The sequence below is a fragment of the Lepidothrix coronata genome, unplaced genomic scaffold (genome assembly GCF_001604755.1).
Source record: "Lepidothrix coronata isolate B3197 unplaced genomic scaffold, Lepidothrix_coronata-1.0 Scaffold1, whole genome shotgun sequence".
Taxonomy (NCBI): domain Eukaryota; kingdom Metazoa; phylum Chordata; class Aves; order Passeriformes; family Pipridae; genus Lepidothrix; species Lepidothrix coronata.
In genome coordinates, this window is record NW_016690181.1 from 9574367 (window position 1) to 9646455 (window position 72089).

Here is a 72089-nt window from a genome sequence, read left to right on the forward strand (position 1 = left end):
TCTCTGCATGTATCATTGCCAGCACCCAGCTGCACTCCCTGGAAGATTCCCTGTAACTTTCCTGAGATCAGTTATATAGAATAAGTAGAAAGAGCAGCAAAAGCTTTTCATGGTATTTATAGAGACATCTGTACAGCAACTCTTTTTTTTACTGAATCAGATCTATAACATTAGTGAAACAGAACAATCAAGGATTGTAAACAGCTCAGAATAAAGGTTTAGTACAGCATCCTCAGTAATGTGACTGCAGTAAAAGAAGTAATGAGCAAGGAGGCCTGTGTAAGGATGATGTGAACACACCGAGGTTACAGAGTGCAGGTGCAGCCATACTTCCCAGCCCTCATGAGTTCCCTGCACCAGGTAATTTTTAGAATGGGTCAAGGAATAGTCAAGACAAGAAAAAAAAAGAAAAAAAAAGGACAGGTTTGGTGAATTCAAACTGTAATCATAATATGCTTTGTGATCTTTCATTACCCTCATAAAAATTACAAAGTGTGCAACCTCTTTTCTAAAACGTCATAAAACCCCATAAAATATATTTACTGTGCTGTTCTAACAACAATCTATGAAGCAGGGGTTGTCCTGGCACAGAATGCTGTAGCACTTCGGTCCTCCAGAGCAGGGTTAAACCTACAGGTCACTTCAGTCTAGCCACAACCCTGCAGAGCCATCCCTCCTAATATTTGGACCACATCTTGACATTTTACTGTTTTTGAAAAATGTATATATTAAATATATGCAAGTAAGAGTGAATGATAATACAGAGAGAAGGAATAGGAAAGACCCCCCCATTTTCAGAAAGGAAAGGGGAAAAAGAGAAGAGCTCGTTACATTCCTCTGAACTACCACCATGCTGCTTTGTTCAAATGCAAGGACTTCCCTTCACAAAGTGCTAGACTTCAACCAAAGCCATTAATTCAGGTCATGCTTAGAAGAGAGGAAAGAGATTATGATAACCTTTGTTGTAGGCCTTTTGGAGCTGTAATAATTTTAGGTCATCTAGCTTTATAACTTAATATGTACAGACACGCACACACACAATACCTGCATCAGAACATATCCATTCTCAGGGCAGCACACAGGGGCAGCCGTCAGCATATAGAAGTGTCCTGGAAAGCTTGCAGAGAAGCTGGAGAGCCCAAACAAGGTTCATCAAGAGGTTTGCCTTCGATCTTCCTCTGGTGGCACAGCATAGCACAGGGACACCAAGGCTGAGGCTGGTACCAGGAGACAGATTATCAGACTCACTGCCAACTGTTGGAACTCAAGAGCCCAGGTGCCACTGGCTCCTGGTAGCCAGTCCTTACAACGAAGGATTTAAGTGATTTATAATGCAATACTCAAATTTATGCATTATCTCCTTCTTAAGCTTTCAAGAAAACACAACTTTCCAATTTATTTTTTTTAAATTGTTGTTAGGGGTCACATTTCATAGCACATCTACTCATCCTTAAGTGATCATCTTATTTGTTTAGCTGGATGGAACTGTTAAGGTGAAATACCACATATGATGCAACAATTGGCAGACTAATTTGGCCAGGGATCAGCATTTAATATTTACTTTCTCTTGTAGAACCACCAATCAAAGCAAATGAAAGCAGTTCTCAGTCTACCAGGGCCAATAATAACTTTTCAAAGTTCATGGCCCATGTGACACCTAATCTGCAGTAGCTGTCCATGCTCTTATTCCATGGCACAGATGAGATGAGTCAGTTTAGATTCTTTGTGAAGACAGGCTGCTGCTTCTGTTCCAGCAAACAAAGATACAGGACAACTCCAAGCAGAAGACAACTCCAGAGCAAACTGTTGTTATGCATCTTGTGAGACAGAGTTTCGGTGCTGGAGCACAGGGCTCTGCCCTTGATGAAGACTCACAGTACTGCTTCCAGTGGTCTCCACCAACAGGACAAATGCCTGCACCATGATAAGCAAAGTTCAGGAAACTGTGAGAGGCTACCCTAAAGAGGCAGAGGAGAAATAATAAATCAAGCACAATCATTCAAAAAGGGGAACAACTGACTAGGCAAGGCACTGAAGTGGTCAGGACTTGGACTAAACCACAAACTAAACAAGAGCCAGGAGTGCTGACCAATTGTCATAATTGGTCTAGAGAAGGTCAATCTTATTCTAAGACTTCAGGAGTAACATACATTGGATACTAGAAAAAAACCCAGACATACTGCCACTGGTCTATGCAAACATGAATGATATGGGCAACACTTGCTGTTTCTCAGAATGCAAAAGCTAATGGGGGATAAAGGGGATGGGAGCAGTGGTTAAGCTGCCAGGCAAACATGCCTGAGACAAGCTGTGGGAAATATGTTTTTCATGTGGATAGCACATAAATTGAGGAACTCAGTGTCACCAGATGCTTTGAAGATTAACCATCAAATTTGTCTAATCTGTTTTTCAGTCAATAGAATTAGTCCATCGGGGTCTATTAAATGTGATGATAGAGATGTAACCTCCAGTTCAGGAAGTTTTTAAACCACTGATTGCTGAAAGATGAGCGTGCCTTACGAAGTAGAGCATACCCCAATTTTTATATTTTCCCTATCCATTACTGGACATATGAGGCACCTGACAATGTTTTGTCTGAGTGGGTATTAAAAGTGGTTTTCTATGATTATAGATCTCTACCTTAGCAGGTAAAGATCCTTCAAATCTCTCTCACCCAAAATGTGATCCAGTTAAAGGAAATTAACAATATTAATAGCTAAGATTTATGATAAAGAGAAAAGTTAGAAAGAACATACTTTTTTTTTGCCTCACTGGGAAAAAGATGAAGACTATATGGCAAAACACTTTAAATACAAACTTTGAAAACTGTTCTCTGCCTTGAAAATAATATAAAAGGCTATATTTATAATAAGCAAGATTTCAGTTAATCATTGCAATAAAATTTCACAATTATTAAGTTAGTTAAGCATTATAGTAGACAACTGATATAGAATCCTCTTCATATATGATCTTTAGGAACAGGTGTAAACAAATCATTGTCAAGATCTCTAGATACGGTCTACAGGATGGTCTAGATATGTTAATATTACCTCTGGTCATAGGGAGGATTGCATGATTTTGTCAAGTCTTTTCCAGCGTGCATGTCTAGGACTCCCATGGATTCAAGATGCCAAGATCAAAATTAGTGAAGACTAAAGAACACAAAGTGTAAACCAAGCAGTACACAAAAGGGGTCAGAGTTGCCCTTAGAAAGTGATACGTTTTACCAAGTTGGCATTTCTACAGCTTTGTAAGAATATCCAAAACAATTGTTACAGCCCATTTGATAAAGACTCGTCAGTAGGAGAGGAGTGAAATCTGCATTGATTATGATAAGTTGCTCTGGTAAAGCAGGATTCATACAACTCTCTTTCCAGCGATGTACGTCCAGTGTTCACTGCGACACCTCCACAGCTAGAAATCCTTCAGCTCCCCTGTCTCTTGCCCACCAGGCAAAAAATAATGCTTTGCTGCTAGTCAAGAACTGTGCGTAGGCTGACCATCTGTCTAGCACATGTACTAGCTGGCCAGCCCACATCACAGTGGTTTGGCAAAACAGATACTGGGACAGTGTCACAGCTGAGTTCTGCCGGTCTCCTCCCTGGCTAGGGCACAAATCTGTGCTTCTCACTTCTGCCTTCCCAGGGGTTTCATTGAATTTATAGACACTTAACTATTACCCTCATTACAAGTCCTCTGCCTAATTTGTCATCAATGGACATCATTGGAATAATCATAGGAAATAAATTGTTCGAGTAGTGACTGGTTCATCTGCTGGTTTCAGTGGGACATGGTTTTCCTCTAAGCTTTTGAATGCAAGACTGAGGCGTGATTTGGCACAAGTTTAGATGCACGTACTTTTCAAAATAGAGGGCCTGCCATTACCACTGACAAGATATAATAACCACAAGTGGTCGCATACTGAAATCATAGAATGGGTTGGGTTGGAAAAGACCTTAAAGATCATCTGGTTCCAACTGCCCTGTCATGTGCATAGACAACTTCCACTAGGTCAGGTTGCTCAAAGTCCCATTCTGCCTGGGATGGGGCATCTCTGGGCAAGTGCTTCCAGTGTCTCACCATCCCTAGATTAAATAATTTCTTCCTATTATCCATAATCTAAACCCACCCTCTTTTAGCTTAAAACCATTGCCCCTTGTCCTTTTGCAATAGGCCCTACTAAACATCTCTCTTAGAAGACCCCTTTTAATATTGAAAGGCCACAATAAGGTCTCCCTACAGCCTTCTCTTCTCCAGGCTGAACAACCCCAACTCTCTCAGCCTTTCCTCATAGGAGAGGTGGTCCAGTCCTCTGATCACTTTTGTGGCCCTTCTCTGGACCCATTCCATCAAGTCCTTCCTATACTGGGGGCCCCAGAACTGGATTCGATATCCTGATGCGGTATCCTGACTAGCAAAGGAATACACATTTTTAACTTTATCTCAGAACTTTTTATATTACTTCTCCCTTGCTCTCACTGCAAATTGCCTTCTAAGAAGAGTGCACCAGACTTGGCTGGGCATTCTCCCTGTCCTTCAGGCACCTTCAATTTCCCATCATCAGGAATGGCTCATTTCTAACACAGGTTTCTTCCTGTGCTGGCAACCGTGGTGCTTGTAGGTAACAATCTATTAACTATAATGAAACAGGAGGTGCTACTTGGGAATTGGCTGCTATAATCCGATGTATTAAAAGGATGAAAACATCATTTTGGTTGGATGTGGCAGAGAGCATGGTTTACAGGACAACAGATTAAATTATGTACAATAAAATAGCTGGATTAAGTCTCAAGGTTTGATCCAGAATGCAAAACACTGAATTAAGTCTAAATTACTTTCAGAGGCACTAGACCACATCAGTAGTGTTTGCTATATGACAGTATGGATACCCTCACTAAAATAGTGTTTGGCACTGATGGTCATGGCAAATGACAGACCCCCAAAACTGTGGGCATGGGAGGCAAAGTACAGAGGGAAAACAGACAAGCAAGAAAGAAACATTGTCATGCCCTCTCTCTCTGCAAAGTTTGCCTGCTTCATTTGAGACTGACAGACTCCTGCTCATTCAGAAAGGAAGATCTCAAGAACTGCCAGTATCACCTTGGACGATAATGCTCTAGCTACTTACAACAAAGCCAAAGGACAGGCAACGCCAACCCTCTCACCACTGCTGTGCTTGCTTCAAATCTGCATCATCCTCTGCCTCCTTGCTGAGCACAGGAAGGATGTGGTTCACCAAGAATCATTTTCCAAATTCATCCCAATTGCTCAATTAATTATCGTTTAGCTTCAACATGAGGAAACAGTTTCTACCTTCTGCAGCAGGTCTATTTTTAGTGAAGCATCAATTTTTCTCTATTTTGTTATCCCTCACTGTTAGTCCTGCCCACACAACAAATCTGGCATTGATCGCTTGTGGTAGACAAATATTTTTGGCTTAGTCTATGAAAGAGGCATGAGGAAGGGTGTAGAGAAAAAGGAGACTTAATAACCAGAGAGAGTATCATTATGAATCAGAATTCATATGGAGAAAGCAAAGCTAACAAAAAAAAAAGGGGGGGAGGAGGCGGAAGAAATGTATTATTAGTAAATGTTTCTGAATATGTATTTCTGAATATAAAACTACAAAATTACAAGCATCCCTCAGCTTCAGCAAGTGCAAATTCAGAGTAGCAAATTCAAGCCCATATGAAGGAAGGCTTCAGTGTTGGATAGTATTCCTGGTGTTTCAAAAACAGCCTTGCCTGCTCCCCAAGACCATCCCTTCCCATCAAACTATGGACCTCGCTAAACAGAGGAGGCCAGACCAACAGATGATTTTGTAGACACTTTCATATCCTCACAAGAATTTCTAACTCTGAACAGCTGTCAGATCTGAAATCTCACCTCTGTGTTAGCTGCTTTCCTGCCTGACCGAAATGAAAACAGGTACTAGGGGCACTAACATGACCTAGATACAAGATATGCAAGATAGTACTGCTCTGAGTGATAATCCTGTGACTTGCAAGAGAAAAAGGAGCAGGACAAAAGGAAACATCTTCCTTGTCTACCTTCATCCACCTTGTAATGGTACTAACACCTGAAGTGATTTGAAGTGAATGGCTTTAAGGCACAGTCCAGCTCTACATGTTATGTGCAAGCTTTGTCACCCTAAATGGGTGACACCCGGCACCATGCAGCTCCAGCTCCAGCCATCCCCCAAAGAAAGTCTTTCAGAAACTGTCATGCATGGTCTCAGTCTCTAATTCCAGGTCCTGTCCCTCACCCAGCTCATCTGACCAGACCCGTTTTCCTTAAAGAAGGTCTGAAGATGAATCCAGAGCTGGGCTAGATGTAAGTGATGAAGTAGCATAAACTGTTCCACACCACAGTGCCTCTGTTCCATCATCAGAATTTAATCACAGAATGATAGAATTGTGCAGGTTGGAAAAGACCTGTAAAATCATTGACTGGAAACTTGGTCCAAAGTACTACATTGGTGAGCTCAGCTTGCTTTATACAAGCCCATCCACACCACTAGCTCTTTTCTGTGGGCTGTTAAGAGTTTAAGAGCCTTGGAGCACCTTGAGCATATTGCTTTCCTTAAACCCCAGCCCGTGAGAAGCAAGGGGCCTCTCAAAATTATGCAAGCCAAAGAAAGCCTGAAACTTGACAACTGTAGTTTATTGGACATGGGACAGCAGGAAGCAGACTCAGCTTTGGCTGAAAAATCTGGCTGAAATATCATTAAAGCTAGAGATCCTGTTATAGACTGAAGAATCCATAGCAGAGTAGGAGGCAAACAGAGAGGCACCAGGAAAGGCAGAAGCGACAAAAGAGGAGTGCAAACTATTCATAAACTGCTTATTGCTGTGTGCATACATGCTTAACACTTTTATCCCTCAGTCACTATTTTGATCCGTGCTAGCCCAGGATATGATCTCCAGCCATGGTGTGTGAATGAAAGGAAAGTAATCCTCATTTGATCTGGAAATCTCATATTGCCAACTCCAACTGCTGCTCTGGGACTGCTGAAAGAAACAATGTCTCTCAGACAGGCCAGGTGTTTAAATAGCTTGGACTGGAATTTACTGCCCTGAGCCACAGTTTAGCAGTTGGTAAACTTGGACATCTGCCAGTGCCCTAGACTATTAATCATTCCTGTAACTCCATCAGCATTTTTGTCATCTTTTTTCTGGAAAATGGAGCAGCTTGAACCAGACAGATAAACGATAGAAACTAAATCTCAGAGATGCCCATGATCAGTCCAAATACACCAGCTGTCTACAGCTATGAGTTTATCCAGCCCTTCAAATGAGGTAGGGAAGCTAAACCCTATGGCAAGACATTTATCTTAGTGATCGGGTCCAAAAGAGTTTTCAGGAAAGGAACATGGTTTGGGAGGCAAATTAGTAAGCCAGAACAGCTTCCAGGACTGCTGTCAGTAGCTAGGAGGAGCAGGAAAGAAAGGTTATTAGGCTCCACCTAGAAGCCTGCCCTAGAGCCCCAGGCCAAATGCTGCTGCCTACCATCCACTCCTGTAGGTGTGGCCAAACCCACTGGTATCACTGTGCCCTTGCCAGCTCTGTGCAAGGTTCATGGGCACTGCTGGAGTCCTCTCCCATCATCCTTCTCTTTGCATCATCAAACAAAAAAACCCAAGATAATACTGGCACTTTTTTTTTTCTGGATTCCCATGTTCCCAAGTCAGTAAATATCAATTCAGCTGGTTTTTTTTTTGTTGTTTTTGGCTTTAAGCAGAAAAATCTGACCTATCAGGGATTCTGTAAAGAAGAGCTGAAGCTAATGGAAAGTAAGAGCAGAGAACTGTCCCATACAGAGGACAAACACAGTTTGTCCTTTCGCAGTGCAAACAACAACATATGTTGTTTAAGGGAGGTTGCTCAGAAGCCTTTAATTGAATTTTCAATTATGGTCTCCCTAGGTCACCTCAGGTATGTCATCAGTTCCTTTTTGGTCCTATTTTTCCTCATCTGTGAAACAGAAGTAGCAAAATATATTATTTTTCCCCATCTCTTTTTTTTCTGGCCAGATACTGTAATCTGCAGTTCAGGTCTGGTCGTGGTCCTAGTTAAGACTGAGTTTACAGCAGAGCTGAGTTTAACTCAAGCTGCTTAAGAGACCAGGAAGACCAACAGAGATACTTTCCCATGTTCAGATTTGCATTTGTCTTGTTCCCAAGGAGCAGCACCTATGCAGATACATCCATTCCCACTGTGCAAACACTCTCAGAAGGAGGGTAACTTTCTGGAAATGTTCTCCCTCCATTTCAGCAGAGCAGAGGCTTTAGTCTTTGCTTCCTCCACAAGCACCACACCTAAAATATAAATCATATTTCAGAAGGGGGGGGATTTTTTTGGGTTTTTTTTCCCCACCCATTTTAACCTTTTACTAGGGTGTGGAAAGTGAATAATTCCAACTGAGCATTCCTTACTTAACAAATTTACAGTTGGCTGCTTAATTAGGAATTTAATAAATGTGACTTAATTATCTCTTAATTAGATTGCTTTATTAATGCTCATGGCCATAACCCCTTAAGGCTCTCAATCTTGTTAAATCTCAAAAGCTAGGCTGAGTCAACACTTGAATAAACAGCTGCCAATAAAATACCTTGTGCTGCCAGAGGTGGCATTTGAATTTTACTAGGTTATCCCCTTCCCAGGCTGAACTCTGTACCTTCCCATCGTGCCAGCTAATCTCTGCTCTCAGAGGTTCCTTTTTTTGCGTGAGATGCAAAGTGGAGAACAGACCACTTTTGACACAGCTCACAGCAAGCACAGTTTTAAAAATCTTACTGGCCAGGCTATACTCCAGCTGGACTAATTAGAGTTCCCTTTACTTAATTCAATTTTCACCAGGAACTAGTTTTCTCCACTTCTGAAGAGCTGTTGTGTAATGCTGCCATATACTGTTAAGACCTGTCAACATGACAGATTTTTGGCATCTTCTTAGGTACCTGAAGTACCTATAAAATGTTTCTTGGCCATCTAGCACTCTTATTACTATTAATATTAGATGAGAAGCACATATGGACAGCTCTCATTTCTATTCTCAAATGACTTTTTTCAGTTGTAAGCAACTTCAACCTTTTCAGGTAGAATTTTGCCCTTCTGGTTTTTGCCAAAAAACATTTTGGAAAGTTTAGTTCAGCTGTTTTTTAGTTTTAAGGCAGTGAGTAGGCGGGGGTAAATACAACTCTTGCCATGATTTAGGAGTTAAAATAAATATTCTGTCACCTTGTCTTGAGCAATCCAGTACTTCATCAAGAAAAGAGAACCTTAAAGTTGGTTCAGAAATGCACTTGTTAGTTGTCCAGTGAAAACACATCTCAAATTAGTTAGCCCTTGAATGCTACAAAATACCTTTTCAGAGCCTATTCTTCAAGTCAAATGAAGGCAATTTAAAGGAAGTGTTGCATCCAACATCTGAAGAAGATGATGCTGAAGAAAAATGTCTTCCTGATATTTGTTTGAAAAAGTAAAAAAGCAAGAAAAAACCACTCGTAACAAGTCATGCTGGTAATTCAGAACAGAGTATAGCAGAAGAAGCAGCTGAATCAGTACACCACAGATGATACAACAACTCCTGGGGAACAAACACCCGATGAAGTGACACCTCAAACAGGGCCTGTAGCTGACAGAACAGCAGCTTGAAGACACAGGTTCAACACAAGACTCTTATCCAGCTAGCAGAAGGACAGGGGATACCAGACTATGAAAAGTCCCCTTTTTTTGCCATGGCTACCCACATCCCAGAGAAGGCTAGAAACAGATCTTATGAAAATCCATGGTTTTTAAGACCTTGTACTCAGCAGACCATCTCTGATTCTTTGAAGGCATGCTGAGCCTTAGTACCATGTTTTGTTTCCTGCAATTTGAAATACCCATGCAAAACAACATTGTAAACATTTTCTCCTGGCCTGGCAATAAATGAAGGCATGTTTCCTGGCAGGCAGTTCCAAACCACCCTGAGTGGTCTGCTCAGCTTTACAGCCAACGAGGACTGCTGCAGTGCAGCACACTGAGGAAATGTCCTGAACAGTTTTGTTTGGAGCTGACATCTCTGACAGTGAGCCAATGCCTCATGGAAAGTTTCAAAGCAAACTGACACTACCTCTAGAGCAGAACAGCTTTTGTTTCCTTCCCCCCTTACCATGGATCCTTCTTGTGTTAAAACAGCAGAAACTGTATTGTCAGGGATGGAAAGCAGGAAACAGGAAAGCAGAAGTCCAGCCACTTCTTTTGACTTCACCACTCTTCACCTCTACTTCCCTACATTAGCTGTCACTTCTCTGCATTCACTCTCTTTTGTACCCCAAAGATGTCTAGTCTGCACAGAGCACAAGCTCTTTAAGCCATGGGCGGCATCTCAATTATGTATGCTTCCAGCCTAATGCAATGTGGAGCATGACTAAAATACTTTAAATAATTAAACCTCAAATAATAAACCCTACATTGTATAGGAGGGGCTGGTCAGCTTTACTTACTTTTATGTGCTTGAAGAGTAAATACTTTGTCACACATTCTTGTACCAGCTAATCCGCAAAGAGGAACATTAAGAAAGGGTCTCTTACTCTTCTGTCCCCAAATCTAAAATACCTCTGGCCTTTTTGTGACAGCCACAGAAGGATGGAGAATGGACCCCACCAGTAAGGTGTTTTAGAGTATGAGCAGCAAGGCTGGCTCTTGCCATTTGAATTCACTTGTCACCCATTTTCAGGCACCTGCACTAAAGAAAACCATTAGTGCCACTAACGCAACATGTTGAAAGACTGTAGAGCCTAAGTGACTCTATGGCCCTGGCTCCAACCCACCAAGCCAGTGGGATCATCTCCTTTGGCTTCAAGTAGCCTACATTCTCTGTATCATGACACAGCTTGGGTGTCATGGTGACAATTTCAGGCATGCCTAAACCTCCTAGACTGGGAACAACGTCAAGCACCACATCCTGGCAAATGTGCCATCAGGAAGGGAGGTTCACCAATGCATTTGGTCATTCTGCGCTCTGTATGGGATGAACAAGGTGCAGCCACTTGCCTCTCCGTGCTCTCACCCACCCCACAGCTACTGCTTTGCCAGCTGTTTGAGATCATGCCTCCAGCCAGTCTCACAAGCAAGAGAACCCGGTGCTCTTCATCAGCCTGTCCATGCAAGGCCCACTCTTCCTGAACAGGCAGCCAAAGTTCAACAGACAGGGTGCTTAATATGAAACTTCAAGGACCTGTCTCCTCTTCCTCCTGCTGTACTTCTACTGTAGATTGCTGAACACTCCCCTTTTCTGCCCTCCCTGACTCTGGTGAATGCAGCTATGAGAGACACAGAGCAAGAACACCTGGCCCAAAAGCAAGCAGCAGCAGCCCCTCAGCTCATTTTCATTTCTCCTAGCCCCTTCTCTTCTGAGTCAAGAAGAGAAAGCCTGCCCTGACGCTAAAGCTAGAAAACAAGTGACCTCCCTTCTGCTGCCTGCACACACAGATCACCCAAAGAGCAGTGACAAGGACAGGCAGTAGCTATGGCCCCACATGGGCCATGCCACCAGCATACACACAGGGAAGAGGAAGTTGTTACTAGTCTCCATAACACAAAACAGCTGCTGCTTGGCTAGGGCAGCCACTGCTCACCCCTGCTAGGGGCTGAGCAGCAGCTGTGCTGGGGAAACCTTCTGCTTTAGCTTGTGGTCCAGATCCAATGAACAAGGAGGCACTTCAGGAGGTCCCAATGGAACCAGCACTCAAAGTCTTCATTTGCCCAAGCTGTTTCAGCAAATCTGCTCAGAGACTTAACTAGCATGGCCTTTCTCTGAAGACACCCCTTTCTCTCCAGGTTCTGCTGGCTCAAATAGGTGATGCTGCAGCACATCCCCATTAAGTGACAGCTGTAGCTACAATGTATTGACCAGGCATACTGGAAACCTTGGAGAAAAAAAAAAAAAGAGGCCATCTCAGCCTTCCAGTGACCTGCCTTGGCACCTCAGCCCCACCTCAACTTGCAGCACAGGCTGCCCCATCTGTCCCACACCCTTGCCCAGCTCCAGTAGTGCAATTCAAAGCCAGCTATTAAAGACAAGGCTCTCCTGTGAAGCCTGTGTAAGCGCACAATGAGAGGGATCTGCACTGAAAAAAGCCTTCAACAAGGCTGCTATAGCTAGGGGATAAACAAAAGAACAAGGTGAGATGACTTAAAATCCACCTTCTCCAGAGGTACTCTTGTCTCCTACCTGGTGACTCTTTACCCATTAGGAGCACAAGAAACTTGCAAAAGGACCCATGCCAGCCCTCACACGATCTCCTCTCTCCCAGGGTACATAGGTGTCCCAAGCCAAAATGTTGCACAGAAAATCACTCTCAGTGTCAGAGGCTAACATTATCTGTGTAAATATTATAGCAGTCGGTTAATAATGCAGGCTGCATCCCCAACCAACCCACACAGTATCACAAGGCAGGCAGGTCAGCTCCAGCCCAGGCAATTAAAGAGCACATTGCGATTAAAACTGTCCCCGCTTGCTTTGCTTTGAGGTTTAGACTTCCTCCACAATGCAGCTGCTTTTAGTGCAGGTTTATTATTAGTCTCATCTATATTATGACATCCTCAACTCACTGAAATGACCAGGAAACCCATGGAGAAAGAACAAACAGATACCACATGGCATCTGTGGCCCTGAGAAAGGTACATTGTCATTTGTTAAGTGGAGCTTAGATTTAATTAGCAGTGCTAAAGGGGAATTTGTGGTGTAATAAATCTCAGAATAAGAATTAGCCTCTCCATCACATCTTGCTGGTCACTTTTGGCAGGAAATGGCAAGACATACTAAACCTCACAGTTCAGGGCTGGAACCAGATTCAGAGATGTGGAAGAGGCATCTCACATATGTCTTCTTTTTTCACAGGACAGGTCTTGCATTTTCCTTCGAAAAGAGCAGTGACATCTGTATGAGCAATGGGTGAACTATATCCACTTCAAAGCTGTTGTGGGACAACAGTTCCTAGACCAACACATGCCCACATGAACACACACATGTTGTGGGGGGGATGGAGCAGCCACAGTGGGCATCCACACACAGCACTGGGGACATGAGGCAATCCCACCTTGCTGCTGCAGTGCTCTCTCCTTAGTGAGAGGCATCAGAAGAGCTTTAAGGCTAAGTTAGGAAAAGGACATGGTAATGTAGCAAACTTTTACACAGTCCTGTGACCAGGAATTGTCTCCATGACCCTGCTACACAATCTGCTAAGCCCAGTATTTTCTGCTAGCAATTTGAGTCAATGGGGTAACAACATCTCTTCAGCACAAACATCACATACCTCAAAGAATGTTTCTATTCTGGCTTTTAATTCCCTCTGCAGACAGTTCTGTACAAATGCATGCAAAGGTATACTTCTCCTTCATCTGGCCAGCAATCCTGTACACCCAGAAGCATGAAGACTAATAGCCCAGTCCAGTTAAGAAAGGACTGTTCTTCATGGGGATGTCTAGTCTTCCTTAACCTTTAGCATGCACACAGTTCGTATCATTCATTACTTCTTCACAGCAGAGTTCTCAAGTCATCTTTTTCATCCCCTGGATTTTTCCTGTGCTACATTAGCCTGCAAGGATTTGAAGTCCTGTAGAGCTGCTACTCCTTCCCTTGGGAGATCATTACACAGTTTGACAGCTCTCACTAACATTTTCCAGAATTTCCCGCTGTCTAACAAAACTGCAAACATTCAACAAAAAGTACACTCTACCAAGCCTCGCACATGCTGATGGCAGAACCAAGGTTCACAGCTGGAAAAAACCACATGGGTTGTCCCAGAGCAAGCCATGTGCATCTGCTGCCCACGTGGGGCCTTCCATCCCTTTTAGCCACTGCTCCCCTTCCTGCTTTAGTTCATATGGATGTGATTTTCAGTGGGTGAGATCATCTTTTGAAAAAGTTTTATGTTTGGCTACAAAAGACCCCAAGACTGTGTGATTGAGGAGAGGCATGGAGACCATGTTCATGAGGCTCACCATTTCCTTCAAAATGGGATGCTCACTGCATGTGACAAATTGCTGGGGTATGAGAATGCTCTTTTCTGTAGAAGAGTCTCTCTACTTCTTGCAAACTGAAGTAGGATGAAAAGCATAAAACTTTCCACAGAAATTCCCAAGGCAGTTCTGGACCACAGGAACCTCTGTTATATGCTGGGGACTTCAACCCCAGCTAGGGACCAAGCCTTGGGGAAAGTTCCAGTGAAAATTGACCTGCTCCAGTGTGCCATTACCAGAGATGCTCATGGTTTTCTGAAGATCTTTAGCCCAATACTACTTCACTCTAAATATTGAAGACACGTAGGTATACGTAAAAATCAATAAATCAGAAGAAAAGCCCAAAATACTGGCCTTTTAACAACACCTGGATCTTACAACACCTCTGCAATACACCTTGACCCAGCAATTAGGAGAATGAGATAGGAGAGTTGGCTCTTATCCTACAGATCAGATGGCCTTTCTGCCTGGAACTTGTACACATGGGCTTGTAGCACACAGTGTTGCTGCTGATCTCTCACTGCTGGGAATACTCACCAGGATGCATGCAGGAGGAATCAGTTTGGAGCCATCTTCTACCAGCAACAGGTGCCCATTACTGAGTTGGTCAGAAGTACACAGCCCACTCACCCAGACGAGACATCTCTTCCATTTACCCTGTGTACCTTGAATGGCCATATTAGCACATACCTACAAGAGAGGCTTTACCTAGTTCTGACAAAAGTCCTCAGCAAGGATTTCAGCTGCTCCCTAACAGAACTGTCCTGTGCACCGATATCAGCAAAGCTCCCTCCCTGAGCAAACTCTCTCTTCTGGCACTTTGCAGGTTCATCTGCTCGCTGGCATCACCTGGATCACACAAGGTGCCACACCATACAATTGCCTGATACCACAAGGATGCAGGACCACCTGTCAGCCACTGCATACCTTCCCATTCCCCTACTCCAGTAAGAGTAAGTCATGTTCCCAAAAGCATGGGAATTTCTGCCCCATGGTACAGTTTACATTAATTATTATTCAGCTGCTGCCTTCAGCTTAACTGCATTAACCAAGGATGAGCAAAGTTGTTCAGAAAAATGCCTATAGTGGGTGTGGCACTTAGAGAAATCATAACATAACACTGAGATTTTAAGTACTTTTTAAAATTCTCACTTTTTAATCTGCAACTGTTGCTGTAATCTCAAGACCTGAGAGCAGAATGATTAATTTAACTCTAGATTTGGTTAAATCTGGATTATTTTTTTAAATATTATTTTTAAATATTATTTTTTTTAGCTAGCCATGAACAGTCACTTCTAAATGTGAGCATTTTCCAGCTGAATAAATCCTTCCTCCTTTCTTCTCCATTCCTTAGTGTTATAAGAGTTATGTGGAAGATGTAACAGTATTTACACTCACAAGCTTTGGCTATGTCATCTTCATGCAGTAAAGAACAGGAACAACTTGCAAAAGTCCGTGACTTGCAAATCAGTGTAATTAGTTTCACCTGTCTGAGCATGAAAGGGTTAAAATATTTAGCCACTTTTCATGAATACAAGGTATTTGTTTGCTTTTTCAAACAGATTGTACAATCCAGTCCAAATAGCTTTAGTCTTTTTAATTGGGACCAGCAGGATGTTGGGCAAGTTCTCCGTGCTTGCAAAGGACCTCTCCTTCAAACATACTTCGTAATCCAAACATAACTTCAGCCAAAGCAAAAGTTGAACATCACCCAGGCCTAACCAGGAAGCCCCAGATCAGGCGGAGACTCTTTTTCACAGATCCTTTGGGGTTTCCCTGCCAGGGGGAGGCTGAACAGGCAAGCCCTTCTGGAGCCCCGCAGCACAACCTGCTGGCATTTCTCAGCCAAGGCAGGACTGCTCTAAATACATCATCCAGTGCAGCAGCAGCACAGAAAGACAAGATCCAAGGACGCGAAACTACAAGGACGTTGAGCCAAAATGCAGAAGAGCAAAGACCAGCTTTCCCCAGAATAACCAGCAAGACCAAAAAGTCAAAGCAATCCCTAACCCTGAACTACTTAGGTCTTCTAGCAGGGAGGAATCAATACAGCTCCAGGCTCTGCGTTCTTTAGCCTGGTTTCTTCTAGAAAAGCACACTTACAAACTGATACTTTGTGCAAGATGAAAGCATTTGCTTTTGAACCCAGGGGCCAACTTCAGCCAAGCACAACAAAGGAAATTAAGTTTCATGAGACTTAGAGGCCATGGAAAGGAGAAAATTGGAGTTGCCCCGGTCTAGGCGGTGTTGCAATATAAACTTGCTGTCGCAGTTTAACCCCAACTGGCAACTAAGTAACAAAGCAGCGCTAGCACAACAACTAAATTATCAGTGTTATCAACAATTTTCTCACGCTAAATCCAAAACACAGCAGTGGAGGAGATACTAAGAAAAAGTTAACTCTTCCCCAGCTGAAACAAGGACACTTCCTTTACTGCATGCCAGAGAACCCACAGTGGAAAAAGTCCTTAGGAATGTTTTAGTAGAGCAATGCTCAGGTTTCCTTTCGTGATGCCAAAAATGAGCAGCCACCAGACAAATCCAGAGAAACAACCTCCGTGATACCTCCATTTCCAGACTTTCCTGGGCATTTTCCAACTACATTGATTAGCTGTTTTAAAGGTCATGCTTAAGAGTTCTGCATATGTTCTTTAATTCTCTGGACACCACATGTCATATTGCAAACTCATATTTGCAGTTGAAAAGTTCTTCATTCCTACTATTCCTTTAAATGTTTTAATATTCCATTATTTCCTTTCTTCTTTTTTGTCTAGAGTAACATACTTCTAATACAGGTAATGAAATAAGAGGGAGGTGACATTCAGAATTAATCTAATCTAAATGTAATTCCAGGATGTTCCTGTTTTATTGAGAAAGAGGCCATGCAACAGGTTGAAACCCAAAATGCATTAGATATGCTATGCTTCACAGCAGCAGAATGTTGTTCTTGGCAGTTCTTTGGCAGACATCTTCTAGAGAACTTGGTAGGACCCTATCTATTGTTATATGGTGAATTCTGCAAGCAAAATTCCAAAGGTATTTGCATTTTCTCCCTTAACATACTCGCTATTAACTATTGCAATACTGCACCATGAGATGCAGCAGATGTGCCACCATACAAGGCCTCAAAAGCGAAACAAGTGAAGCCATTCCAGGAGGCTGGTTTTAGCCTAGACAGAAACCATGAGTTGGGGGGCAACAACAAAGTGTATGTTTGCTGCTGGTGACCTCCAGCTTGATGAGTTAGCAGAGAAGAAATCCTAATCACTTTAGACTTGCATATCAAGTCACCAATACAGAAGAGACCTTTAGAAAACTGCACATGCAACCCACCTTCCACAGTCCCACTGCTCTCCTTTTTCAATGCTTACAAGTAGCTAGACAAAAACAACAGAGCCACCAAAGCTGCCAAATCTTTACAACTGGGTTTCAATGTACAAGCTAGAAAACACACCTTGACTTTCAGAGGCCAGGCTCCAGCCCAGGTTTTGTGATTTTTAATGTCTAAACTGAGCTAGTATGAGACAAAACCATTGGGACGCAAAGAAAAACCTACTTCACATTTCTCCAGCTTAAACTGCACTTTGAGCACTGTTGAGATAGGACAAGGGGTAATGGATTTAAACTAACAGATGGTAGATTGAGACTAAAAATAAGGAAGAATTTTTTTATGATCAGGTGGTGAAACTCTGGAGCAGGCTGTCCAGGGAGGTGGCAGACGCCACATCACTGAAAACATTCAAGATCAGGTTGGATGGGGATCTGAGCAACCTGATCTAGTTGAAGATGTCCCTGCTTATTGCAGGGGGCTTGGATCAGATGACTTTTAAAGTTCCCTTCAAACCCAAATCATTCCATGATTCTACAGCAAACAAAGATCTCCACCTTGTGTGCAGAAACATTCTGAGCTAAGACTCATTCTGGTGCTCAGCCTAACACTAAAAAGCTCAGTTTCTGCTAAGAAAGTAATTACACTTGGAAGTGCAGTAACTCAAATAAGAACAGAAAAGACAGGCTGTGCTAGTATCTGATGAGGATACCTGGATGTAAACATACCAGAGCTGTGGGAACTGCATCAAGATTCTGAGGAGTACTCACCTTCCTGTAAGAACCTGCTAAAAAGCCACAAAGATTTTTATAGAGGTGGTTTCATTTAGCCATGATGTAGTTGTAATATTCTCATGTGTCCATGAGAAACTCCCTTAGACTCTTGTAAATAGAGTTGTAACCCAATTTCAACTCTTGTAATTATATCATCCCCACTTAAATTATCCCTGAAGGGTTTTATTTGTTTTTAATAAACCAATCTTCAAAAGTATCTGTTTTCAGAACAGAAAAACTCAAGAGTTTTTTTAAGTAATGTTACTTTTCTCTCCCTTCCCTTCCTACTCTCTCCAACAAATCAGTAGAGGAGTCTAATATATCTTCAAAGAGGAGAATAAAAATCAGTGCAACTTCACAGACTTCCACTCCATAGAATCTGGTGTCCAACTTTGGGTCTACAAACAGATACACAGAGACCAAAAGAAAGCAAGCCACAATGAGTGCAAAGTTCATTCAGAAAATTCCCCATATCTAGGATAAGCACTTATAAGTCTGATGATCATAATTTCTGTTGTGGAAATGGCTCAGGCAATTTAGAAAAAAAAACCTGCAGAGCACTAGCAGAACAACTGCAACACTGACCCCTTATGCAGGAAGGCACTTCCTAAAGGCAGAAATTCACTTACCTAGACAGGGACAAACTAAAAGGACAATAAATTAAAATCCACTATTTTCTGGATTTACCCTGTCAAAATGCATGCATTTATCCAAGACACCTAAACGAGGAGGAGAAGAAGTGAGCTGAATCTGAGGTAACGCTCACCTCCTTACTTGGGAGATGGCAGGGAGCCGAGGAGACAGCTCTTATCTCAGTTATCTGGAGCAGAGCTCAAAGACCACATGCTTAGGTTTGTGGTTAGTGACTCACCTGCAATTAAGGCAAAACCTGAGATCCCCATGTAAAGATAAATCTCTGGACTTTGTGGTTGTAGAGCAGCATCTGCCAGACATCTGCTAACAGCTCAAAACAGTGGTGCTGAGAGGTGAACAGTCCCAAGCATCTCAACAGGGTGCAACTCCCCAGCTGTGCTAGGGGATGTTCCCAGCACCTTGTTGCATAGATGCAATACACGAGTGGCTCCTGAAAGATGGAAGAAATCAGAGGTGGGATCCCTTCTGCTCAGAGCAAACCAATTAATAATAATCTTAAAATACAATACAATTGAGATCCTCAAACATTTTTTCCCCCTCCAGGAAACATGGTGTGAATTTTGTGGCTTATACTTCAAGTTCTCCAAGGAGGAAGATTCCCTGTTCTTTTACCCTGAGAGATGCTCTAACCTACTGCCATGCAGATGTGGTCCACATGGAAGTACTGCAAAATGCAACCTGATGCTGACAACCAAGTTATCTCACTTCCAAAGCAATCTCTTTGCTCAACATACTCTACTTGCTGAAGTTTTGACCTCAATATTTGAGTGGGGTAAGATTCAGGAAACTCTCTCCAGCCTATTTTGTTCAAACAATGCCTTGGCTCTGTTGCTGCTTGTGCTATCTGCATTCTTTTCATAGCACTTTCAACTGATGATGAAGTCATCTACAAAGTAACCTCTTCTAGGGTAAAGATTCCCTCCAAATTCTAAACAGCCGAAGAATTTGAATAAATAATGAAACCAAAACTCAGCAGCTCAGATTCTGAGGTTTACTTATTATCACCCTCACTCAAGATTACGTGTAAGAAGGATTAAAGAAGAGCCAACAAATTCAAAGCAAGAGAGAAGCTATCAATATGGTTAAAAAAACAAGAACAGACCTTGAGCCATAATTTTGCTAATGGTATGTATGTGTCATTCAAGACATTAATCACTGAAGAATACTTGCCTAAAAATCAAGTGTTTTCTACTCATTCTTTCGAATGTAGATCTTGGGAGGAAAGTTGCAACTGCATGAGCAATAAAGTTTCCAAAATACTAAGAACTCTGTGCTGGTCCTAAATGCAAAAGAAAAACCAAAACAGAGCCTGATATTCTAAGCATGAAAGATAATAGGCAATAAGTGGGTCTGCATACCTGGGAGACTGGTAGCATACTGGTCTTAAATTATAGAAGCAGTACTCTGGAAGATGATCAGTATCTTCTCAGACATGTCCATGCTTTCAGTGAGGTCTTCAAAGCTCCCATAATTGGAATACTGAAGTGGAGGTAATTTGCTTAAGCCCCAAAAGCCCATTTGCTTGCTTCTGAACCAGCAGGGACAGGAATGAAAACAGAAACACAACAAAATATGCCCTTCCAGGGTCCCGTTTATTAACTGAATACAAAAATAAGATCATTTAAGTGCAGAGGCACAGTAACCCACTCCGTGGTGAAAAGAGATCTTAGGTTAGCAGTAAACAGGGTTTACAATACCTTGTAAACAGACCTCTTTACAAGCAAGAAGCATACTGAAATATGACACACACTGGATTAAAAGTTCCCTGTTACAACAATACTCCAGACTTCTCATCTGGCTGTTTGGGAGCATTTCACAAAAGGTGACAGCATCCTTTGCTCTGTTTTCCAAGGAGCACATGTGAAACAAATGGAACACGAGGAACTTGCAGTGTAACTTCAACTGGCACAGTTGAAGAAGCGCTACAGCATTTTCAGAGGGTGGTAGCTTACCCCTTGTTAGGTTTGTTTTGCAATGAAAAATAATGGCCAAAGCTATTGTGCATTATGAAAATGTTAAAAATTATTCCTCTTTTTACGTTTTTACAGCAACTTGTTGCACAGTTAAATAAAAAATTATTTTTTTTTCTTCTTAATACAGTACATGGCATTTCTCCTCAATTGCACTAGAAGTAAATTTGGAAGCACTTTCAGTTTGTGTTATAGGCAAATAGGAAGGAAAAACAAGTCAGGCAGACTTTGAAACTCCTTTCCACCTCTCTGCCTACTGTATTATTCCCACCCCTTCACATCTCTGAGTCCACATACATTCCATTGATCAGGTAATCCACTTGTGTGTAATCTTTCTTCTTGTAGCTCTCATAGGCCTGCATGAGGAAAAGAACTATAACGGTTATGAAAAAAAACGTACCAACTAAAAGCACTGCAAGAAGTGAACTTTTATCCACCAAGTACTGAGTCAGAGGCTCGGCAGCAATGAGAAGGTACTCATTGTCTTTGTCCTGAGTTTCTGCGAGGTCCAAAGCTGTTGTTTTGGGTGCATCTGTTGGAACCATGGTTGTTGAAAAGATGTCAGATGTTGACTTTATCCCGTGCCCAGTCGTAGTTTCTACTGTAGAGGCTGTAGTTAAAACCATGGCACCTCTTGTGGAGCCCAGAAGAGAAGTTGATTCACTCAAGGATCCTGTGTTTGTACTTGCTTCTGGCTTTAGAGCTGGCAGTGTGCTGACATGCAGTGGATTCGCAGACTGAGAACTCTCCAAGGGTTTGAGTGTCATGGCATGACTGGTAGCAGTGGAAGATGTTCTTGCATCCTGTGGGATGAGGGTGGTCAATGTTGTGGCCAGTGTCTTCAGGTCAGCTCCAGCAGTGGTGGGGCTGTTAGAGTGGGGAGCACTGGTAGTGGTGGTGGTAGCTGGGTTAGACTGCTCTGTTTGATTACCTGCCTTAGAAGTAACAGTGAGGGGAGCAGAAGTAGAAGTGGGGGACAATACTGAGACAGAGCTACTATTTCCTGATTTTTGGCTGGTGACCACAATCTGGGCGACATGGCTGGAAGTGGAAGAAAAGATCTTACCAGAAGTGGGAGGAAAGGCAGTGGATTGCATGGTTTTAGCAATGGTATCAGAATCTCCAGGGGCATTTGAAGCTTTGGCAGTTGTTTCATAAGTGGTAATGAAGACACTTCCATTTGTAATGTTTGTTGTTACAGCTGGGGCAGTAGGAGTGGTAGCACTGCTCGCAATTGATTTGCTTGTATTTGCTGTGACATTTTCATTCTCAAACCCAAGCAAATGCCTCAAATGAATTTTGTGAGTTTGAGCAGTTGAGGAAAACAGGTTTTCCACACTGTGTTGGTCAACCTGTGCATTCAGCATCCTCTCCTTTTTCTGTGGATAGCTTTGGTGGGGAAACAGGACTGTTTCCCATTTCCTGCTGACAATTTCTTCAAAAAGACAAAAACAATGAGTTTTGTAAGAATAAAACTCTCAAGCTCAAATCTAACCTCAACCCCCCAACATGCACACCACAACACATATTCTGCAGTAGACATAGTACAACTGGAATAAATCAGTCCTGAATTCAGCAAGAACATGAAAACTCAGGCCCCCCCCCGCCCTGTCTTTATTGCACATAATCCCTTTGAGGATTTTTGGTTTGGTTCAGTTTTTTTTACCACAGACCTCTAGTATTTACCCAACCAGGGAATTAATTTCACAAAAGGGGAGTAATCAAGTAGAGAGCTACAATGCAGAAGCACATTATCAACAGGAGCAGCATTACAAATGTCAGCTCCTGAGAAGAAGACTCATGCTTTCAAAGTTACACATCATTGACAAAGCCTTTGGGCTTAGATTCATAATTTTCACCTCTCAAAAATGGGCAGAAATTCCCACTTACACCTCTCTACATCAGGATAATTTCCTTCACAACTAGTGAGCTAGTTTTATAGTGACATAAACCCCATCTGCTTATCACAGGTCTGGTTGGTGTGTTGCAGAGAAACCTTTGGCAACCCAAAAGAACCATGAACAAACTCTTTTTTAAACTGGGGTACAGTGATTTCTTGAAACATACTTTAAAATGTTGGTTCCTCAATTACGAATAAGCTCCATTTTGTTATTGTGTCACTTAATTAAAATTCAATACCCTGGCACTGGAAAGTCACCATGAGCAATTGCTGCTCTGATTATAGAAGCAGCCTGTTGATTCTGGAACAAAATTCTAGCAATCTGAGAGAAAAACAATGCCAAGACATTTTCCTTTCTCTGAAAAAAATATAAATGCATCTGTTATGACTTTATTTTCACAAGGACAGCGTGTGGCATGCAAATGGCTTGAATGAATGATGTCTTCAACATGGAAACAAACTGTTACTCGGTAACAGTTACAAAAGTTATTCAAAGACACAGCCTGCACGTGCCAGAAACCTTAGGTCGTGGTTATTCCAATTAACTCTACCTACAGAATTATCCTACAGGCATTTTACAATCCATCTCCCTCAGCTGAAAGCCTATCAAGGTCTAAACATAGGCATTTAAAGCAAAAGAACCAGGATCCTGGATTCACTAGGAACCTGAAACATGGCTTTACCTCCAAGTAGATCTTTGATGTCTTGTTCTCCAGCATTTTGGCACACGCTCAGCTGGTGACACTGCAAGAAGATGCAGTGGTTCTGGTAGGGCACAGACCAATTACAGTGACGGTTTCCTGAAAACAGCAGAGAAAATGCATTGCTACACAAAACATACCAAACATGCTGCTTCATAGCTTTAATTAAAGAATTGGAAAAAACAAACAAACAAACAAACAAAACCACAAAAAAAAACCCAAACCCACACAATAACTAGAAGGTCTGGCCTTAAAAGGATCCTGACTCAGCCTTGGCGAAAATAACTGGAAAGCCAATGAAATCAATATAGGAGCTGCAGCCTACCTACCTGCTTGTCTTCTGGTACCAACATCTCCTAACAACAGCAATTCACTCACCCAGGCAGGGACAAAGAAAGTGCGCTACAGTTTGTTCTCATGTAAATGCTAGTATTCACCTACATATCTTACTGAGGGAAAAAGAATAAATGAGCCAAAACTGAGTAGACATCCATCTCATCACTCATAGGAGACAGCTCTCATCTCAGTGCTTGGAGTTACAGAGAAATTCACTCTTCATTCTTTGAATAATGATACCATTAGCCACGGGAGCCATCATAGAAATTGTCTTTTACTAAGTCAAATCCCAACACAAGCTAAATAAACTCATCACAGCAAGAACTTGCTTTCCTGGCATCCCTTTGAACTGACTAACTTCTTTCTACATGTCTACGTATACATAACTAAGCTCTGAGGGAAGGAATGAACCTCCTCTAACAAATACTGAGGAGGCATTTTAAACACTATGCCCAGTTTTGGGTTCTCTAGCTTACAAGAGTGGTATTGAAATACTGGAGTGAGTCCAAGGGAGACTATTAGATGTCTGAGGGGCTGAAGCAGATGATTTACAGCAAATCCCAACTCAACATCAAGGGAAAAAGTTAGTTTCTAGCACAAGGGCACTCCAACGCTGGGCTGGGGACCAGAGAGGTCTCTCCATAAGTTCTTGAACAGACAGATCTAAACTGGAGTTGGACCAGGGAACTTCAAAAGGTCCCTTTTTGCTGTGGTAGCTGCACTACTTCCATAAGTAACTGATGTTATGTCAGCAAAGGTACAAATTACATCTACGGAAGAGTGCCTAACCAGCTGGGAATGTTATTTTTCCACTTCTCCAAGCAATGTAGCTATGAAGACATCTCCCTGTGCAACTGTAGATTACAACTTAAAACTATAATATCTTAAAAAATAATATCTATTGTTTCTTTACCAACAGTTACATATGTGTAACTATTCTGACAACTAAGCCTCAGGTCTCATGTCTGTAATGACAGAAAACACAAAAAAAATATTGTTGGGGAAGATGAGAATGGAGAATGAGATCAGTAAAGTTGATCTTAAAACCTAAAGCTAATAACAAATAAAAACATTTCAGGTCCTTCTTTCCAGATGATCTCTCTGCACATACATTTATGTCAAGAGTTTCTATCTTTTCCACCTCCCTTGACACTAGGTAGTGCAACAGACCAGCCATCAAGTAACAAATAGAAATTAAATTGCATTAAATTACATTTAATACAGAATGTAAAACTTAGAAAAGTTTATGCTTTTGGGTTCAGTCTCGCATGGTTTCCTGAAACGGATTGGGTCACCTAATTGTAGAGGCTCAAACCCTCTGCTCAACAAAGCTAACACTCAACTGGACCTATTTTGTACTAACAGATTAGGAGACAATGAAGTGGTTAAAGTCAGCAACAGGGCCAACCACGCAGCCAAATCATGTTGCAGCCCTTATTGCAGACTAACTAAATTCTTTATGTTTCTCTTCTGTAAAAGGCAGCTGATGACCTTTTCTACCCTATCAATATATCAGAAGGTTAAGGATGACACGTGCATAGAATTTAGAGATTGTCAGGTGGAACACACCAACAGGAAGTGCTACAGACCCTAAGTGTCACCACAGTCAGTGTGAACGTGTCATCTGTCTAGGGTTTACCACCTTAAAAAACAGAACCTGGAGTTTTCACAGCCCTGGTGCCTTGGGAAACAAACTCACCCTTACTTTATCTCCTAAATAAAACAATTTATAAAGGTACTTTCTTTCCACTATGAAGGAATGTCTCATGTTTGAACTACAGCTTTGAAACTCCTGGCCATTAAAAGCAGCATCTTTATTATGTTCCTAACAATCTGAATGTCAGATATTCATTCACCTGAGACAAAGCCTCACCTTCACCACAACATCACCAGCTTTTTGAGCTTTCACGTGTGGCTAGATAGGATTGAGACCTTCATAAGGACAACTCTAACTCATTTAGAAGTTTAATGCTTTTATAAAGACATCCCAGAGGTAGTGAGCAGAAGGCTTTCATCTCGCCAGATTTGTTTAACCCTGTGCTCAGTTGCAGGATACAAGTAGTTTCTTCTAAGGCAGGAAAAACATAGCAGGGAACAAAGACTACTCGTTCTAGTGCAGCTGTCTACAAGAGCACTGTTTACTTGCAAACATCTGGCAGAATGGAATAATCACTCTTCAATTCAAGTGACCTAACACTGCTTGCACGCTATCAGTGCACACCAAGAGCACATGCATGCTGTTTCTTATAGAAGCTAGAAGGGCCCTGGGAAACAGTTGTTCTGGATTCAATTTAACCAAAGCTGTCAGAAGTTACTTAGCACTACAGCACTGCACAGAGAAGCATAACTGTAAAAGCCCGTAAACAACTGGAATTAAGAAAGAAAGTTGTCAGGGGAGCAGTGGAGACCTTCAAGGAACAGAAAACACAGCTGGAATTCCATCTAAGGGACAAGAACCTCACCTGAAGCACCTGGGCTTTGACAAGCCTCCCTGCATTGTTTTTCAGTTGTAAGCCTGTTTATTTGCACTACATGGACTCCTCTCCCCTTTAGGACAGAAAACCTGTGTTCACATATAGAGAAGGAAATCAGCAGGAAGAATACAATGGCAGTCCACATCTTCAGGGTTGGCCTTACAGGGAGGCTTCTCTTCCCAGAAGCAATTCTTTCTTATATCAACTTCAGATCCACTGCAATATACCTATTAAAAAAAAAACAAAACAAAACAAAACAAAACTTTCTATATTCCTATCAGCAGCAATAGAAAAAAAAATGTACAAAAGGCAGGCAAGTATCATTACACACCACAAACAAGCATGGACGCAGAGGCAGGAGAGTACAGACCATTCCCAAATTCACAGAGAGGTTCCTTCTTTGTAAAAGGTACTTTGCTCTTCTTCTCTCAGGTCCCAATGAAGAACAGCTTAAGTCAAAAGCCATGGGTACAAAGTCAATCTCAAAGCACACAAGCATATGATATGATGCCTTTTGACCCATTCTGGGACCCTCAATGTTGTTCCCAAACTGAGCAGAAGGGTTTACACCAGTTTGAGTACACTGATAATATGGGGAACTATAGTCCTGTCCCTGCCTTTATACAGAGTCAGTCAAAACCAAGAACCAAAGGTTGATTTCTGCTTTGATTTTCCTGCTCATTGCAGACAGCTACAGGAAGCTTTGATTGAAAACAAGCAAAAGCCACTATTTCAGATCTTCCAAGACATTACACAGACACATCAACTGTTACGAAGAAGATTCACACCCACAGCAAGCCTTCATTTCCCCACATAAAAAAATAGGCAGTGTCTTTCCTTCATTATCAATGCACACACAAGTCTCTGTCCCAATGGAGGTGCTTTCATCCTTGAAGTCACTGAAGCAGCTCAAGCTGATATCAGAGCAGATCATCGGCTTCTGTCTGGATTTACCCTCCTGTTTCTGAGGCTTTTTAAAGTTCAGCCTGAACTAGACCAATTTTAAGGCTGTGACCTAAGTAATTTTTAAGGGCAACCCTCTTCCTCATCACTGAAGCAAGCTTTAGTCCTCATCCTGCTGTTATGAAATGTCACAGCCTTCAAAGGGTGTTGAGATTCAACTTTGTGTGACATCTCAAGGATGTATGTGATGACTGCAAAGGCAGCTCACAACACAGAATGAGCAGCATGTGTGAATGGTATAAATATCATAGTGAAGAACATCTAACAGTCATCAGTAATGTGCGTAAGACCCTGATTTAGCCATCCATGCAAGAAGTTTCGGCCTGAGTTCTCAACTCCAGTCCCAACTACACTTGTGAATTTAAGAATCTGACTGAGAGCCTTTTTTACCCTCCAAGAAAGCCCAAAATAACATTTATTAGCTTTGACTCACAGATCGCAACATTTTGATGCCTCCTACCATGGAACTTTTGTTTCCAATTTTTCCTTCTTCTTCTATATCCTCAAGCCCCAAAAAGGGCAACAGTTTTAGCTTCAAAATAACCCTGTGTGAAAAGGGGTGAAATATAAACAGGTACCCCAAGCTTCGCAGAGGACTCATAATATACAGGTCCACATTGGACGGTCAAAGAGCCAAAGATGGGGACAAAACTCAATACTAAACTGCAGTGCCTCAAGTTCAGCTTCTCTAGTCACCCTACAAATTCCATAAGGAACTCAGAGTCTCCTTCCTGCCCACTTATTCTAGTAAAGAGAGTTATTTTACCTGTTGAAAATAGATGGAGCATTTCTATATCTTCCGCTTTCCCAGAGAGCAGGGGAGCCCAAACTGACTGGGCTGTAGGGTACTTGCACTGCTGACCTTAGCTCATGCACCCCCGTTCAGCTTTCTCCTTGGAGCAAGTGTGCACAGCGTCGCACTCGCTTTGTGTGAGCAGGTTTCTCAGTGCAGCCAAAAGTTCATGCTTGCGTCATCCCACCTGGCAGCTGGAAATATTTCTAAGTCTGACCTAACAACAGAAGTCTTGGCAAGGAAAGGCAGCTCAGCAGCCCCATCTAGTCCTGCGTACCAGAGACTACGTCTGGTGTCCAGCCAGCACCAGCCTCACGAGGGTCTCTCTCCATTTCACACTAGACATGCACAGCACAGACTGACTTTGCTCATTCCTTATCACTTGCTCTTCCAAGTGCACCTTAGCAGGAGTTGAATGAATCAGCACAGAAGAGGAGGTGACCAGTGCAGTACACAAATACAGCCTTGGCAACACGTTACACTGGCATCAGCTGCTCAGGAAAGCAGCCCCACGTTTTTTGTCAGGGGATTGGTAATTTATTGGTAATTAATTTGTGCTATTCAGCCAAGCTAACTTTAATACTTTTCCCACTGTTCCAAATTACAAGACACTTCTACAAGTTTGCCTTAGCCATTAGCATGCTCTTGCTGTCACTCTTAGCATATATTGCAGATTAACAATTGAAAACTGCAGTTTGACAAGACTGGGAGCAAGTGGGAAAGCAAGGGAAGACATGAAGTAACTCTGCCCACAAAAGATTTTTCCTAGAACAGGCAGATCCTAATTGCTGGCAGACAGCAAAAATTCCTTTAACTTACAGCAAGTGAACTGGGTTCTCTCACGGACACTGTAGGTACTTTGCCTCAGAACACTGTTTGTCAACCTGTACTCCCACCACAATGTGCCAAAATAACTGCACTTTTTTTTAAAGTTCAGCAGTCCTAGGCAGAGATGCAGAAAGCAGTATTTGACCCACAGAAAATAAAAAAAAGGAAAAAATACATAATTAATGGTAAATTTTATATTTTAAAGAGTGCAGCTTTTCTTTGCTGTCCATTTTCAAGGTAAAGTGTTTACAAGAAGCATTATTTTACAGCCTAAGAAGTGACCCTGAGAATGAACTGCCTGTGCAATAATGTATGCATATACTGTTTTAAATAAACTAGTAAAGAATAACAGCAATGAAAACAAATACTTAACACTTATTACAGAATTTTTTCCTACCTTTACTAATAATTCTCTAGTTATATTAACCACCCTCAAAGAATAAACATCTTCCATTGCATTTTGAAACTGCAGATATAGCAGTATTATATCTATGAATAAATACTATAATTATTATTATAGTTAAAATCTCAGTATATTAGGACAAATAAAACTGAACCAACCCAAGTACCACAGATATTTGTAAGATTAAATGTTGATCACACTCAGGGTCTTGAAGCTGTTGCGTTAACATAGCTATCTGTCCCCTATGCAAAGAGGTGTTTTGTATCTTCAACCACCTTAATTCACTACAAGTCCTTCCCATCATGGCTGACTTTGGTTCCACTCAACTGCAACGACTCTAGAGGAAAGCAAAACCCCAGTACATGACTCTCACCTCTTCCAAAGTACCTGGCAGCCTTTCTGGATTAGCCCAGCAGTGGTTTAGCCAAGCTCATACACAAGAGATTTGTCTCCCCTTTCCCTCTCAATAAACATGGTCTCCTCAGGGGCCAACTGATAATACCTCCCCTAAGACACTCAATCCAAAATTAGAGGCTTAAAACACTTCTCAGTGTTGTTGCAGACTGAGCACGTGAAGTAGACAAACGTAATGCACAGACTATAAGTGTGTCAGATAAGCAAATAGCTCGTTTCCAAGTCCAGCAAGGGGATAACCAGATGCAGTCATACTTTAATGCAGTACAAATGGCACTTGGGATGTTGTATTAAATATCAGAACCTCCAGCTAGAGGTCAGGTTTTTTGGCCTCTTCCACCTTAGCCAATCCCATACATCCAGAACAAGAGTTACAATTACCTCCAGATCACCTTTCCTGATTTAACAACTGCCTTTTATAATCACAAGCAACAAGCTGTATTTCTGCCTTCCCATCATACTTCCAGCCAGTTCCACATGGCTCCACTCATGCTCAGAGACCCCACTGAACACCCACTCCACACACCTACAACCCAGAACAGCACTAATTAAACCTTCTCCAAATCGTGTTGATCCCCAGAAGAAACCACCCTCTGTCTGGAAAATATGATGGAAGAGATGAATGCTACTGTTCCCATCAGAATTAATTTTGAGAAATCAGGGCAAAATTCACACTCTGAGCATGACCTTCTTCACTTTTAGAGCATCCCCAAGGGAATTAAAAGCAAAAAAAAAAATCACAGAAGACAGTAACAAATAAAATGTGGGAAAAGACTACGCTCTGAAAAATGCAAATTTCACTTTTGTCATCTGTGGCTATAACTTAGCATATATAACTAAAATAACTTTGAGCCAACAACTGAATGACTGGTGACTTTGCAATGTACACACATATCCAGAGGGTACTGCCCACTGGGTTTCAAAAGAATTCCTCTCTTCTTGCTGATCTCACAGGGCTCAAGACAAGGAATTTGTACAAATTAAAAAATGCAGAGTATTATTTCAAAGAAAATGATTAGGGTGATGTTTCAAGAGCAGAGAGAAGCCTTTGGAAGATAAACCCCTTGCCTCCATGCCCTCCCAGCCAGACTCAGTTGTTCGTGGTTAAGCAGCTGCAAGGTGCACACAGGGACTGCACCAGGGTGAAAAGAGAGATGTAGAACTAGACAAAAAAAAAAACATGGCAAGAGGGAGTGTGGGTGTTAGAGATCACAGGTACAAAGTGTGCAAAGCAAATCATTTAGGGCAACACATGCTCCTTTTGAGCTGTCATCGAAGAGCCAGCAGACACTGCCTCAAAATTCATTCTTACAAGTGTGCATGGACTAGGTATGAAATAAGTTCAAAGAGTAGCAAAGAAATGTTCTAGCTTCAGTATATCAACAGAGCAGGGAAAACAGAGGTGGGATCCTTTTGCAGACAACAATGCTACTTTCCCATCCAACTCAGAAGACATAAGGCCTGTGTCCTACTTGCACTTGCTGCTAAACACTTGATGTGTTGTCAGCCCTCTAAACAAGTGCTGTATTTCTCTCTTTAGAAAAACAGAATTCAACTAGATTTTGCTAAGGGAAGACAAGCACACCTCGTTTGGTAAATCAAGGCAAGAATATAGGAGACAGGGAATCTGCGCTGCAATCCTGAGCAGCACTTTGCTTCCCAAGCTTCTCTCCAAGACTGAAGATGCACATGAAGATAAGTCTGGAGACAGAAGGGGCAGCACCCCATGAGGCTGACCCAATGTCAGCTGAGCATGACCAGACGAAGTTATATGATTCTCTGAACAGCAGCTTTAGAGCCATTAAGTTCCTTTGGCTCCCCAAGAAAGTTATTGACAGGCTGCAAAGCTGTTTCTACAACATGTAACGTACTACCAACAATGAAGAATGAAAAGACTGTGAAGCAGAGAAGCATTACAGATTATAGAGAAGGAAATACATTGCTAGGTCCCTGGTCTGGACACAGTTCCTTTGACTTCCTAAGATGTCTGCGCAGTGTGAAGCATTCCCACTTCCTTGGAAAACCAGGATACAACAATCAAAGGCCCATTTTTTGCCCCAATACTGGCTCTCCATGCCCCCATCATTTCCAGTATTAACAAAATGCTCCCGTAGAAAGATGACTGAGGTGGAAAGTGCACAGTTCCATACTTTCAGAGGGAGTTTTGAAGGAAAATGTGCCTAGAAATCATGAGTACTATCTTGTAGATACATCAGCCAGGCTAAAATGCTGACCAGCCAGCTGGATCTGATAAACACCTGGGGCTGACATGAGGGCAGGAGAGCATTAGAGGATGATCTGCTGCAACAGTAGGACGCAAGTTACACATGCTCTGAAATGCAATTCGGAGAAAAAACATTGCCAGCTCAGATCCAGAAGTTCATTTCTTATATTCCCTCTCCTACACAATTCTTCAGTCAACACAGCACAGCTGGCCATGTATTACAGAAGAGCTGGCACATTAGCAGCACACTCCTTGCTGCAGCAGACAAAATAGGGTATTGGATGGACATAGATTTGGTCTGCTTCTGCCTTTTCTTATGTTTCTCCCAATACACGTCCACAAAAAAGAGATTTAAAAAATCCCACAAAGCCAAAAAGCCTACACAGACTGCATCACACTAGAATCTGTTAAGGACAACAGCCCAATAAGCAAAATAATTTTAATTAGGCAGCAATAAAGTTATACATTTTCTCCTCCCCTAAATATAAACCACCTCCTTCAATTTGTAGTGTAGTCTCCATCTATGGTTAAATCTCCCATCAATCTGCATGACACACACCCCACAGGAAAGGTGACTGCAACGCCTACAGCAGCATCTACAAGCTTCAGGGAATGAGCCTGCCTCTCACCCCATCCCACCAGCGAGGAGGCTGGGCTGGGGATGCACATGAAGTCAGACGGGACACAGCCAGGACAGGTGACCCCAACTGACCCAAGGGATATTCCAGACCGTACAGCATCATGCTCAGCATATAAAGCCAGGGAAACAAGAAGGAAGGGAGGGATGTTCGGAGTGATGGTGTCTGTCTTCCCAAGTCACTGTTACCCATGATGTAGCCCCGCTTTCCTGGGAATGCCTGAACACCTGCCTGCCCATGAGAAGTGGCGAATTAATTCCTTGGTTTGCTTTGCTTGCAAGCGCAGCTTTTGCTTTTCCTACTAACTCTGTCTCAACCCAAGAGTCTTCTCACTTTTACCTTTCCATTTTCCTCCCTCACTCCATGTGGGATTGAGCGAGTGGCTCTGTGGGGTTGAGTTGTGAGCTGGAGTTAAACCACAACAGGCAAATTTGCTACACTGGGGCTTATGGGTGCTTTTTTTGCTTAGTTTTGTTTCAAGTATTATCAGCTTTACCCATTTCCATCTTTCTGTGCCTCTGTTCCCCATCTGTATTCCTCCCTCAGGTGACAAGGCAGATAGATTATACAGCTGAGGACAGTCCACACTGTCACCATTGAGGCTTCATGGCCACAACACTTTGCCTCTGAGGAAATAAATGTTAAAGCCTAAAACCCCAAACCAGCATCACTCATCCATCATCCTTTCTCCCCCGTATTAGTGCCATGTGCTCCAGCTCCAATGCTGAGAAATACTACTCAGCAGGACACTTTTCCTGTGAAAAATGATCAGACAGCTATTTGATTTATGAAACTGTGCCTTGTTTTGAAATATCTGAAACAATCTAGTTTTAATATACAGAAAAGTGAACTGCCAAAGGCTAACTACATAAAGCTGTGAGTGAACAATAAATCTGTCAACAAAAATACCTTCAAGCAATAAAACCATGTACTATGGCTCAACTGCAACCTTCCCTAGTCTGATCTGAACCTGAAACAGATAGCAAATTTTCAGACATGGTGTTGTCTCATGGGAACAGGAGATCAAATGTAGGGCATTTCATACCATGTGTTTCAAATTAAACAGCTTTCAACAGGACCCTCAAAGGAACCATCCAGTGGCTCCCACATGAACTCTGCAGCCATTGAGCTAATACAGAGCAAAGCTGATCAAGAAGGGTAAAAGGCAAACTCATGACTTTTTCTAAGTGCCTGCAGAATCAGGCACTTTGCAGCAAGGGTGGTTCATGCTTGCTGACAGATGGCATTAGAAGCTAGAACCAGCACAGTGCACATGCACAGGAATAAATTGTGCCTGAGGTGCTATTAAATTCAAAACTGACAAGTCTGGAGCTAACACAGACTTAAACAAGCAGCAACTTCAGCCTGAAGGCACAAGTAACCAAGTGTTACTTTTGGAGCAAGTAAAAACTGCCAACATGTTGAAGTTTGGTCACCCACCCACCTCCTGCCCTGCAGAATTTTACCACAATCAGCAAATTCCTGGCAATACAGATCAAGTTAAATTTCACTGAAATGCCATCCTTCACTCCAGATATTTCTGAGAAATCATTATGCTCCTCTATGGGTTCATGTCACCATAACACTAATTTTAGGTCCGTAGAAACAGAGGGCCCATCTCCATCCAGAACACAAGGTTCTGCAACCTTCCCCAGGAATTTAAGCCTCTGCACGGTTTTCAGCAGGGTTACACACAGCAGAGATGGCACCTTATGTTACAAAAGCATCAGGCAGTACTGTGGGGAGCTCAGAAACTGAAAAGAAAGTTCAGGCAGCCTGGAAACAGCCAAACATGGTCCCAGTGCAATGACTGAAAGGAAACTTCTGCTCAGCGCTAAAAGAACTTGAAGAAAGGAAAGCATTTTTGGCTGTTTCTCCTTTCTGCAAGGAAATAGGATCTTTGTGCATATTCTGAAATACAGAGAATAAATACAAATTTTAAAAAAAATTAATCAAAAGAAATTAATCAAAAGATATGTGCCTACACCTTCCCTTATCCTCACAAGCAAAAAATCCTGAAGGCTACTAGATTACAGGAGGTTTCTTCTTTTTAAGCGAACAACTCAGGTTAAAAAACAAAGGTAGCTTCATACCAAGGATCTCCCAGGTAAGATGCAGCAAAAAGACACTCTAGCTTATCTTATCACAATACAATATGATACTGAGGGTCTTTTCACTATACATAAATCACAAATACATAGCACAAATCAAGAGACTCTTCCTAAAGTCTTCAAGCAAGGAACACATTTACAGTGATACCAAATAAGGTTTGTTGGTGCATGCCTCCTTGCTTTGTGATTTTGACAGCTTGAAAGGCATGGAAATCACAGGGCAGGGTGGGGAAGCTTAGCCAAGTCTATTTTTTCTAAACAAAATAAAAATCAAATGCAGTAGCAGCTTTCCTAAACCTTGCTGACCTTCCCTGTGGCAGGTTCTTCATAGCCAGTAAGTATTCACCAACATGAATGTAAACCTATGGGTTATCAGAACCTACAGGAAAAACATCCTTCCCTCTCCTTACTTCATGGCAGCATCTGCAGAAGTGCTTCAGCCCAGCTCCTGGGTACCTTGTCTCCTACACGGCAGCAGCTACTTCGTTGTAGGTTCCCTCTTTTCAGTTTCAGGGGAACTCATTTAAGCTTTGAGTCTTGATGCTCAAAACCTGCTAAATAAGTCAAAGTAAAATAAGCTTGGTTTGAGCTCCTCAAAGCTTTTCCAGTACAAATGTCTTTGCACCAAAGAGTCCCTCATTGATGGAAGAGGGAGAGCACAGGCAGCAGCAGCAGGTTCTTCTGAACCTTTCTGAGCTTGATATAGAAGAAAGTCTGTCTTTCTGTCTTCTGCTGATGTCGCTGAGGAGAACCCCAAAACTATTCCATGGGGATACCTGAATCTCACCATCTAACCAAGAGAGATTACAACTACCGCAAACATTATGTTTCACTAATGTAACCGAACAGTCAAGTACTTGCAGCACTTAGTGGAAGTACCTTGACAACTTTCCTTTGCTAGTGTGGAGAAATGAAAGGCTTCCTCTGCCCTAGAAAACAGTGCTTCTGCCCCCACCAGCTTCCCAACAAAATCCAGCTTCTGTCTCAGCACTCAGTTTCTCGGGCACCTGAGCCATTTTACAGTAAGGCACTTTCACTTCAATTGCCTGAAATCGTATCACAAGGTAAATCTGTCCAAGCAGATAACGGAGCAGAAAAACTACTTCAGTGAGGATTAGGTGTTCTCAGCATGCATTGGGGGGTTTTGGAGTTGGTTTTGTTTGCCTTTTTTTTTTTTTATGACAACCATCTAAGAGGAATTACATGTCACATCTTGCTTAGCAAATCCTCTAGCACTGACATACAAGTACAGAAAACTCTCTACCTATACTGATGCATATTAACATCTACAATATCAAACAATCTCTAGCCATTTAAACTGCATGCCCACCACTTCAGCCTTTGCTTTTTAAAACACTTTTCTCCAGCAATAACTTTCCTGGAGATGAGACAAAAATACCGAAATAAATTTGTACACATATTTACAATTTCTGTCCTTCATCCAGACATCTTTTATGCAGATGAATCGCCGTATGAAATCCAGTGTTACAGCTGGATGGCATTCATGATATCTTGCTCAGAACAACTGTAAATGTGAATGCTTGAGTCAGCTGTGTATCACAATTTTGGAGCATGTATTTTAACTCCAGAAGGGACCTCTGCAGGTGTAATCTTACTGATTTACTGCAAACAAATTTGTCACAAGTCATGCAATAACTTAAGAGCTCATTCAGTAGAAGGGTTTGCAGTTTTTGGTCAGTTCCCAAGGGACAGCTTGCCTTTACCACAGTTTGCATGACATCTGTTTCAACTTTCAGAGGGGTCAAGGGCCAAGTGCAGAACATAACACCCAGAAAGAACTAATTACAAATATTGCCAAAACCTGCAGGGCAGAAAAAAAAAAAGCAACCAAAACTCACAAAACCCCCCACCTCACCTCACTAGCATTTTCTGTTTATATTTTATTTTGAAACACTTTCATTCAGATATTCCTCATGAAGATGGGTTATCAGCACCAGAAATCCATTTCTGCTACTTCACTGAATATATTTCAGTGCATAAACACATATCCAACTTCTACACATTATGAGATTTTCAAAGCCTAGAAAACCTTGCTCTCTTTCCAATGAGAGAAAAGCAACAAACAGGAATCTATGAATATAGGGGATTCAGTTAAAAGCTATTTGCTAAATAGCAAGCAAACAAAACTTCCTGCTTTTGCTTATCAAGTCAGCTGGTAACAAAAGCCACCTGCATCACAGCTCAACTCAAAACTCAAACTCAAGCAGCGTGTCCCTGAAGAACATTATCAGGTGTTTCCACATCAGCAGATCTGTCTTTGGCAGTAATTATTCAACACACAAAGCAGGTGTTTATATATGAGAGTAAGTCTAGCAGAACTAGTGGAACCTGTGACCTGCATAAAACTGAGTCATGTAACTGCTGGCAGGCTCATGACATTGCATTCCCTTGCTGGCTTCACCGACCAAAACATGGCCACTAGAGCCAGCTATACCCCAGACATTGTCCGTGATGCATTTCAGCCACAGTACATGCCAACTCATCTCATGGCCACTACAGCCAGAACACATGGATCCTGTCATTTCTACAACACAAATATAAACTGCTGGCAAACCCTTAAAAAACCCATCATAAATGAAGATATAATTCATATCTCAGCAATGTGTACTTGCTGCCCAGAAAGCCAACTGTATCCTGGGCTGCATCAAAAGCAGCGTGGCAACACGCTGAGGGAGGCGATTCTGCCCCTCTACTTTGCTCTGGTGAGACCCCACCTGGAGTGCTGTGTCCAGCACCTCTCCTATGAAGACAGGTTGAGAGAGCTGGGGCTGTTCAGACTGGAGAAGGCTCCAGGGAGACCTCATTGTGGTGTTTCAGTACTTAAAAGGGGTCATAAGAAAGAGGGAGAGTGACTTTTTACAGAGGCAGACAGTGAAAGGACAAGGAGAGATTTAGATTAGATGTTAAGAAGAAATTCTTTGCTGTGACAGTGGTGAGGCATGGGCACAGGTTGCTCAGAAAAGCTGTGGATGCCCCGGCCCTGGAAGTGTTCAAGGCCAGGTTGGATAGGGACCTGAACAACCTCGTCTAGTGGGTGGCATCACTGCTCATGGCAGGGGGTTTGGAACTAACTGATCTTTAAGGCCCCTTCCAAACCTAACCATTCTATGATTCTATGATCTAGGGAATAAATACTCTTTGCTTGGACACGGAGAATTTCAAGATACCACTGGGCCTTTCTCATCCATCAGAAACTCCCTTCCTTAGCCCCCTTAATAAGCTAATCTCCTGTTTATTGTATGGAAAAAAAACCAGAAAGCTTTTTTCCACTATGTTCTCCTTTTTTACTTAGATACAGGAATTTAAATCTAGATGCTACTGCCAGCAAGACAACACACTGATGATGTAAAGTTTCCTCACAAGGACTGACGGTAGAAAGGAGCTTTGCTGAGACAAAAACATCAGCCCAACCTTTGTAATACAGACCAGCCCACGGAACAACAGGGCATCAGTTCAAAAGAGTGGAGTGCAGGTAAGACAGACCAACCCTTCCTTATCTTATAGGTGTGAGAAGACTGAGTCATTTCCATATAGCTACAGGAACGAGTCAGAGCTGGAAATGAAAATCAAGTCTCTTGAAATCCAGCTTAGTACATAACTACAAGACAGTTTACTTTTCCTATGAAGGCATATGCTTATTAAGTGTGCCATTAAGAGCACCTCAGGAACATCCAGAAATACCTGCTGTGGAGTTTGTCTTTTCTGAAGGAGAGGTGGAAGAGGAGCGTTCCTATAACATAAATCACATACAAATCAAAATAATCAATACTGACATTCAGGGCATGATGTACATTGAGAAATGAGGAAATGAAAAGGTAACACAAATGCATGAAACAGCCTCCTCTCCAATTAATGGTTTGCTTAATCTTAGACAGATCCCAAATATTTCCCTTTAACCAGTTTGCATTCATAACACTTCTACCTTTATTTCCTGTTCTTCAATTTATTCACAGTTCACGAACAGGGATTAATTTTGCCCTCACCCATCTGCACATGCTCAGTTCTTGCTGACTTCTACAGAGTTTCTCTCTACTAATTGACTTGTTTTACAGCAGTTTCAAATCTATCCAGAGAGAGTAAAAGGAAAAATAATGATTTTGAGTGTAGAAACTTACCATGCAAACACTTGTAAGTGTTTTCTTGCTGCCAGGAATTATTGTGCCTTTAGGGGAAGCAAAAGCCAATAAAAGCCTGGATGCAGTAGGAATACAGCTGAAAGCATAGGAAAAAAATGTGTAAAATATTATTGTATGCAACCAGAGAGACATTTCTCTGAGACTGATAAAGCATTTTCACAAAGAGGTGGAAGACTGGAAAGGTTTATCCTGCTTTTTAATACAGAGAAGCCAAACAAAAAAAAAGATAGAGGGGAAGACTCAGCAAAAGAACATGCTTAATCCTATTAAAATTAATGAGATTTCATCCTGGTCTCCACACATAAATTGTGTTAGGAGTTTAACTTAAGTGGATTTAAAACCAGATTTAGCTAAAATGCTGCAAAGTCTCCCCAAGCCAAACAAATATAAATGCAACCCAAGCATACACGTAAAATTCAATGCAGATTTTATCAAGTCACTCCCCTCCACTTCCACACCTTTTTTTTTTTTTTTTAACAAATCTGAAACCAGGACACCAGGGTACATCAGAAGTACAGGTTCAAGTGTTTTCCTGGACTATTGCATAAGCAGTTCTCCAGGCCTGGCACCAAGTCAGAGTCAGATGGAGTCCAGGGAAGGCAATCCCAATGCCCTCCTGGGCAGTCATTGTTAGCAGAAGCAGTGATAGTTGTGAAGAGGACTTGTTGAATGTCTCAGTAAATTAATAAAAGGCTCTTGCACACAGACAACCTCTCTTCCCTCTTTGTGTACTTAGGGAATAACAGAGGCAGCTATGGGGGCTTGGACACTCCATAGCCATGTCTGCAGAACACAATTTAGCTGTCCTTTAGAGGACACAGTCCAACTGAGACTCCCCAAGCAAAGGTGACAGGAGCTGTGGTGATGTAGCGAGATAATCCAGGCACACAACTGTAACTGACTGTGCAACCTTCCTGCTCAAATGGAGCACCAGCTGGTTCCTCGAGCAGAGTATAAATGGACTGTGGGTCCTGTCACATGCACTGGGGGACAGTCCAGCTGGCTGCAAATAAACAAGTACCCATATCCCTGGCTCTCTGCCCTCTGTTCCTTTCTTCATACCACATTGTCCTACAAGAAAAAAAACAAACAAGCGCCCAATGTGCTCTCCAAACGGTTGACAAGCTATCATGTAAAACGGGAGGAAAGGATGTGATGGAGAATCCAGACCCACATGCTGTCAATCCAGAGATCTCACATTCTGCCAAGTGCATTTAAAGACCAGCTTTCCCACCATGGCAATTGCAGCCACTGGGGACAGTGTTTCAGTCCCGTTTTGCTTGACAAACACTACACAGCACCAGCTTGGTATCAGTGCAGTAGCATGCCCACCTTTCAGCACTGAAACCCAAGACGTGATCCTTGAGGCCATGCCCCAGAACAGCAAAGAAAAATAAAGCCAGCAAAGGCAACAGAAGACCGTCAGAAGTTTTGCACCTATGCTGATGGACATTCAAAGTTGCCCTAAGGAAACCTCATTCCAGTGAAATCACAGTAACAGCAAAGCAGAGCCCTCAGCTAAATGCTACTCTACACACTAGCAAGGCAACCCTGTGGTTCCACTGAGCTTTAAAACCCACTTCTGCAGTTCTTGCCACTTGCTTTTGTTGGTTAAGTTGTTCACAGGAACATGCAGCAATGTCCATGCAAACATTCCTTCAAGAAGGGGGTCCCCATATCATGCTGGAGATAAGTTGTCCTTTCCTGAATGAATTGCTGTACCACAGGCACCTTGGTCACCTTACCTGCACATTGACTGACTTGGATTGCCAGTAGTCAAAAGCTGGAGGAGCTGTGAACAACATTTCCAAAGTGTGCAACCAGGTCCTGCCTGCACCAATTTTCAGCATTATTACTGTCCCTGCAGTGCCAGCAGCATACTAATACCACACCTATCAATTCACAAGCCCCACTGACTGCTCCAAGTCTAAGCTGTAGAAAGGGAACCAAAAATTACTGGAGGAACGAATGTGTTAAATCCTTGATACCTCTCAGGACTTCTTGGCTTCCCAGTCAACAAGGTCAACAGCCCTCTGGGGTCAACAGCCAGTCCACACCCAAGCAGGCTGGGTATCATTGACAGGTGGGGTATGACAAAGGATTAGACCTACAGAACAGGCTGGAAGTTGGAAAGGGAAACAACCCTGATGAGCCAGAGCACACAGTGTCAGATGGCATCCAGCAACAGCACTCACAGCAGGGATATTGCCCTCACAGTCCTTTTAAGGGTAGGAGGGAAAAAAGCCACAATGATCACCTAGTCTGGTTCCTGGTGCAGCATAAACCATAGAGGTTCGTCCAACAATTACTGTGTTAACAGGGGGTGGGAAGGGTATCTCATCTACCACACGAATGGACTTTGTACCAGCTGTGTACATAGGGACAAACATCTCCTTAAGAAAGGCATCCTATCCCAATTTAAACACTTAAAAGGGAAAATGGCCAGCTGGTGTGGATTGTCATTGCTCTGCAAAGGAGTTGTAGCAATGCACAGCAGCTGAGGATCTATATGCAAGTCTCAGTGAATTGACTGCTTTTTCCTCCGTCATTCCCAGTGCGTAATTGCTTTTGGTATTAGAAGTTTGTATCAAACACAAAGCAACAATTAAAAGGCAAGAATAAATCTAAAACGTACTGCATTAGCAACGTCTGAACATGCTTATATGTGGCATCCAGGGATGAGAGAAGAAACCGGTCAGAGCAGATGGATTTGAGCCTGGCTGTTCAGCACTCACACGCAGACAATGCACATCTCCATATGGAAACGAGGGACACAAGGCAATGCATGTGACCCAGCCATCCCCACCACTGCTCTGAGCCATAAGCCCAGCATCACTCGGAACACGCACAGTGGCCAGGATGAAACAGACACTACAGTACCCTGGTTCGTGGGAACACAGCAGAGCAGCAAGTTCTTTCCTCCTACATCTAGGTTCCCCCAGAAATGTTCACTGCAAATATGCTGGCATAAACTCTAGCTGGACTTGCTCAATGGCTCTTTCAGTTTATAAAACTGTGTCCAAGTGTGGATGATGACACACAGAGCACATACTCAGCTAACTATGTGTCAGAGCATGGGGAAACATCAGCAGAACCGTATACTAGGCAAGAAACTCTACCCAAACAAATCAATTCTTCACACTTCCTTCAAGCAAACTTTTGGACATTTCCAACATGCTCTGCTTTAAACGAACATCTCCATTCCTTAATGTCCCTGCAATATTTTCCCTTGAAAATTTAGTCAGTAACACAACTGGAAAAGTCTGCTAGTATGTTTCTAAGTAGTTACATTAGCTAACCCTGTAATCCAAGGTATGCATCCCGACATTTTAGATACATTATCAGGCATTCAGCATCGATGTTTTTCATCACCATAGCTGGAAATTCTTTTTGCAAATTACTCCCAGAGCCTTCAAAAAGTCTGTGCCAGGAGACTTTCCTTAGAAGGCAGAGGCTTCAGGTTGTATGGATGTGCCAATTAGAATTTCAATAGCAGATAACCAGATGCAAAGTCTGTTTTCTGGCAGATGGGTTTATAAATCCAGCAGGGAATTTGCAATTAAAACAAAAAAATAAAGATGTCCTCACCAACATGTTAAGAGGCATGTAGCCTGGAATTTCTCCCAGAAAAGTACTAGAACAATATATATGTGTATACATACATGATATATATATATATATATATATATATATATATATATATATATATATATATATATATATATATATATATATATATATATGAAACCTAGAACCAAGCAGCAAAAATGGACAGCACATTCTCTAATCTACTACAGACATGAAAGCTAATAAAAATGGATAGATTCCTTCTAAACTATCCATTACCATGCAATGGACTGTATTAATCTATATAGTAGTGGTTGATTATGGTAGATAGTTTGGATTAATAAAAAAATACATGCACTTCAGAGAGAGAAACACTGAATCAACACACATTGCCTAGTTTTCAAAGCTACTGTTCAATCACAAACCCTCTGAGGTCTAAAGGGCACCGAATGCTCACTATCAGTGAGTTTACCTCACTCATCAAGGCTGCACTGCAATTTAGCTTAAGGTGCAAAGCATTAGCATTTCTTGGGTTTGTTCCTCTGGTAAGCAGGCAGCTAACTCACTTTATCAGGAAACAGGAGTGGTGTTGCATGACCAAGCCTGGCAGAGATTCAGTCAGCTAACATGCAGGACATCAAGGTACTTCACTTGACAGGGTCCTGTAACATGAGTTTTCTTTCCCAATCCTAAAAAACAAAGATTAGGAGACAGAGGGGAAAGTGAAAGGATTTGCTGAATCCATCAGAAGAAGATTCACTGCAATAGGATTTCCCCACAGGATGCTGTATTTGAGAGCTTGGTCAAAGAACAGTATTTATTCTTCCTACCACTTACTGGATTCCAGCTGACACCTTGCTAACATTGCCTAGGGTACAGTTAAACCTTCTGAAAACCTTTACTTAAGGTAGGAAAAGAGGCGAAAGATTTCAGTGCGATACCACACAAAGCAGGATGCTGCTTTCAAGGGTAATCTCAACTGTATACACTCAACCTTACTTATACAGACATACGGTATATTTACATATCAGTGATGCCACGCATAAGGGTGGCGTCTCCTAAGAACACCGTACCTTTGAGGTGGTCCACAGGGCCTAAAAATGTTACCCTCAGGCAGCGAGTTACTTGCTGAGTCAATCACCTCTCTTCCCCACAAGGAAACCCAGTTTTCCCGGCTCCCACCTCCCCAGGAACAAAATCATCTACAAGCATCCACACGCCGCAGGAGAGCAAAGCCACCACTCCCGCCGCTGCTACGGGGGGAAATGCAACTTATCGGAAAATTTATTCGCAACTCCTGTGACAAATTTACTTCCAACTTCTGTGGCAGTTCGTGGGAGCGGCTGCGAGGCTCCTGCTCGCCCCTGGGGCCGCGGCTACTCGCCGCCCAACCCGCCCCTGCTCCGCGGCCCCCCGGGCACCCCCGGCACCGCCGCTCGCCCCGCACCGCGTCCCTCCCGCCCGCGCTCCCCCAGGCCCAGGACGAGACACCGCCCGCCCGCAACTCACGACGTGGCGGAGCCCGGCGGAGGACGCGGCCGCGGAGCAGGAGAGGCGCTCACCCCGCGCAGCCCCGCGGGCAGGGAAAGGCAGGGAATAGCAAGGATGGGAATGACCCCTGGAGACCCCGGCCCCGCCACATGCCACAGCCAAGCCACGCCCCGGACACGCCCCTCCACCCCCCATTGGCCTGCTCTCCCAGTGCCCCGCCCCCTACCGCCATGGCCCCGCCTCCTTCGCGCTGCCCCGCCCCTCGCGTCTCGCCCCGGAAAGGCCCCGGGAAGGCGCCGGGGGCAGAGGGTGGGACAGCCCGCGGAAGTGACGCGTGCGCCGGCCCCTCAGGGACCGGTGCTGTCACTGTGTGAGGTTGTGTAGGAATTACCTTGCTGGTGTTATTTTTAAATTACCCTGAGCGTGCTCCACAGCTTAGGGTTCGTGGGGTTTTAAGAGTTCGGTCTAGGATACAGCAGTGACAAGCTGCGCTCGCAGGAGGGTATTCTGCTCCTCCTCCTCCTCCTGGGTGTTTCATAGCGCGAACTCCGGCGTCACCCCCTGCGAGTTGTGGAACAGCAGTAGGAGTGGCTTTGTCAAAGCTCCCTTCGCTACCAACGCGTTTTGCCCGTGTTTTCGAGGCCAGGGTAGATGGAGCTCTGAGCAACCTGGTCTAGTGGAAAGTGTCCCAGCCCATGGCAGGGGGGTTGGAACGGGGTGATCCCTAAGGTCCCTTCCAACCCAGGCCATTCTATGATTCATAATCACCACCATGCAGGAACAAAAGTTAGGAAAATGTACAGGATAACAGCTTCTTGCTACCCTGGACCGTGAAAAACATATATTCCACCATAATCTAGGAATGAATGTTCTCATATAACTCATACTCTGTGCAAGTCTCCTGATGGCAGTCCACTAATGTAGCGGGTTGACCCTGGCTGGATGCCAGGTATCCACTAAAGCCGCTCTCACACTCCCCTCAGCAACTGGACAGAGGAGAGAAAATGTAACGAAGGGTTCATGAGTTGAGATAAGGACTGGTAAGATATCACTTACCAATCACCATCTTGGGAAAAACAGACTCAAATGGGGATGTTAATTAAATTTATTACTAACAGAATCAGAGCAGGAGAATGAGAAGAAAAGTTAATCTTAAAAACACCTTCCCCCACCCCTCCCTCCTTCCAAATTCTACCAACCGGTGCATGGGGACAGGGAATGGGGGTTACAGTCGGTTCATCACAGGTTGTTTTCTGCTCAGAGGGAGGAGTCCTTCCCCTGCTCCCTTTGGGGTCCTTCCCATGGGAGACAGTCCTTCACGAGCCCCTCCAGCATAAGTCCATCCCACGGGCAACAGTTCTGCACAAACTGCCGCAACATGGGTCACTTTTCCATGGAGTGCAGTCCTTCAGCACAGGCTGCTTCAGCGTGTGTCCCCCCCAGGGCCATGGGTCCTACCAGGAAAACCTGCTCCAGCGTGGGCTCCTCTCCCCATGGGTCTGCAGGTCCCTGCCAGGACCCTGCTCCAGCATGGGCCTCTCATGGGGTCGCAGCCTCTTTTGGGCATCCACTTGATCCAGCTTGGGTCTCCTCCAAAGGCTGCAGGTGGATCTCTGCATCCCCCTTCACCTCCATGGGCTGCAGGGTCACAGCTGCCTCACCGTGGTCTGTACCACGGGCTGCAGGGGAACCTCTGCTCCGGTGCTCTGGAGCACTTCCTACACCTCTTTCTCCACTGATGTTTGTGTCTGCACAGTTGTTCACATGTTCTCACTCCGCTCTTCTCTGGTTGCAATTTTCATCTGCACAACAACTTTTTTTTCCTTCTTGATATGTTATGATCATTAATATGTTACAATCATTCCTAGTCCTGGCTCAGACTTGACCAGCAATGGGTCCATCCCGGAGCCAGCTGGCATTGGGTCCACCAGACATGGGGGAAGCTTCTAGCAGCTTCTCACAGAAGCCACCCCTGTAGGCCCCTGATACCAAAACCTGGCTACAGAAACACAATACAACTGGCCACAGTGTTGTTTAAGTATAGAATGTTTGGAATTAAATGTTGAATCAAATACCAGAAATCAGCTCCTTGTTGTTTCGCTATTTTTAGTGCTGCTGCCTATGCCAAAAGTGTGCACATCAGCAGCCGACAGCTGTTTGGGGCACATCCTAGCAGCAGTGGAGCTTTGAAGCTTTTATATACCATGTAATGTTCGTGTATATACAGACACATACATAATATACATGTCTGAGCTGCACTCTGAAGTGTGGAGCTGGCTCGTTAAAATGGCAGCAGGACTTCCAATTAACCATGAGTGCCCATTTTAGAGCAAGCACACTGTCTCCTTAATTCAGCTCCTCTGGGTTATTTCCAGAATGCCCAAAGAAGAGAGAGATTTAGATTAGACATTAGGAAGAAATTCTTTGCTGTGAGGGTGGTGAGGCATTAGAACAGGTTGCCCAGAGAAGTTATGGATACCCCATCCCTGGAAGTGTTCAAGGCCAGGTTGGAATGGGCTCTGAGCAACCTGGTCTAGTGAAGGGTGTCCCTGTCCAGGGCAGGGGATTTGGAACTAGATGATCTTTACAGTCCCTGCCAACCCAAACCATTCTATAATTCTATGAAAGAAGAGTCATCCAACAAAAGGTGCAGAAACTAGCCTTGTGCACACACAAGCACAGTTCAGATTGTGAGATGTGACTGTGGCATTGAACAGGTGAAGAAAGAACCCTTACTACTTCAACTCTTCTATGGATGTGTCTGCTACTGCTAATCTGGCCACAGATGAAAGTGATGCTGAAATCATTCTCACATCCCAATGTAATTTTAGAACACACAGATTTGCTTTTCAAAATGAGCAAAGGAGGAGGCAGAGGAGTTGAAACCCTGGTTCATCAGTTAATTAAAAATAGACAAAATGCAGAGCTAGCCGGCATTCTACATTGAGTACTCCATTTAAAGCATGTCTGTCTGTATGCATTGTATAGATATATCATTCCATCATTCATGTAGGATACTGACATCTATTGAAATCTTCCCTCCCCTCCTTTCAAGAGGAGGAGGAAGGGAGAAGGAAGCTCTGCAATTTAAGAGAATTAGAAGAGACAGTTGAAGGGGGGAGGGGCACTGTCTGCTGTAGAACAGATTATCTGGCAGGACCAAGCACAGTGATGGAGGAAATAACGTGAAGCTGTTGAACAAAGCAGGAGGGCGCATGGCCCTGAGGGTTCGTGTAGTGAAAAACAAGCACATCTCTGGGAAAAACAGAGGAAAAAAACTGCGCATGGAAAAGTCCAGATGTGGAATGGGAAAATACAGGCACTGAAAAAAAGCTGAGATCATGCAATCAAAGATAATGGGATGTCATGAATGTGCCCTTGCCCACCTGTCTCTGTACCACGCATGGAGAATGTCAGTCAGTCCGGCTGTTTTGTTTGAGGCACACGGAGGACATAATTTTGAAGTCTTTAGAGATCTTTGCAACTTTACATGCCTCATGTGAAAAGCCGGGGTGCTAAGGCATGCTTGCAATAGCAGGTTTTTCTAGAATATAAATGAGGGATAAGTCATCACTGAGCTTTCAGTTGGTTTGTATTTGTTCCAGATTGTGAGGACAGTAGACGTTATGGGGTATAATGAAATGCTATAACGGGGATTGGGCTGGAAGTACAGGAAGGGAGATTTTAGGACATTAGTTTAAACAGAAATGGCTTCAATATAATCAAGCTATGTCCCAGACATTAACCCATTCAGGGATTTTGCAGTCTGAGCTGGAGACCAAAAGGCAGGTCTGTGTTTAAGAATTAACGCATTTCTGTTTTAAGAACAGATGGTGATTTGGATGGGGAATATTTGCTCTTCTGGTCTATTCAAATAAACTTAGCCAGTTGATGCAAATTAAAGAATAGTCATACATCTCCTATTATGTCTAAGAAAAGGTGGAACTACACACCTTAAAACACGTGAAAGTTTGAAACTCTCTGCCCTGCAATGTAGTGGCCCTTTTGGGGCCAAGAAAGGTTCCCAGCCTGCTTGGGAAAGCTGTCCCCCCGGGGAAGCATCATCTTTCCAGCTCTGTGTGTGGTATGTACAAGCTGCTACAACAGAGTTTTAACTCAGTGTGGGCCAGATTCACCTCTGGTATAAACTCCAGTCTTAATTAAGCCAGGAACCTATTTAGCCTGCTATTATTTTTTCTGATAACCATCTTTTCATGGAGGACATGCCTGTGCCAACTCTCAGGCTGTAATTAGGGAAGAATCTGGATAGAACTGTTGACAATATGTTTGCAGAGTACTAAATACCATTTAATATGATCTGTAAATATTTACAGTTTGAGGAAGAGATTTGCTCTTTGCATAGTTTGCATGCTGGCATCTGAATAAATTACTAATGAAAATCACATTGGGAAAAAAAAAGTCCATGCTGATTCTTTGAAGCTTTTTTTTTTTTTAAAGACAATAGTGTGATAATGAAATACATTCCTTGGGGATTACATTCTCTGCAAAATGTCAGTACTGGAATAGGCACTATTGCTCTGTGGAACTGAGGCAGCGCACACTGCAGGAGTGCAGGTTTTCCTAGCAAGGAACTCTAGGTTGACACAAGGGACATATTAGTTGGGGAAAGAGATTCCTTTTTCTCCAGCAGGACTACTATCTTCAGCCAACTGTACACTGGCTTGCTTTGGCATGAGTCTTGAAGGGATTTGGCCATGGTTCCTTTCTGATCCTGCATTTTTCCCAGGCCTGAATTCAGCCCCACCAAACCATGAGTCTGGCCAGCTCTTGTAATTTGTGAGTCTTTTCAGAGCATTCCAGCTTTCTCAATCAAGATACTGTCTACAAATCTAGACTATCATTTTAAAATTACTTTGGTGTATGTGAGGAAACATGTGGCAATGTGAAACAAGTGCCCCTAAAACTGATAGCATGGATAACCTTATCTCAATTTCAGTGAGATTAAGTTCTCGTATTTGAACAGAGGGGTTCCAGTCCACTGGCAGTGGTCACTTAAAAGTCAAATTTTATAATTAAAATTCCAAATGCACTTTTAAAACTTATTTTAAAGACAAGATTCTCATGTAATTTAATTTTAACAATATACACCAAATAAAAGAATTGGTCACAGGGAGAGACCATCAAATTGAATGCATTTTGAACTACTGTAAAGCATTAAATACATGCAAACAGCTACAAATTATCTTCCCTGTGCATCCACAGAACATTACAACCATGGATATAACATTACTCAGGACCCATGAGGATGTTCCTGCTATGTTCAGACTCCTAGAGCTGTGCCACTGGCATGATGTTACTGCAGCTTTGTCATGAAAAATGCATATCATACTCTGCCAGAAATCTTTCCTCTCTGAAGCCATGGGAATCTCTGAAGCACAAGTTAAATATACATTGACTCCTCACAGAAGCAGCATGAAAGATATTTCTAGCACTGCATTATCAGATGTGTATCATACCTGACATCATGGCAAAATGTGTTGCAACATCCTGTACTTAACTGTCTTTCTCCTGACTAGCTAGCATTGCCTCCTGGTGCAGCTCCTTGCCAGGGTCATCATCCTTGATGGAGTGCAAGAGAAAGTGCAGGCTGAAAGTGGAGGGAACCTGGGACCAAAGAGAGCTACAAACTGCTCAAGAGGGTGGGGCAGGAAGGGGGTGTCAGAAAACTGTTAAAATTGCTTTTGGGCCATGGCACAAGGCAAAAAGCAGATCTTGAGAATTTTCTAAGCACAACCTCACCATGTTAGCCTGCCGACACACTGCAACCAGGAAAATCTCTTAGCCAAGTACAAATTCATGTTTCATCCATGGCAGATGTTGTGCCTTGTGAAGTCTAGGTGGGAGTGCTGTTGTAGTTTGTCTTTGGACTACGGTTGGCAGCTACACTCCACTGATGTGGCTTGTTATGCACTGCAGCAGGCAGTAGTGCCATCATATACCACAGGGTTAGGTAATAAACCAGAACCGGGGCTTGCAATATGAATTTATTCCAGTTCCCAAGGATCCAAATTGAAGCTTATTGGCCATTCTAGCATTTGGATTTTTCATGATGCAAAGACTCCAACATCACCACAAGGGGGAGGATATGGTGCTTTCTGCTTCTGGTTTGTAATGTTCATGTTGAACAGATGTGGAAGTTGTCTGACGCTTGCTGTACAGACACACACAAGAGCTGGTCCTCATATGCAAAACACCATCCAGAAGAAGAAGAAGAGCAGACAGGCTTTGTCTTTACTAATGAGGATGGAAAACATTTCCAGTGCATTAACTAATGAATTTTTCCTAAGGAAAAGTGAAACATGCTTTGGCTAGTCAATGTAACCTTCCTTGTCCCCACAAACATTTTAAGCATACCTTTCCTGGCATAGATGTGATCACACAGGGAAGTAAAGGTCTGGGAGAGAGATGGATCAGAAGTGCCACTCCAGGGATATAGCTAAAAATTCTCATGAGAGCCACTGTTGACCTGGTTTCGGCTCTGCTGTGTTTAGCTCATCCATAAGTATTTCTGACTCATGCCAGAATGCTTTGCACTGGCTGCTTCCTTTTTTTGAAGAACAGCCCAAGCCGACGCAAAGGATGTATTTGAGAACAAGAGGCAACCCCTTCAGAAAGTAACGCTGGAAAAGCAACATAAGCAAGAATCCATACAGTGGGAAAAGTGGGGTTTTGAGTGGGGTGGCAGAGAACAGGGAACTGCCATTCAGAAAACAAAACAAAAAAAGCAATGACATAGTCACCAAATCTCGTTTTTGCCTAGAGCTATGCCAGGAGGATTTTTAACATGAGGGATTAAGAGTGCTTAAAAATAATAACCTGGAACTTGAGCCTATATCCTTTATGCTGAAAGCAGGGATTTCTTGCTTGAAAAGATCAGTCACAATAAGGAATCAAGCTGAAATGCTACTTTCCCAATTAAATAGATGGCAGATTGCACTGCACCTGATTTTGAGTGCAACGTATTCAAGTCAGATACAGGACTTCCGGTTTCAGTCCTCCTCCTCCTCCTCCCTTCCTCCTCATACCACAAACCAGGACCTTGACCCAATGCCAAGAACACCTGAAGATTATGTACAGCTGAAGCCCAAGCTGGCTGAATGCTCTGCAAATGTTGCTGTTGATTTTCTTGCTGGTTTTTTCAGCCTGTGTGTGTACAAGCAATGATTTGCCAGTGAATTTTCCAGCATTTTCACTCTATTTGCCATCCTAACAGCAGCATCCATTGAGCCACCAGCCTTCTGGCCTTAGACAGGCACAGAAGGAACAGTCTGTAGCTGCTTGCATAACTCAAAGAAACAAAGATCGTTGAATCAATGCATGGAAGTGTTGCTGTCAGCCTCATGTCTGGTGGCATTTCTGCAAGACACCATTCTGCTCACCACCTTTGCACTCCAGGGTTTATAGCTTCAATATTAAAACGAGATGAACAGGAGCCTGCACAAATGAACTCAGTGTGGAGCAGATGTGGTTTTGTTTTGTTGTGCTACAAAAGAAAAAAGCTAGTTATTTTAAAATAAAGCCTTTTGAATGGATTCAGACAAGTTCTGAGGCATCCCTGCTTAGAAAGAGGGACTGTATTATTACCACACCATCACAATCTGTACTTGTAGATTTTTTTAAAGAAAGAAAAATCAACCCAAACAAATCACACAACAGTCTAAATAGTGGAAGCACTGATGGAACAGCAGAATAGCTTCTCTAATGATATAATGCATGCATGAATACCTGTACCTTTTGAAACAGCAGTACATGCAGTGTCCACAGAAGCTGAAGGACAGCGCTGCATGGTGCCAACCTCCTCCTGAGATCAGGTGCAAACAGGGCAAGAGAGGGCAGTTAACCATTAGCATACTTTCCCATGCTTAGTTTCCTAAATAATGATCTGTCTACTGACCCGAGAGCTGAGCACTCTTGATGCTACATGAGTTTCCCCTACAGCCTGCCCAGGACACTGGGGCTTTCCCAGCCACAACCCAGGAAACCCCAGGAGTGCCAAAAGCCTCAAAGAAGGAGTGGGGTGGTGGAAGGAGATTGCCTGAACACCAGTGGGGAATGGGATCGACTGGAAAGCAGGCTAGACAAGGATGTGCATGCACACATCCAAGGGTGGCTTAAGGACTGATTTACCTTTTCAGAGCCTGTGAGAAAACAGAGAAGGGCTAAAGCATCTTCTGCTCACTGCTTTTCCTGCTTGATTAACCTATTGCCATCCTGTCAGCCAAAATTAATGTTTTGATATAAGCCCACCCTCATGCCACTTTGGCAACAGAGCTGAAGTCACTCTGTAAAGCCCTAAGACCAGCATTCAGCCAGATCCCTTAAAGCTTTCTTTGACCTTCTCTTCTGGACCTGACCCTGTCACAGAAGCAGAGCAACCATGTCCAATTCATGCACGTGCCACACTGCACTCCACAAGCACTCTGGGCAGCTGGCTAAGGAGTGTATGTCCACCAGCATCCACTGGTGGGGACGTGCCCCACTGCCAGGCAGTAGAGCTGCAGCACTCCGTGTCCTCCAGGTGGTGGCTGAACTTCCCAAACACATGCACACACACATGCACAAAGGCAGGAAGGTGCACTGGATGCAGGTGGAAGTGAGGAGCACAGGATATAGAGAGGGACTGCACAGCACCAGCATCTCCTCCTGCTGCACCAGATCTCCTGCACATCACAAAAAGCAGCTGTTGATAGGCACGAGGCTGTCCAAGGGGACAGTGTAATGTGGGAGCATGCTGGCAGGGGAACCTTGTTTATTGCCCCACAGACTGTTGCATATGTCTGAGGTTAGCTGGGATGTTTTGTGCCTATCCCACTCCCACTCTGCAACACAGTTCCAAAGCAATCTGAGTCTCATACTGCAACCTGGGCTGCTTGCAAAGTTCCCTGGGCTGCTTGCAAAGTTCCCCGGGCTGCTTACAAAGTTCCCCAGGCTGCTTGTGTCATGGAAAATGGGCCTCCTTTGATACCTACACTCCCAAAACAAATTCACACAAACAGTGCAGAACAACAGACTGTCACCAGTTGCTAGTTCTGTTACCTTTCCTTCTGCTTGGTATGTCCTTCTGCCCCTCATCGCTCCATAGTGATGCCTTCAGTGATGCTTTCACAGCAAAGACCTTTCCAATGGACTTCAAAGTGCTTGATCTTACAGCTGCACTACAATCTCTGGTCATAGCAGTGTCTCTTCTGCCTCTTTCAAACTGACAGGTGGTATGCACTGCCTCTATCCTTCCAACTAGGTTATTGAACTCTGAAGCCTAGTGATAATCACTTTAAAATGTCATTGTTTAGAGGTGGCACCCAGCTGCTCAAATCTGAAAAGACACTACTATTCTCTTACCCTGAAACCACACACCTAGATAGTGGTAAAAAAAAAAGAAATGTCCCCAAAAATATACACACAAAAGTACATCCATGTCCCTAAATCAGTGGACAGATATTTGCCTTCTTTGGCTTCACATGTTTTACTTTGATTATGACAGACTTAATGTGAATGCAGAAGCACTGCCTAACACAACAGCAAACTACAAGTATGCAAATCCATATTGATGGGGCAAAGTATCTTTTGCCTTTTATAAGCCTAAGTGTTGCTTTCTCAATGGCACTAAAACGTATGTTCTTTTACTGGAAAACACTCCTACATCCACATTGGCTATACCAGAGATCACCATCTGTCAGCATTCATGGTCAGAGGACTTCAGAGAATCGCCTTCAAACCAGAAAATGACTCCTTGATAAACATCGGTTCACTGACAACCCTTGGAGTTCTGTTTGTCCACAGGGCAAATAACAGCCTCTGTCTTGTGTATGTGCAGAAACCAGATCATCGGAGATGATGGTTGTCTCCTTTTCATGTGGCCCTCCTGTCTATAGAGTCTTTCTATTCATAGCCAAGTTTAAAGTATCCTTGCAATGGCTGATCCTATTGTTTCCTTGGATGTAAACGTAGAGCTAAGACCCTCCAGACAGAACAGCATGGAAGGAGAGGCATGTTGTGGTAAATGTAGATCTGTGGTTCCCAAACTTTTTTTGATTGCATACCACTCACTATCTGTAAAAAAATTTGAGCACACATCACCAGTAGATGTATATGTATTTATATGTTACATATATGTATATTGAAGTTATAGTATTATCTTCCTGCACCCTGATGAATAGTCTTTCACCCTCCGTGGGATGCATGCACCCACTTTGGAGACCACTGATCTAGTCAACAGCTAAACCTTCCTACTTGTTGCTCTGGGCTGACCCCTTTTGTAATCTCTATTTCCCAAATCAGAAGTGTGGAAACTCCTTTGGTTCAGGCTCACTCTTCAGCAGTGCAAACTGGCTTGCTCAAAGGGTATTTGCTAGAGGAGAGTGGGAAACCACTAAAAGGAAGAGTGTTCTATTATGGAAGGGGAGGGGAAAAGAGAATTTAAACAGGAGCTGTTTAATGAGTCCTTGAGAAATAGTCTTACACCAAATTTCAGCAGGTCGTATGGGTACATTGTGGTACTCAGACTAAATCTGGGGTTTTGTAAGGAGAAAGTGAATAGAGAGGGAAGAAAAAGGTGGAAATAATAATAATAACACTGTACCATCTGACAGCTGTGCCTAAGAGCAGCACAATATTTCCAGGTGGTTTAACTCCTGCAAAATTCCTTATCTACCACCATCAGTCATATGGCATTACTGGATTACTTGGCCACAGGCCCATTCATTCCAAGTACCTTTTAATACAACCGTGTGGAAGGACAAACTCCAAGAAGTAGGAGTGTTGTCCTAAGCTGATAAGACATGGTGTAGAAGAGATAAAAGCTGGGGCTCTGTCTTAGGTAGGGACATGGTGAATGTGATAAAACACAAGCTGAACACAGACATATGGAGGCTTACAAAAGACTTAACAAAAGCAGCTAATACAGCTTTGGGGTGAGCTAACAGGGACTCTCTGTTGGTGCAGAGGGAAAATCTCTATTTTTTTGGGGTACTATGAATTAGCTTTGGGCCAGCAGAAGCCATGTAGATTGATCACTCTTGAGGGGAGAGGAGACAGGACACAAAGTGACAATGCAAACAAAGCTTCTTTTCTTCCCTTTTACTCTCATGAATGTTCCTTGCTTGGAGGGGAAAAAATTACAGCTAAGTTACTGGTCTCTCTGTTTCCCTAGGTCCTTCCTTTGTAGATAATAACCCAGTTCAGCAGCTGTTAGATCCTTTGAGACAGAAACCTTAGCCAGACGTTTCATGCCAAGAGAGAAAGAACAGCAGGTGAGGAGGGAGCAGGTGGCTTGGGAGCTCATATCAAAGATCTGTGTACTCTAGAGAGCTGCTTATAGGAGGAACACAGGAAAAGGAACCTGGAAATTATTCAGGGCTGGCAACTGGCAGATTTAGAGTCATGAGTCATATTTCTGTGTTAGGCATCTCTCTGGTAGTTTACAGGTATTCCATCAAAAGTGAGAAATAAGAGAGGACTCGACATCCCTGATATTGCAAAAGCATAGGGAAAAAAGTGTAATCACATCAGGAAAGAAAAACCCTTAAGCAAAAAGACATATTTGTAGGATTTTTTTTTTGTCTATCACTATGAAGCAATATGGCCACATGCCACTCCTCTGCTCATTTGATCATCAGAAAGAACCCGGCTAGAGGACGTTTCCTCACTTCAGTCCAGGAAAAATGTTCACAGTTGTTGGCATAGAAAAGAACGCAAACAAAACCCTGACACTGCATGAGGTCCTTAGTTCCCCTTTATCTGAGGCTGGCACCATGCTATTTGAATTAATAAGGTACTGGGTGCAGTCCTTCTAAACCCTGAGTGGTTGCACAACTCATTGAGCAACAACATAACACACTGAAAAAATCTGCCAATGCTGGCATCTGAGCTGAATGAGTGAGATATATGGCCCTCTATTCTTTAATGACTTCATGAGGCCCCTGTTTCTCACTACATCACTCAAGCAATGTCAAACTTTCAGCAGTGCAAGCAAGTTAGGCAGTAGTTCAGACAGTTCACATGGTTACCCAAAACGCTAGAAAAAAACAAGCGTTTTAGTAGATCACAAAGCATTTTAGTAGTTTTTAACTTACCTACAGTAACATATTATCTCTGGTTTAATAGATTAGAGAGCAGAAGGAGAAGTGAAAACTGGAGTTCCTGTAAGCACCCTTGAAGGAAATAACTACATTTCAGAGATCATATTTATGGATTGCAACCATGGCTTGCAGCCTTCTTTTTGAAAGGGCTAGAGCCTCTGAAAGAGCCAGGGAAGACCCATACCTCCAGAATGATCACCTGCTGATGTCTCTGCAAAACGCAGGATTATTCAACATCCTTCCTGACTTCTGCTAGCTTGGTGTTAACTGCTTGCTAGGTGCCAGGAGACATTACTCATCACATGAGAATTTGTTAATGAGTCAGGTTGTAACATATTTTTTGCAGATGGGCTTTCAGATTGGTTTCATTTTGCCAAGGGTTTATGTTGTTGAGCTGCTTTTTTCTTTTTGGTTCGTGTTAAATTTCATTTGAGCTGGTCGTCACTGCATGTACTGAGAGTACTTGTCTGAATATGGAGGTGCATGTATACCATTGCAGTTTGTCCCTCTGGACATTCTGGTAATGTTGCTTCTCACATATTTCCATTTTCCTTGCATGTGTTGCTGCAGGACAAATACCCATGGCCTCTCCATGCATCTTGCAACACTCTGGTAAAGCAGCCACAGAACTGACACAGAAGAGGTTCCCATTCCAAGTCTCCAGAATATCTGGGGGCTGCTGGAGAGAAAGCTTGTGTTCTCTGTTGCTGAGTTCTGATGAGCTGAGCCTATAAGGAGGCAGGACCTTGGCAGTACTTCTCCTGAGGAAGAGGAGACATAAACCCTCTATCCATCATGAGGCAGAAGGGAGACGTACAAGATGCCTGTTGCTCCAGGAGTCACCAGAACCAGCCCTCCTACCTAGATTTTCATCTGTTTCATCGAAGCACTGTCAGAATAAATACACATCTCAGGGGAAAACCATTTTGTTGCTTTATTGAACTGTCTCTAGGGATTAATGCTGATTTTGCCTTCTCACATGTTTCTGCATTATTAATCAAGGTCACCCTCACCAGAGGAGCCAGGAGCCTTCAGGAGGAGGAATTGCAGGAGAGGAAGCTTTGGAAATTAACTCAGATGCTTTGGGCCTGACTTAACTGCAGCATTGTCAACTCTGGCTATTTTGCAGTCATGCAACAGGGCTTTTGGGCTGTGTGATTCCAGTTTCATAATAGTGATTTAGATACCTGAGCTTTCACCCACTAGCAATAATACAGATTTATAATCCTTAGGATTAGAGAAAAAAGCCTCAGAACAAGTGTATCTTGTAGCCTACAGTAACCAGCAGAGGGCTATGTTTTTAGGGAAAAACAAACCCATAGTAGTCCAAGATGTTTAACATTTAACTAGCACATATGATGCTTATGATCACTCTCCATCCTCCAGCTTCACTCGTCCTTGAGGTGTTTGAACCTTAAAGCCACTTCTTGAATATCCACCCAGACTCTCACTGGGCAAGTAGAACATCTCTTTCCAAACACCACTACCAAAGGGCACCAGCCCTACTTTACCATTGAGTGACAGCTGAGCTAAGCCTTTTATTGCTCTATCTATATCCAACAACTTTTGAAGGTTGAGCAGAGCGAATTGATCTGTAATTAAGTATATTAGAAAAAATTGGTAGCCACCCCATTCCTTGGGCAGTTCCTGGACTCACAGTGACATAGCAGGGCTAAAAGTCCCAAATCCAACAGTGATTTACAAATTTTCCTCTGTCTTTGCAGCTTGTGTCCTGATGCCTTTGGTGGCCCCTGGGGTATAGGTTATGTGGGTATGTTTTGCTGACGGGATCTAAACCCTTGCTGAAGGCTGGCAGGAGAAGTGATCATTTTACCATAGAAAGCTTGGTCTCCTGAACAGGCAGCCCTCCCTCCTCCCCATGAGTTTTTTTTCTGATCCAGTGGAAGTCAGTACACATTTCATCAAAATCTGGTGCTTCTTTTGCAGCTGTTTCTTCCTGACTCTGGCAATCTTCATGCATGGCCATGCATTTCAGATGCGTAATGCGGCATGTCTGTATGCCCTAGAGGTTGCTGGCTCCTGCCAATACCATTCCATATGGGGTTATTCAAGCGTAAGAGAGTCCCAGATTTGAGCCGTAGCCTATGAACATTTCTGTTTCCAAGTGAACTTTTCAAGTATTTCTTTTGATTTGGGGATGGCAGATGGTGTGCCCCCATGCTCTGACTCCCCAGACATCTAAGGAAACATTAGCAGGTAGATGAGGTTCAGAATTCACCCTTGTAAACCATCTGAGTCAGCATCAACGCAATAAAACCACATTCCAAATCAGCTAGCAAGGTCTCTCCCTCAGGGCTGGACTGCAGTGCCTGCCAAAAGAAAACAGAATGTCTTGAAGGTCTCCAACAGCACTGTCAAACTTCAGAGCAAGGACATGGGCAGATCAGTGGGCATCCTGACTTCACCCTTTGCCAGCCAACCTCTTCTCTCTTTGCTGTCCACTAATGTAGGTTTAGCATCAGCTGGCAGAAAAAAATGTGCAGACTATACAAGGTCAGAAATTCCTGTATTTCCCCTGATCTCAAGCCTGCAGAGTTTTCTTAGGCATCATCATTTGCTATTGGAACCATTGCCCTTAGTACCATGTTACAGATAATGACACTCCCTCTTAAGCTGGAAGTTTTCATTAATGGCAATAGCTGCAATAATAGACAACTTTCTGGGCAGCTTAGGTTACAGCATTAGCTGCTGATGTTCTGAAGGGCAACTGACTGCTGGAAAACTCTGCCTAAACAGAGAGGTACCTCATGGGGGAATCATATTCAGAGTAACATGCAGGTTTTTTCACTGCAGAGTGTTCTGTATTCCCATGTGAGATCTAGGTGGACAATTAGCTCCCTGACCCCTATAAAACAACCTGGACCTAAAAACCTGCATCATATTCTCATTTTATAACTACTACAGTCAATGGCGAAATGTCTTCTCTCTCCTTTAAATGTGATCACATGCTGTGAAATAATTAAAAAATCCTAGATGGTATTTATGTAAACTAAAAATTACCTAGAATATTCACTTCTTACACTTGAGTTTGCAGGCCAGATGTCCATTTGTGTCAGTCTGAGATTGATTCATTGCTGCAGGACCCCATTCTTGGAATTCCAAGCTCTGTACCAAATAAGTCAGACCTTTCCACTGCACACCAGTGTGGATTTGTACAGCTCAACATACCAGGTAGCTGCAAAAAAAACCTAGGGTATGCTGCAGGTAGAAAGAATCCAGCTGCCACCATCAGGAGTGCTGGGGCAGGATAGGTGAGCACAGGATCTGCTCAGACCTCAGCTAAACCAGGAGCAGGAAATCTCTGTCAGGAGTGCACAACAAAGGAAATTAATGAGTCTGCATGATTCTAAAGACTTTTAGGTAGAAATGAGAGGCAGAAGGGGAAAAAATGCCAAACCGTAAGTAAGAGTGGTGGCTTGCGAACTGCTGTTGGAAAAGAGGTGTCCAGGAGGATGCACTAAGTTTTGCTTTCCTGGGGTGGGGCAGAGACAAGGTATTTCTATCCAACAAAACCCTGTAAAGACAGCGATGATTTGGCTGCAAACCGAAAAGGAAAGATAAGGCAGGAGAGGGCGCCACTGGTTTGCTGGCAGCTACCACTTCAATCTGCCAGGCTTTGCTGTTCCCTGCTGACACAGATCCAAGTCAAAGCTGATTGAACTGTTTCCACCAAGTGCAGCAGACTCCGGGTAAAGTGGACAGCAGAGAGATCTCAGTGAGACATGCTGCAGCTTCCCTTCTAGGAGGGGCAGGCGGCATTGTAACATCCCTTGTGGTGTGTTATCCCAAGGACACATTTCTCCTGGTGTTCACCCCAAAACCAAGCTGGGTTCAACCCTGAGCCATCGCATAAAACGTACTCATGGTCCATGCAGCATGGAGCAGTGTGGCTCTGTGAGTCTCCCGGTGGGGGGGGTCACTACCTGTGGGGGGGTCACACACTGTGGGGCACTGTCCCCTCTGCATCCCTCTCTCTCCATCCTATTCATACCAATCACTGCAGTAAGCAATCCACAGCCTGGGCATGAAGGGAGTGAGGAGGCAGGATGGCAGGGAGATAAACACGGGCTGTGCGTCCCTTCATGCTGCCACTTCCCACTCGTGTGACAGCTCGGCTCAAAGCTCCGTCAGGCTGATGCAGCTCCCCAGCATTATAGGCAGGGGAGGAGGAACACTGCTGAGGGATCTGCAGTTCATCTTCTCCTGTCCTAAAGGGACATGGCTGTCCCCAGCAAAGCAGGCTTCACTCCATGTATGGGAGGAGCAGTAGAAGCTGCCACTGGGGAGGGAGACAAGCGCAGGGGTGGAAAGCTCTCATTTGCCAGTAGGATGTAAGACTGGTTTTCCTTGCTTGGGGTACACCAAAGAGCTTACATGTCTCAAAAGACACTAGCTCCACTCAAGTACTGGTGAACAGAAGCAAAGAGGAGTATTTGGGAGTGAGAACTAGAATGATCTGGAAGAGGAGTGCACTGCAAATAATCCCCAAGTCTTCTTGCAAAGCATCATGGGCTTTGAAAGCCTGTACTCTTACCTTGCAAATGCATAGCTGGAGGGTAGTAGTGCCAGGGGTGGGGGTCTGGGGAAGCAAAGGATGGGGTCCAACCTGGAGCTATGCCTAGGGGCTGGGGATGAAACAAAGCCCAGCAGACAGACTAGCTGAAGCAGTAAAAGAACAAATTCTCCCGAGGGATTTTCCAGGTAGAAGGCCTGTCAAAGGCCTCAGGATCAGGCAGAGCTCTAGAGAGGATTGAAGGTTCCAGCTACTGGAGGAGGCTTTGGGGAGAGAACAGAGGGGCCTTCTTCTGAGGAACTGTGCCCCCACCTGCCCACTTCTCATCCACTGCAGGCTACTGGTGGTCTTCACCATGTGCAGGGCACCCAGGGGCCATCCTCAAAGGATAGCTTCTTTGGCTGGCCCTCAATACCAGCCTGACCCCTCAGGAGCAATGATGTTGCTGCCTCTGAAAGTAGACGATGATTCCAGGTGAGAAAAAACCCAGTGTGACTACAATATGACTGTTTCAGAAAGGATACCCAGCCCTGATGTTTCCCTTGGCCAGAAAAGCACCAGCATCTCCCAGCTCCTCTCTGCTGTCTCTCCTCAAAATTTGCAGATGCCATGTTATTTTGATGCTGCATTTCTTGCCCTGCTGCTTGGTAACACCTCACCTCTTTTCCTCCTAACAATTATTCTTTCAAAAGTGAGGTCATTCAGGCAGGACCTGGGTGTGTCCCAACCTACACCCACTCTGCCAGTGAGGTAGGAGATCCAGCTGTGTAGGGGTTAAACTCCAGCTATCTGATCTCTCCCCTTCCATCTTCTCCATGAAATAATCAGAGTGTTTTAGCCTTGCAGGCATGCAGAGGAGATCCAGCTGCTCTTGTGCAGGCAGTAGTATCCTCTAAGATGCTGGGGACTGGATGTCTGAAGGAATCATTTCCAGGGACATATTCTGAGTTGAAGGGTAAAATTAAAAGAAAAAGCAATTGGAGAGAAAGCAGAGAGGTGCGGCTTATTCCAGTGACGTTTAACAGGCCAAGGTCTCAGTGTTTGTATCTCCCAGCATTTTAGGGAGAGGTGGGATTGTTTTCCTGAGGCCCTGACTTTAAAAAAACAAGCATATAAAGAAATACTCTTCTTTGTGGAGGAGATAAGAGCGCAGCTGAATGTCACTCCCTGTCTCAAACTGAATTCCCACAGGATGGCTCAGGAGATGGGTGGCAGATAAGAAAACGGACAGAAAAAGTGCATTTTTCACCATCAGGTCACAGCAAGAAGTGAGATACAATGGGATTTCATCTGCCTAGTTGGCCTGGAAACCATCCAGACCATGACAAGGCAAGAGAGGCCATGGTTTCATAGTGCTGGTACCTTTCTTTTGTCTGAAAGAGCCTAGTAGTTGCAAGACTAGAGAGAAACATCTGCCTGGATGCCTCCATCTCCTTCTCTCTATGCCATCAAGTTACTTAAATCAGCTCATTCAGAGGCAGAGAGAAGACACAGAGCCTGCTCCGATCCACTGCATGTTTGCTGACATGTTGGAACACACAGAGTTTGCAGCTGTCAGCCATTCTGTGCCCATTGACATGAAATCAGTAGTTCAGATGGCATGGAAGAAATTATCAGAGATAACTGCTGTTTTCACTCAGCTGTGAAAACCCTCACAAGTTTGACTCTGGGCTTGCTCTTTTCTTAGGCTCTTCTTCAGGTGTCTGTGATTGCCCACTGCCAGATACAGGAAAGGAAGCAAGATGACTTCAAGGATCTCACTGTACCCAAGACTCATTCACAACTTTTACAGCTGCTCATTTGCAGGTCTGTGTCAGGGTCCTGGAGGACACAGAATCTTTAAGGTTGGAGAAGACCTCTAAGATTATGAAGTCCAGCTGTTACCCCAGCACACACCATGTTCTCCACTAAACCATATACCCAGTTGCCACATCCGCAGGCTTTTTGAACACTTCCAGGGATGGTGATTTCAACACTTCCCTGGCAGCCTGTTCCGGTGTCTGACCACCCTCCTCCATTTTCTGTTTATCTGTAATGAAAAAAACAAACTGAGGAAAAAATACTTCATTTCTCATTAAAAAAAAATAAAATTTTCGAGCCTCCTTTTCTCAACTGATTTAAGCCTTCCCTATCACCTTTTGTGGGGAGCTCACCTCTCAGGAAGGGAATAGAGTAATTAGAGGACGATGCTCCTTTTCTCGCTTGTCAGAAAGGCAGCTGCAGTCCCCCTCACTTGTTATGCTCCAATATGGTCAAAACCCAAGCCCCATGTGATGCTCTGCACTGTGTAACACCTGCATGAGGGAGGAAATGGGGATGCACAGAGTTTTGCTCAGCTCACTGACTGCAGCACTGAAATGGGAAAAATTCTCACACAGCTGTTGCCTTTTGTTACTAGTCCCAAGTGGCTGAAATACAGCTGTTTAATTAGCATTTGCCCCGGAATTTGGGGCTACCAGCTCCCTAGAGGCTAAAATTTGGAATATCTAAGGCCAGGAAAGAACTGAGACCTGTGGAGGTTTTTACTGGAGGACGGGGAAATTGGCTACTTGCGAAAATGAATCATATCAGCATGACACACTAAAACTGTGGAAAAGCTATTGGCCACATGACTGATTTGAATGCCATATCCTACTTGGAGGCTGGTGACTGAGCTGGAGAAGAATCAACAAAGTCAAGAGTCCATTGACTGACATCACCATTACTTCAACAGCTGTCTGAGATAAGGAAAGGGATAGCCAGGAATGAACTATGCATGTTTACTAATGCATCACCCCAGGGCTGTCACCACTTCTCAGCAAAAATTATAGCAGAAATAGAAAATACCCTTAAAACAATAGAAGTGATTTTTTAAAATCTTAACGGTACTGAATGTGGTGTCCTGGCAGCATCCCTTCAGAATTTATTTAGTAAAGTGCTTTAAAAAGGCTGGGCTGGTAGGACACACAGCTCTGGACAGGGAGATGCACCCACCCAGGAATGAAGGCTGCCTGGCTGCAAAATGCCATTTGCTGCAAGTCTGCCACAGACCAGGCTATTCTCCCTACCAAGAGTCTCAGGACCTACAGAATTCTGGGTCATGGCATAGACCTTTGCTTTGCTTTTCTTTTTTAAAGGAAAAAGATGTCACTGCATAGGGAACTGAGTTAAAGGCTTGAGCATGTGAGGGGGAGGTGACCAGTGATCTGTGTCTTTCTCTCTAGGGCAGTGAATTCCCAGCCACTTAATGGTTTCAGATTTGCTGACATCAGACTGTTAGATTGTTGGTAATTTGAGAGGCAGGGAGAGGCAATTTATTATGTTTGCACCATGCCCAGTAAAAGTGTTGATACCTCTAATCATCATCATAGTAAAAGGAAATACTAGTAATAAAACTAATCCTTTGCTCAGGACTTCAGCACCACAGGAAGGGGGATTTGAATGATGTTCCTTTCAAAAAATGGACATCTCACTCTCTCCTTTCCCCTTCTATCACTCTTCAGCAAAACAAAAATCTCCCCAAGCAGCACAGAACACATGACAAAGATGAGCAGTCAGCTCTCTGAAAAGGAATGATATAACCACACGTACACAGTTTCAGTAGCTTTCTGCAACCAGTTTATCATTAACTTACGAGGAACATCTCACATGTCAGCTTGTCAGAGTTCCCTTAGAAAGTTAAATGGTGCACACTTTATTTGCAATTGGATACAAATTAAGATATCACTCATGAGAGGGCTGAAATCCTGGAAGGGCAGATTGCATGCATTAAGCCTTGGGATTTGAATAATGTTAGAATATGCTGTTCCTTCTTACAGTTTGCTTCTGTCCTCTGCCACCCAGCAGAATGAATAAATCAGTCTCTTCCTCCTTCCTGGAAAGTGAAAGGGGAAGATTCAACAACTGCTGATGAAGAGCATTTGAGTCATTCACAATCTGCGTATTGAAGCTGTTCAATTCAAAATCTGAAAGTCAGAGATGTCAGCAGCTCTGCAGGGCTTGGAGCAGGGACAGCCAGCCTGAGACTATATGTCTTACTGGGCAGGCAGCCTGCCACATACTCAGAGGCTAAAGAGAAGCACTGGTCCTGTCCTTTAATTCAGCTGTGAAGAGGAAGACAGTATTGGAAAACAACTTCCTGGTGCTTGATATGGAGTTGGGCTCTGAGGAGAATATACCCAACCTCCTTTGTGCCCTAAGGAGAAGAATGTCTTGCTTAAAAGCAACAAGTGAGCAAAAGCCCTGGGTTTTTCCTTCCTATTCAGTGGACCACAAGAAAAGGTCTCATGCCTCCTTTCACCCATCCATGTGGATGCAGAATGGTAGATCCCTCCCTTGGTCCCCCATACAGAGAAGTGTCTTTAGGGAGTAAGAAAATGCAGCAACCGACTTTATCCTAAGGGAGCCCTGGCACAAACAAGAGATGAAATCCAGGCTTGTTCCAGCTTTCATAGAGTAGACATTGGCCAAGGATGTGTTGCTGAGGAGAGACCTCCCTAAACTGCTCCAGAAGGAACCAATGAGGTTGCTTACTTGGCTCCACTCCAGAAATATGGTTGTATCCTGAAGGCATTACCATAATAAAGATGGATAACACAAAGATGGAGGCCTCACTCAGAGCTTCTAGCTCATCTTTTTAGTCATTAACCATTTTCTTTCATGCCTTTTGCACACAATTACACACCCCAAAGTGCTCAAATCCACAGCCAAATTCATCGTGTCTTCCTGTCCCAGTCCTGTGGTTGGACTGCCAGTTTGCATTTGTATCCAGCGTGGCGTGATCAGTCTTGCCATTGCTGCCATTCTGCTGTCTTTCTCCATAATCATTGGATTATTTCAGGAAAGATGGAAAACCCCATCCCCACCCCAAAACCTGTCAACCCCAGTGCTATTCATGCAGAGAGGCCAAGGCAAGACCATGGTCGGATTTGCAGGGCAACCTGGACTAAGACTCGTCTGGAGGGAGTTTATGAGGACATCCCATGTTTAGGGTAATGTCCTATCTATTGGTGACATTCCATTGTTCTTTGGGATGTAAAACAGACTCTGACTGCAGAAGGAAGGCAACCAAGGAAGGAGGAGGATGGTGTGTCCATAAAGGTGTGTAGAGGAAGCTCCTCAGAGAGACAGAAGACTCTCAGGGCCTTTGGTATCAGGCTTCCCTCAAGCACAGTCATTTCTTTAGCAGTAAAAGAGAATTAACAACATCTGGTATTTCTGCTGGAAAGCAAAATTATCCCTTTAGGCAAACAATGACAGGTCACACTGGCTTGTGCTGCCTGGAAATAAGTATAGAAGATGGAGAGTTGCAAAACTGATGGCTCTGCAAAAGGACATTGCTCCTCCTTATTGCCTGGGATAAATTTTGTCTTTTGCGGAAGTTTTTTGTAGTGTCTGACTGCAACAGCTGCCTGTCCTGTCCTGTGACTTTTTTTTATTAACAAGTCCAGGGCATTATAAAGCTGGAAGGGAGCAGGGAAAGTTCTTCCCACAGCACATGCACAAAGAGCTTGCAGGGAGATCAGGATCAGGTTCTGAATGCTAGCAGTTCAGATCCCTAGAAAGATGCTTTTCTCCCAACTTGCTGAAAGTACCTGTCCTCTTGGGTGTCTCAGCTCCTTGTGGCATCCTGGCATCTGGAAATGAGTTGCAGGCAGAGTACAGTATGTCCTCCCCTGCTGTCTCTTATTCTAGGGAGACTTAAATAAAAATCTAAATGCAACCAAGTAGCTCCAAAAGCAGTTAAACCTTACTTGCTTCATGAGCAGCATATAAACACTCCAGTGTCACACATCAGCCTCTCTATAACCAGGTTACCTTGTTCCTCACTGCAAGGCAGAAGCTGTCCCCTCACAGGTGGTCAGAGAAATTTCTCAAACGAGGCTTTATAAAATGCCTCACCTCCCTAAAAGAAAGGAGTGCTATCAAGACAGGACCCTCATGGATTAGGAACGAGAGGAGAGGCACACCATCTTTCAGCTTCACCTTACCTATGGAAGCTCAGCTTCTGCAGTTGCCTTGTTCTCTTCCCTGTTCATCACCTCAGCAGGGTCTCAGGAAAGCCCATGCCACTCATGAAGAACAAAATGGATGGCAAATAGCAAGGCTGCTGCCAACTCGCTGTGTTTGTTTCCCCCAGCTCAAGCAAGACACAGAAGTATCACTACACTTGTATACCAAGATAACTTGTGCTAATGTCTGTGAGCTCACACAGTGGCAATGTGGATTCAGAATACCACAGAGGAATCAGAATACCACAGAGTACCACAGAATACCACAGAGGAATCAGGTGTCAGTCACGTCCCACACAGACAGTCTGGTTTGGTTCCCCTCCTGATGCACGTGCAGAGGGAGATGTGCTTGTTACGCTGCTTCTCTGCAACAACTGTGAGCAAAGCCCTGAGCATTTCCAAGGGGAAGGATAGAAAAATGGTGTCTGGGTTCTGTATGATACAGGCACTTAGGCTGACAAAAGGACATGATACCAGTAACATCAAATGAAGGTGTCAGAGACATTTGTTCCAACTCCTCCCTTCTCCCAGCCAGCTTCATGTAACAAATGTAGCAGCTATGGATATCTCCTTTGCTAGTAGCCTCCTTGCTGGTAGCTTTCTTCTTTTACCTATATTAGCTTTGAAGCTTGCCTTTCTGCTGCCAGTAGAACTAAAAACAACCTTTCTTTTTACATGGAGATGGTCTCAGAGGTAGTATCGTTTTCCAAATTTATGTTTTTCCCCCTTTTCTCTGCAGACTTCCAAGATTCAGGGTTAAAACTTTGCTCTGACCCTTTACCTAGTACAACCATCAAATCCTATGACAGTAACCTGTTTTGCTGACTGAATAAGTGAATAAAATTTTGTTGAGCAAATTCATTGTATTTCAATATCTCTACAAATATATGAGGTCAGGATTATTTGTGGCCTGTCACAAAACATAGAGCAAACAGCTTCTGATCAGTCAGGTGCAGGTCATGCTGCAATCCCACATTATACTCATAGCATGATACAAACAGGAGGTTGTTCTTTAGGTAGCACTGCTCAAGTACAGCTGATTCTTGTAGAGGATCTGCTACGAAGTTTAGTCACTTTAAATCTCAACATTCTTTTATCTTGGATTATAAATAAGCAGATTATTTTCCCCCTTTTTTGGCCCTGCATGTGAACCAAAACATGAGTTAATGTTAAGGTCTAGCCCTGGGCCAATTGTTAACATTGTTGCTAAGGAAACTCTATGCAGAAAATGACACTGCAGAGCAGTTGTAAAAATCACAGTGTGACCCAAAAAGCAGAAGCAGGTGATTTTGCTTAGGTCTGGGTTACTTACGTAGCTTTTAACTTTTCCTCATTGCTTGACACAGACGCAGAACACTGTCAGTATTTAATGCAAAGGTTTTAACTGAAAGGACAAAATGTGGAGAGGCTGCTAAAGACCAGCTCCTGCACAGAGTTTATAAACCTAATTATGCTGGTCAGAGTGCATGAAATCGCACTGTGATGATAGAAAACAACAAAACAACAAAACTTCCTAATATCCTTGCTAGCACTGAAATGCCAAACCTAGAGAGAGGCAGAAACCAGGGTTTCTTGGGGACTAATTTGGCTCATTTTGTTGATAGTGTTGCAGATGAAGAAGACTTGCATAGGGGGGGAGATCAAGGTGGTTGCAATTTGATAATGGTTGCTTGAGTGCTGACAGGTGTCTCCTTTTCTAAATCTCGTTGAGGGACTACGTGGATATCTTCCCTGAGGAAACACTGGTTGTCTGAGTTGATTGACCTTTGTGGTTTAGCTTCTATGAGGTATAACAGGCATGAAAAAAAAAAAAAGAAAAAGAAAAACAAAAGGCATGGACTAGGATGAGTGCATTTGGGTGTTATTTGAGAAACAGTAAATACTTGCTCAGCTCTCTCAGCATGGAAATGGGTAGGCAGCAGGGTCTCAAGACAAGACTCAGCAGCACAATTTTTAAAGCCATAGTCACAGGCAGCAGCTCACCAGCAAGGCACAATGCTGTTGTGTGAACCCATCGCTGTCAATTTGGGGTATACGCCCAAGATTAGTAATTAAGGAATTTAGTAACACAAATTCGTTAGCATGGAGCATTGTTTTGGCTCCCTTACAATGATGAAGAGATATGTCTTGTTCTGGTACCCTCACTTCTGTGTACAGAAGCCATTTCTGTGAAATGGCTTCTTCAGACTGGGTCTGTAGTATAGGTGTTTAAAACTGATCAGAAGCATGAAGGAATATGTGTGTGAGTGCTCAGACCACAGAAACACCCGTTTTTCTCAATACATTTAAATAAGTTATATCAATAAAAATGAGAGATCATGCATGTAACAGCTAGGACGTCGAACCCTTACAAAGTTTCTTGAATATAAAAATCAATTTGCCATAAAATTTAAGAACTAGCTTGCCAGATTTGTTATTCTCTTTTATCTATATTCTGTTATATTTTATCTAGCTATATTCTGTTAGGATTTTTTGTCATAAAACATGTATCAGTATGTATTTGTTGTTTTGACTTGCTTGATTTGTCCTAAAATAACTATTATTGTCATCATACTGGTTGAAAAACTTTTCAACAGATAGAATTTTTGCAAAATGGTGACAAAACTGAAGTAAATCATAGTATGTCTGTAATAAGCTACTGTAACAGCAGCATTTTGCAAATTGTAAACACAGTGATGGCTATATTATGGAAGCAACTATCACAAGCCAGAGTTTATATACATTTATTTTTAAATTATTAATTGCATAATCGCCAGGTCTGTGGCCATTATTAGGCTTCAGGATTAATTGCTGCGCCAAGGTGAACGGAGGCTGGGTTGTTAGGTTGGACTATGTAGGATCCCTTGCTGTGTGCAGAAGTGTCTTGCACATTGCTTGAGCCAGCAGCCAGCTCAGCACAGCAAACAGCTCAGCTGCACATCACACAGGGGTGAGATGAGAATGTTCTTGTTGCCCTGAGGTTGGTACAAAGGGTATGAGATGCTTCTGCCCTTGGCACACTGAGATGTCCCCATGTCTGTACAAGGCTTCAATGTGCCCCATCTGGGCAAGGGAGCCCCACAATCCCATGTTCCCGTGGTCACACCGTGACAAAGAGGATGCAGGGGACCAGCCAGTGCCTATGAGGTGGTGAAGAAGCAAGTCTGCAAGGCAATTTATAGATGAGTACGTCTGCCTATGTCTTCCCATGTCGTAAATGCAGATAAGGTTTTGTGTGAACTTGTTTCCCCTGCAGGGCCAGGGAGTAATTCATTCATTTTTCTCTCTCAGCTCTGTTTCATATGTATGTATTTATTTTATAATGTTAGAGAACTGAAAGCTCTACAGGAAAACTGTAGAGCATTTTCTGCTGCCAATGAGCCAGTGACTTACCTGTAGTTAAAAAGGAAGTAAACTCATTTATTTGTTGATTCAAGTTGGACAGGGAGGAGTACGTTGACTCTTCATTGCCCAAATTAGAATTGAGTAAACCCCATTCACTGCTGTGGATAGAGAAATCACCCTTATATCTTCACTTAAACTGTAAAAAAATCAGTCCAACAAAACAGATGACATCTAGGAGAGTGCTGAGTAGATAAATTCTACTCTTTGCAGCCTTAAGCCACAATGTGTTGTTTCTCCCACTCTCAGCAGGGGGGGAAGTCTGCCCTACAAATCAAAATTCTTACAGGCTTAATCCTTAATACCACAAGGCAGTCTCCATCACGTGAGTGTTTTGGTCCAAGGAATATGCAGTACTGCAGATAAAGACAGATAGATCCTATTAAAAGTTAAATCCCCCACTGTTCGTTGCTGTCCTCTGGGTTAGAGGACATGCATAGTGGCAGTACTGCCAGTGGACAAGGCTGAGGCAGAATCTGTGGTCTTGAGAGTTTATTTAAGATAGGGTTAGTAAGCAGCCTTTGGGACTTGCAGGCTCATTTGTTACCCTTGTTCCCTTATGGGCTGTCAGTGTAATATATCAATCCATGATTCTTCCCCCTGGAGAACCTCCCTGGAAGAGGTCCTGAAAAGTACAGTCAGGAGACTCAGTTCCCATCACTGCGGCCTACCCATTCACTGGAAATATATCCAGTGGGAAAGGCCGGAGAAGGCTGGTCTTGACCAATTACATTAGTTTAAAAAAAATAAATATTTGTGTATGAATGCTACTGCTACATCTCTCCCATTCCTGTTAGTGCTCCTCCTTGCTTTGAACAGAGCACACCTTTCTGCTCAACAACACACACATATATTCCTGTAAGGAAGGGCACACTGCAGAGCCTAACTAAAGATCATGCAACAGGTGGGTAGGACAGATGGGGGACAGCAAGGTAACAGTGAGATAATTAGGATTAGAACCATAAACAGCGGTGGTGGCAGACATTATGAGAGACATTTGCATTAAAATTGGATCTTTGCTTATGAAGAGTTCATTGCTTCCTGCCTGTTCTCACCAAAAAAAAACTCCATGTTGCTTTGACATCACATTTGGTTGCTATGGAAATGCTGATGCTACCAAAGATAGGACTGTGCTGGAGGGCTATAAAAAGTCCTGGAGACCCAGCTGAGTCCGTACACATTTAGGAAAGGCCAGCACAGCATTTATTTTTGGCAGTGGCACAGCAGCCCATTCACGTGACAGAATGTGACACCAGAAGTGGATAAGAAGACCTTACAATACAACAAAGTGCCATGATGCTGAGGTGGGGAGGGAGGGGGCAGAGTTTGGAGCAAGGGGAAAGCAGAGTACTTAAACCAGTATCACCCTGGCAATAAAGAATAAAGCTCCCAAGAAAAGAAAATAAATTTTAGAAAGAGGAAACACTAGAAATAGAACTTCTCTGTTTCCTGAAAATTGTCATGGGCTTTAACAATCTTGTGAGAGATGTCTCCTATTTAATTTTAAATCTCAGTAAATATAGACTCATAGAATCAATTAGGTTGGAAAAGACCCTTAAGATCATTGAGTTCAAACCTAACACTGCCAAGTCCACCACTAAACCATGTCCCTAAGTACTATGTCTACATGTCTTTGAAATATCTCCAGGCATGGCAACTCCACAACTTCCCTGGGCAGCCTGTTCCGATGCTTGATAACCCTTTCAGCAAACCCTAATGCCCAGTCTGAACCACCCCTGGCACAATTCAAGGCTGGCTTTACTCTTGTCCTATCACTTGTCGCTTGGGTCAAGAGACCAGCACTCACCTCACTACAGCCTCCTCTCATGTAGTTGTAGAAAGCAATAATTCCCCCCCAACCCCAGCCTCCTTTGCTCCAGGCTGAACAACCCCAGTGCCCTCAGCCATTCCTCATAAAAACTGACCTTGCTAACAAATACTATAGCTGTTATTTACAACTGAACTGTCAGCAGGTCATCATCATCATGAATGTCTTTAGACCTGGTTAAAAAAAATTAATTTCCCTTTACAGCCTTCCTTTTTCTAAACAAAAGCATTTTAAAAAGCAATAGCCTGAGCTGCTGAGATTTTCTGCCTCTCAGCTGTTGAAAAATGAGGAAGGGTAACCTGAGCAAAATTTATCAGACATTGTTGTCAGCTCTCTGAAGGAGATGGGTACAAAAGCATTGCCCCTATGAGTGAAGGACTTCACTACAAACCAGCCACTCACCAAGTATGTTGGGACACTGAGTCACATCCAAGGCAGATTGGACAGGTCCACAAGAGACATTTCTGTGCCCAGGAGTCTGCTCCCTGTCTGCCACACTGATGAGATCTGCCCAAGTATGACAGCTG

General features: G+C 43.3%; 1 protein-coding gene across 6 annotated transcripts; it reads right to left on the reverse strand.

Moving 5' to 3' along the window:
* Positions 1-20332: 20332 nt before the first annotated feature.
* Positions 20333-44199, reverse strand: LOC108496795 (uncharacterized protein C11orf24 homolog). 6 transcript variants are annotated; one of them, XM_017813839.1, is made up of 7 exons: positions 43750-43884; positions 42807-42929; positions 38653-38749; positions 38219-38267; positions 26131-26369; positions 23315-23431; positions 20333-22166 (listed from the first exon to the last, which is right to left on the reverse strand). In XM_017813839.1, the coding sequence occupies exons 5-7, from the start codon at positions 26285-26287 to the stop codon at positions 21007-21009; spliced, it is 1434 nt and encodes a 477-aa protein (XP_017669328.1). In that variant the 5' UTR covers positions 26288-26369; positions 38219-38267; positions 38653-38749; positions 42807-42929; positions 43750-43884; the 3' UTR covers positions 20333-21006. The 6 variants fall into 6 exon arrangements, with proteins under 6 accessions (XP_017669328.1, XP_017669348.1, XP_017669337.1 ...); XM_017813859.1 differs by lacking the exons at positions 38219-38267; positions 43750-43884 and adding an exon at positions 44123-44199; XM_017813848.1 differs by lacking the exon at positions 38219-38267 and having other exon boundaries at positions 43803-43894.
* Between the last annotated feature and the right edge of the window lie 27890 nt (positions 44200-72089).

Excerpts from the sequence above, each read along its gene's own strand:
- LOC108496795 (XM_017813859.1), bottom strand. The coding sequence starts at position 26,287 with ATGTGGACTGCCATTGTATTCTTCCTGCTGATTTCCTTCTCTATATGT. Across the intron at positions 23,432-26,130 it reads TCAAAGCCCAGGTGCTTCAG|GAAACCGTCACTGTAATTGG; the intron begins GTGAGGTTCTTG and ends TGCTGTTTTCAG. Across the intron at positions 22,167-23,314 it reads CATCAAAGATCTACTTGGAG|AAATTGTCAGCAGGAAATGG; the intron begins GTAAAGCCATGT and ends GTCTTTTTGAAG.